At 37.9% G+C, this 60,948-nt stretch overlaps 8 protein-coding genes across 11 annotated transcripts; 5 read left to right on the top strand and 3 right to left on the bottom strand.

Annotated features, from left to right (window-relative positions):
- Positions 1-1,076: 1,076 nt before the first annotated feature.
- On the top strand, positions 1,077-7,947 carry metrnla (meteorin like, glial cell differentiation regulator a). Its single transcript, XM_077733916.1, has 4 exons — positions 1,077-1,416; positions 3,582-3,970; positions 7,196-7,255; positions 7,322-7,947. The coding sequence occupies exons 1-4, from the start codon at positions 1,310-1,312 to the stop codon at positions 7,639-7,641; spliced, it is 876 nt and encodes a 291-aa protein (XP_077590042.1). The 5' UTR covers positions 1,077-1,309; the 3' UTR covers positions 7,642-7,947.
- Positions 7,948-10,989: 3,042 nt separating this feature from the next.
- slc25a17l (solute carrier family 25 member 17-like) lies at positions 10,990-14,578 on the top strand. The gene is made up of 11 exons (XM_077735118.1): positions 10,990-11,008; positions 11,738-11,788; positions 11,850-11,984; positions 12,100-12,160; positions 12,226-12,292; positions 12,374-12,528; positions 12,943-13,059; positions 13,127-13,272; positions 13,378-13,473; positions 13,875-13,951; positions 14,027-14,578. The coding sequence occupies exons 3-11, from the start codon at positions 11,910-11,912 to the stop codon at positions 14,169-14,171; spliced, it is 939 nt and encodes a 312-aa protein (XP_077591244.1). The 5' UTR covers positions 10,990-11,008; positions 11,738-11,788; positions 11,850-11,909; the 3' UTR covers positions 14,172-14,578.
- A 6-nt stretch (positions 14,579-14,584) lies between these two features.
- On the bottom strand, positions 14,585-17,299 carry dxo (decapping exoribonuclease). 3 transcript variants are annotated; one of them, XM_077735116.1, is made up of 7 exons: positions 16,997-17,299; positions 16,265-16,722; positions 15,962-16,188; positions 15,672-15,891; positions 15,463-15,598; positions 15,146-15,240; positions 14,585-15,070 (listed from the first exon to the last, which is right to left on the bottom strand). In XM_077735116.1, exons 2-7 carry the CDS (start codon positions 16,714-16,716, stop codon positions 14,962-14,964), a joined length of 1,239 nt encoding a protein of 412 aa, XP_077591242.1. In that variant the 5' UTR covers positions 16,717-16,722; positions 16,997-17,299; the 3' UTR covers positions 14,585-14,961. The 3 variants fall into 3 exon arrangements, with proteins under 3 accessions (XP_077591242.1, XP_077591243.1, XP_077591241.1); XM_077735117.1 differs by having other exon boundaries at positions 16,265-16,464; XM_077735115.1 differs by having other exon boundaries at positions 16,265-16,739; positions 16,997-17,298.
- An 89-nt stretch (positions 17,300-17,388) lies between these two features.
- LOC144209097 (winged helix repair factor 1) lies at positions 17,389-19,380 on the top strand. Its single transcript, XM_077735306.1, has 7 exons — positions 17,389-17,568; positions 17,776-17,868; positions 17,955-18,097; positions 18,193-18,428; positions 18,538-18,635; positions 18,732-18,879; positions 19,248-19,380. Exons 2-7 carry the CDS (start codon positions 17,778-17,780, stop codon positions 19,291-19,293), a joined length of 762 nt encoding a protein of 253 aa, XP_077591432.1. The 5' UTR covers positions 17,389-17,568; positions 17,776-17,777; the 3' UTR covers positions 19,294-19,380.
- A 1,165-nt stretch (positions 19,381-20,545) lies between these two features.
- Positions 20,546-23,678, bottom strand: LOC144208205 (ras-related C3 botulinum toxin substrate 1-like). The gene is made up of 6 exons (XM_077733926.1): positions 23,340-23,678; positions 22,276-22,347; positions 21,936-22,053; positions 21,351-21,413; positions 21,101-21,260; positions 20,546-20,711 (listed from the first exon to the last, which is right to left on the bottom strand). Exons 1-6 carry the CDS (start codon positions 23,372-23,374, stop codon positions 20,581-20,583), a joined length of 579 nt encoding a protein of 192 aa, XP_077590052.1. The 5' UTR covers positions 23,375-23,678; the 3' UTR covers positions 20,546-20,580.
- Positions 23,679-24,227: 549 nt separating this feature from the next.
- Positions 24,228-26,059, top strand: smim10l3 (small integral membrane protein 10 like 3). Its single transcript, XM_077733929.1, has 2 exons — positions 24,228-24,656; positions 25,149-26,059. Exons 1-2 carry the CDS (start codon positions 24,477-24,479, stop codon positions 25,167-25,169), a joined length of 201 nt encoding a protein of 66 aa, XP_077590055.1. The 5' UTR covers positions 24,228-24,476; the 3' UTR covers positions 25,170-26,059.
- Positions 25,562-27,632, bottom strand: nudt1 (nudix (nucleoside diphosphate linked moiety X)-type motif 1). 2 transcript variants are annotated; one of them, XM_077733927.1, is made up of 4 exons: positions 27,349-27,632; positions 26,720-26,880; positions 26,451-26,596; positions 25,562-26,375 (listed from the first exon to the last, which is right to left on the bottom strand). In XM_077733927.1, exons 1-4 carry the CDS (start codon positions 27,379-27,381, stop codon positions 26,203-26,205), a joined length of 513 nt encoding a protein of 170 aa, XP_077590053.1. In that variant the 5' UTR covers positions 27,382-27,632; the 3' UTR covers positions 25,562-26,202. The 2 variants fall into 2 exon arrangements, with proteins under 2 accessions (XP_077590053.1, XP_077590054.1); XM_077733928.1 differs by lacking the exon at positions 27,349-27,632 and having other exon boundaries at positions 26,720-27,082.
- On the top strand, positions 27,300-28,985 carry mrm2 (mitochondrial rRNA methyltransferase 2). Its single transcript, XM_077733930.1, has 2 exons — positions 27,300-27,644; positions 28,368-28,985. Exons 1-2 carry the CDS (start codon positions 27,368-27,370, stop codon positions 28,814-28,816), a joined length of 726 nt encoding a protein of 241 aa, XP_077590056.1. The 5' UTR covers positions 27,300-27,367; the 3' UTR covers positions 28,817-28,985.
- Positions 28,986-60,948: the final 31,963 nt, after the last annotated feature.

Here is a 60,948-nt window from a genome sequence, read left to right as displayed (position 1 = left end):
CAAAAATTGCCAAAGTTAGTAACCAATGTTCCCTGTAAACTGCTATTGTCTTCTCTGCGCAGCAGCTATCATATGGCGTGCAGTAAATAAAATCCAAACATTTATTTTTTTTGTTTTTTTTACCCCTTTCTCCAATATGGCACCGTTTATGCCGCAGCCAGTGTTGGTAGCTCTGTCCACTCTTATGTTTTTTTGTGTTTTACAGCATGTTTTACATGAAAATTTAGAGGGAACATTGGTAGTAATGTATTTCAAGTGTGCTTCAACTAGATAATCTGATGGTAGATTTCACCACGGGGTTGCACAACAGGGAAGACAAAAGGCCGCTTTTTGTTTCGGACGGCCATGTTTGGAATACGAAGAAAAGAGTGCAGGAAGTGTTGGAAAATATTATGCTTTGGAGTCTTTGTGCCATATTGATTTCAAGTAATGGGTAACCTAAGTTTGCTGTTGTGGACTGATGAGAATCTGGGTCAACTCTTATCAAATGGGGATTAGAAAGAAGAAAATGACTGGTTTAGTCCCCTTTTTAAAAATATATATTTTCTTATTATTACTGTAGATGAACTAGACAAGCCTATTTGAGTGGGAAGTGACCTCAAAATGATGATAGACAATTATAGATGTCCAATCAAAGGCATTGAAACATGGATATTGTGCAAATGTCAAAAGGTCACCAACCATAAGAAGGCATTACCTCTTCAAGGTAGACCGACTCAAACTGACGATATGTACTTGTCTAAGTCAGAGTTGCTTATATATAACTTTTTCATGTAAAAGCTGATGTTTGACAGAGATTTGATGAATATCTAGTGGGGAAATAACTGATTTTTTTGTTCAAAGAGCTTTGTTCAAGTCCATTTGAAACTTTTTTTTTTACTTTGGACAATTATTTCATTTCACAAGAATGTTTTTGTAATGGAATTCTATTTTAGCCAATTCATTTACAAAGAATTTATTACAAAAACTAAAAAAACGGACTTTCCTCGAAAGCTCTAATCGGTTTTGAAATTTCCAAACACTTAAATGAAGTCATGAACGCCTCTTTAAACTAGTGGCGAATGAGGCGCCGGGAAGGAGGAGCGTTCAGGGTCGCCGTCAAATCTTGGAATTCGCAGCTCACTCCACGAAACGCTGGCAAAAAGAAACTCAACGGGGAGCGTGCAGAGAACTTGCGGATGATCATTTCGACCACTTTTAACGAAAAAAGGAAAGAAAAAAGTCAATCGGGATTGAGACCAGCCGAGTGGACGGCAAGAAGGAAATGAGGCGCCGGAATTTGTAGCCACTTTGAGGTCTAGAAGAGGCGATGACAAACATGCTCGTCTACTTCTTAGCGTTCCTTCTCCTCGTTTTCGGCCGATGTCGGACTTCTTTTGGCCAGTACTCGAGCGATCAGTGCAGCTGGAAGGGCAGGTAAGCTAAAAAAAACACAACAATTTCATGCAAAACACCTCAAACTAATTGGATCATTATAAAAAGTTGTCACCAAAAACCTTTCTTTATATAAAAATGTAATTTTACCTGCTTACGTCATTTTTTGATGATTTAATGGGCCATAATGTACTCAAAAAATATTTCAAATACTCTTTATTCCTGTATTAACTACCTTTTCACTCCCTGACGTATTGGATTGAGTTTATCAAATTTTGTTAACCTTAAAACTGCTCCAAAAACTCAATAATTCTTCTCAAATATCTTTAAATAATTAAAAACTATCCAATTTTGAACAATTCCTCCTTAAAATTTTACTATCCGCAACATTTTGCACTTTTTTCCATTTCAAATGCTGTTTCTCATAACCAAAAAGTCAAAACATATATTATGTATAACAAAGCATCCAAAAAGCAACCAAAAAAATAAAAAGATGGACAATGTTTAAAAGTACTACACATTCCCTTAATCCTTATAATATAGTCTCTTCACTTTTAACTTCTAACTATCACCATCAATGGCTACCAAAATAATTTCAGTGGGCTTTAGACACAATGAGCCACTTGCATATAAGCAAACAAATATGGCATAATCCCGAATTCTTTTTTTTGCAAGGTTTGATCGCACCCCCTTCTGTCAAACATCTGCTTAAATATTTTGGTCTTCAAGGGCTCACTTGAATAATGTGGTTTCACCCCCCCAAACCCCCCCACAAATCCTACAGTCAGGAGGGGCAAATGCGTTCAATGCTTTGAGCCGCGTACCAATGATCTGGATTTCATTAGCCGGCCTCTTGACTAAGCTGCTATAATTGCACGCAGAAATGATGGAAGTAGGACGAAGCTCGAGTTAATTAAAGGCACGCTGACTGGCGTACGCCCCCCCCCCCACCCCACCCCAACCCCACCAATCCCCCCCACCCCCCTTTTTTACTGTACTCCTCGTTTTGGATTTTTTGATGGGGGCGGTCATTTTCAGGAAACAGGGCGTTTCTCCCTCCAGAGCCCGACCGCGCGCTTGGCAGGACGCGATGGCTTCCTGTCTCCTTTTTGCCGCAGAATGACGGACGGATGGATGGGTCGCGTTCTTCGGGAGGCGGTCGGTCGGTCGCCCGGCCGGAGGGGCCTCCCCGGAGGGGGGGTCGTCGGCGTGACCTGCATTTGCACTTTGCAGCAAGTTGGCTACTGTTGCGCGTGAGGATGGCTATTCATGGTCCTGCCAAAGGGTTCGAGGGGGTTGGACACGTCTCCGTGTTGGGAATGGGAGGGTGGTCCTCTTGCCCCCGTTTTTACTGGAGTAGTTTCCTAAAGTTAGTCTACTTTCAGCTGATGACAACAGTTTGAGAAAAAGAGTTTGTTTAATATCTAAGCACTGTTTAATATCTAAGTACTGTTTAATATCTAAGTACTGTTTGATATCTAAGTACTGTTTAATATCTAAGTACTGTTTAATATCTAAGTACTGTTTAATATGCAAGTAATGTTTAATATGCAAGTACTGTTTAATATCTAAGTACTGTTTAATATCTAAGTAGTTTAATATGCAAGTACTGTTTAATATGCAAGTACTGTTTAATATGAAAGTACTGTTTAATATGCAAGTACTGCTTAATATGCAAGTACTGTTTAATATACAAGTACTGTTTAATAGCCAAGTACTGTTTAATATGCAAGTACTGTTTAATATGCAAGTACTGTTTAATATGCAAGTACTGTTTAATATCTAAGTACTGTTTAATAGCCAAGTACTGTTTAATATGCAAGTACTGTTTAATATGCAAGTACTGTTTAATATGCAAGTACTGTTTAATATCTAAGTACTGTTTAATAGCCAAGTACTGTTTAATATGCAAGTACTGTTTAATATGCAAGTACTGTTTAATATGCAAGTACTGTTTAATATCTAAGTACTGTTTAATATGCAAGTACTGTTTAATATACAAGTACTGTTTAATATGCAAGTACTGTTTAATATGCAAGTACTGTTTAATATCTAAGTACTGTTTAATATCTAAGTACATTTTTTTGTCCTGTTCAGTTGCATGGCAACGTACAATGGTAGATGGAACTACAAATAACATCCCAAAATAATCATGCATTTATTTTTGCAACAATCAAAGTATAACATATTTTATTTTTGACCTTCAGCGGACTGACTCACGAGGGCCACACGCGGGACGTAGAGCAGGTCTACCTGCGCTGCTCACAGGGCTCACTAGAGTGGCTGTACCCCACGGGCGCCATCATCGTCAACCTGCGGCCCAACACCGTCTCCCCCGCCGCCGCCCGCCTTTCCGTTTGCGTCAAACCCGCCCCCGAATCCAGCGGCACCAACATCTACCTGGACTTGAACGGCCGGTTGCGTCCACTACTACGCGAGCACGAGCAAGCGGAGGGCCTAGTGCGTTGCTTCGGCATCCTGGAGGGGGCGCTCTTCATCGAAGCCATCCCCCGCACCGACATTAGTCGCCGCGTCACCGCCTTTCAGTACGAGCTCGTCAGTGAGGAGCTCACGGGGGACCGCCCCTCGCTAGCAGGTAAGCGTGGCTTTTCTACTACCGTTTCTACTGGAGTACACGGGGAAAAAATGGCCGACTCGGTTTGAGAGTGGGTGGGGAGGGAATTCAAATTGAAGCGTTTTTAATCTGGCAGCGTTTTCGACATCTTGCAGCAAGATGATGAGCATCACAAGAAAATGTTAAAGAATTGCTGCCAACGTGCTTCATTGGAGCGTGGTGGGCGTGTCCCAAAAAAAAAAAGAACGGGATGTGGTGGTAGGACTCGCTAAGGATGGAATAATCACGCTTTTGTGAAGGATTGACTCCATGTGATTGTGTGTTAGTGTTATTGTTGATTTGAAGCTGTTTTTATGCCAAGGTTTAAAATTGTGGGGTTTTTCGAGTCGGTGTGCGACAGAGAAGACAAAGTTTGTGTAATTCAGGTTTAGTTTTTGGGTCGGGGTGTTTGAAACTGATTAGATTAGATAACTTTATTTCACTGCCACAGTAGCAAAAGGGTCAGAATACACATACACATATACATATATACACATTTACACATATACACATTTACACATATACACATTTACACATATACACATTTACACATATACACATTTACACATATACACGTTTACACATATACACGTATACACGTATACACGTATACACGTATACACGTATACACGTATACACGTATACACGTATACACGTATACACGTATACACATAAACAGATATACACATATACACATATACACATATACACATATACACATATACACATATACACATATACACATATACACATACACACATACACACAGATACACATATAAACGTATACATATACACATACATGTATACACATATACACATGTATACATACAGTTGGTCTTAACATTCATTAACATTAAGCTCTGTAAGTATGTTCATGTCTTTATGTTTGAAATATTCTAGATTTATTTTGAAGTGTTTTGCAGTGCTGCTTAGTTTCTGGATATATTTTCAAAACTGATTTTGTGTTTAGGACTTATTAAGCATGCTCACACATTTGATTCGACATATGGACGTGGAACTATGTTTGAGGCTCCATGTGAGAGGGGCTTTCTCAGCCCGTGTTATTGTGTATTTATGTTACTAGACTTGTGTGACTGTGAAAGTGTTATTGTATATGTAAAATGGTAGCCGGCAGCCAAGCGCCCCTCCCTGAAACTGTAGCATGTGTTTCCACGCTTTTGTATCTATCTATTGAACCTTTTAAGCCGCCTGGCAGTCACACTTTTCTTACCCCGCGCACGATTCCGGACGTGGTGATGTGGCGTCGTCAAGCCCTTCTGGCGAGCTTCATAAAGTTGACCCACGCTCCAACGATTTCTTCTCATCTCTGTCATTCTCCGTGACGCCCTTAACGTTCTCCGGGCAGATGTTCCTCCACCGTCGCTTCCGTCGTTATTGCGACCTCATCAACTCTGCCGACTTTTAAAAAAAAAGCGCTTCCAGTTGGCGCCCGGAGCCGCGTGGGTCCAGATGTTTCCCTAATGTGGCTCCCGTCTCTGAAGTGGTCTCGAATCACGGGACCCCGGCGAGATTGCTGACTCGGCTTTTGAGCTTTTTCATTCCTGTGGTTACGTTTTCACTGTCGACACGCGAATGCGTTTCGGAGGACAAAATGTTGCAGAAAGTTTGTGATTCGGGAAACAATCGGCAAGCTTGGGACGCTCGTAAAACTTGAAATTAAAGTTAATGCTACGAGAGCCCACAAATTACACAACGACTCCCTGGGAAATAAATCTAATGGCGTTCCTCAAGGCTCTGTACTAAGTCCGGAAAGTTGACAGGATACTTTAAATTAAGGATCGGGAACCTTTTCATAAACAATTGATATTTTTTAATGTTATTTTCAGAATTGAAAGGTAAAAATACATGAAAATGTTGGATTTTTTTTGTCATTTCACCACTTTTAAAGTACAAAAAGTCTCTGAATTCTTATGCTGTTGCCAACAAATCAGTATAAATGATATCATGCATGTAGAAGGGTAATAAGAAACAAAATTATGATTATTAGTGCATTCAGGTTAGTTGAGAGCCATATGCACGTATGTAAAGAGCCACATATGGCTCCTGAGCCATAGATTCCCTACCCCTGCTTTAAATTAAAGGTTTTTATAATTGATTAGGACTAGTTTTTGTTGTGGTTTGGACTTGTTGGTTAGTGTATTTTTGGTTGGTGGATCTTTATGGGTGTTTTGATTTTTTTTGTGTTTTAAGCTTTTCTCGTGGTGTTAAAAAAAACAGGCTGTAAAGCTAGAGGCAACTTCTTAAGTGTGAGCGTTTGATTTTACAGCCTCCGACTGTTTAGAAAATAAGCCGGCGATTATGCTCCACTGCCCCTGGCCAACCCCCGTTTTGTCATCTGGATGGTCTTAAGTTCAATGCTATTTTTGTTTGTCACAGCTGGGATGTCAAGGCCCCAAGCTGGATTTTTAAGTCTCGTGCTGGACGTTTGTTGTAATTTATTTAGTCTACTTTGGATTGGGAATAGAAAGTAAAAGTTAATTAATCCAATCATACACAAGTATGATATTGTATAAACTTATGTCATAACATTTGATTTTTATCAGTTAAAGGAATTTTGGGGGCTTTGGTTTCAAATGACTACTCCTCAAAAGTAAAAAATGTAATAATACTACAAAAAAATTGGAAGAACTTTGAATAAGTGACTGGATTTTAAAAAAAAATAATACACTTAAATATAAGAAATAAGAAATTAATGTTATAGTATGTCAAAATAATGTAAATGAGTGGATTTACATTAACTGAATTGAGCAATATGCCCCAAAATGTTTAGTCATAACATTTGATTTTTATCATTTAAGGGAATTTTGGACTTGGGTTTCAAATGACTGCTCCTCAAAAGTAAAAAATAAAAATACATATTTTAATACAAAAAATGTTATGAACTTTGAATGTGTCAGTATATTTTTTTTAAATAATCCACTTACAAAGGGAAATTCATGTTATAGTTCGTCCAAATAATCTAAACAAGATATAATTAATACCACCTTGGCAATCTTTAGCCATAACATTTGATTTTTATCATTTAATGGAATTTTAGACTTAGATGTTTTCAATTCAAATGACTGGACCTCAAAAGTAAGAAAACAACAACATCTTTTAATACAAAAAAAATGGTATGAACATTGAATTATTTGTTTTAAATAATACACTTTATAAACTTTGTCTTTTTCTTCTTCTCTACCAGAATCCTGCCACCTGTGCAATGAGGACGAACTTCTATTGTCCGCCTGCACCAAAGACTTCGGTAAGTCCATTTTCCAAGCGTGCGCCCCCTATCAACACACCATCTAACTACATATTTCTCTTACAGTTGCACGCGGCACGGTCACATCAGTGCACGAAGACGCTAAGGAAAATCGCACATCCATCAACGTGGACATCCACCACCTGTATAGACAAAAGACACAGGTATTTGTCCCTGGGGGTCCGAGGGCACGGCGCTGGTCGGGAAGCATCACCATGCCAAGGAAGTGCGCCCTAAAAGTCAGCGACGACGACATCCTATTCACGGGGACGCTACGCTTTGGCGAGGCTCGTATGGGTTGCGCCACGCGTTATGGCGACTTCCTGCGTTGGTATAAGCGAGCTCAGAGACTCGGGACAAACCCATGTCACCTCGAAACGGACTGAGTGGGCTTTTGGGGGACCCCCCCGGTGACCCTTTTATTTGAGACTGACAGTGTGGAAGCCAGACTCCGCCCCTTTCTGGATGAAATGTAGCACACCCCTTTTTTTTGGTGTACAAAATGTGAATGAACAAAGTTAAAAGTAAAATGTGTATATATGGCAGCCAATGTATAGTTTTTTTTGTTTTCGTACTACAGAAATAGAAAAAGTTGAAAGCTTGTTTTTTATTTTCTTTACAAAATGCATAAAATGGTGAAAAAAATGGAGAAGCAAGACATTTCTGTGAATAAAAAATATGCTCGTATGTTATTTGGGGAGTTTTTAGTTCGTAGACTAAGCTAACAAAGGCAAAGCATTTCTATAATATGTCTTATAAGTGATTTATGACGCAAATGGGTATGTGGATTTGAATAAAAATAATGTTAGAAATAGTTATTTGGGCAAAATTGATGGAAATTCGGGGAAAATAGGCACAATAATTACAATAATAAGCAAAAAGTGACATTTGAATGCATCGCGGTTGGCTTTTTTGCGTCAAGGTCTGCGTGAAAGACCCCATTGTTCCCCCCCTGAACAAGTGAAGGCGCTCATTCCTACCGTCCACTGAGGCATTGCCACCCCCTCCCCCCCCAAAGTTTTTCACAACCTGAACTTCAACTTCTTATTGATTAGTTGTTTTTTTACCATTTAAATATTCATCTATAGAGCCAATTGGAATGCTAAATCAACACCCCTCAACTCCACGTCTACATTCCGACTGAAAACGGTCGTCCTGGAACTGCAGGCTGGGAAAGACAAACAGTATCGCTATGGCAACCACTCCTCATTGGGAACCGTCTCACTTTTTGACACTAAGGGCAATGACCATAGCTAATTAATGTCATTAATTCATTGTCTGCTATTTGGCAGGGGCTAGACGGCCAATCGCTTTAAACTGGGAGGACTGGCTATGGATGTGAATGGTTTAGTCTAAGGGGGTGGGGAAACTTTTAGGCCCGGGGGGCTACATTGTCTTTAAAAATTTGACAGGGTGAGCACAGGATACGATACATATAAAAAAGTGCATCCGTTAACAGTACATATGAAACATAAACAGTAAAAAAGACTGAAGTATTAACATACTCATCACTCATCATTAAAGTCAAACATATCAAGTACAGAATAAAGTAAAAAGGAATATTTTTAGAAATATTAAAATGTCATTTAATTTTCACATTTTTCTTACAAAAATGTCAAATTTAATGAACAAAAAAAATTCCTTCAGAAAAAAACACGATGTTACGAAACTGCGATATTTGAGGGATTACTGTAATGAAATAACACTTTTAGTATGACATCTATAAATGTATATTTATATACACTTCATCAAAGAATGTGCTTATGAGATTTACCCATTTATTGTCCTAAAAACCTGCCTTTTAATAGCGATGTTATTTACAAGTTAAGTTAGGATTGTTGTTCACTGAATGTGGGTGGCGAACTGCTACGACACCCTTACTGTAGTACAATCAGAAGCAGGGCGGTGTGTTTATGTGTGCTGGGAGTTAAGAGACACGCGCTGACTGTGGCCACACACACACACTTTTTTGGGGGGTGGGGGGTACAGATACCCCATTGATTCCAGCTAATCAAGACAGCCAAGCTGCACGTGTGAGGGCGACTGTGTATTCCAAGACATTCTTGACATTCCACTACTTCCCGAAGAGGCCTAAAATATTAGCCAGTGGTCTCCCCTCAGCAGTTTTATGGGTCTGTAGGGACCCGCCTACTTTTTGTGCCTCTTTTTTCGTTTAAAACGGTCTAAGTTTAAAATGCTATGCCTGCATACTAACAATAAAAGCGTTTAATTCCATGTCAACTTTCCCAAAAACCAAGTCCAACAATACCAACAGGAAAAGGTAAGCAAAATACTAACTATAAACATACCCATGCCAAATATATAACATCTCAAATTAACAATATGGCACCAAAGATGGCGTATAATCATCAAAATCCAAAATTCAAATTGTATTGAACGCCACATTAGCAGAAACCGAGACTTTCTTTAAACTCACCGCAGGTGCTAAACACAAAACGCAGTGTATATAGAAAATATACACACCCCTATTCAAAGGATGTTGTGAGTACTTTGACAAACTGTGTTTCATCTTCACTGTTGTTATATGATCCCTTTTGTTGCAGACTCTTGTCTTTCAATTTCCATCTTTCAGGTCAACATGTGACGGATGATCAAGTATCAAAGACAATGCGGGATAAGTGACGTGTCTGGGAAACTTGATGCTCCAAATCGCCATCTTTAGCTTCTTTTCAACGTTTTTCGTCGCGTTTTTCTGACTTTAAAGTCAATTGAAGGCCCTCAATTGAATTGGAAGTCCATCACCGTCATTGGCAGCCAAAAAGACCCCCATTTTGTCCTTATTTGAAGCCCTTTTTGGCGGAGGAGTGTTCAAAATGCCTTTTTTTAAAAATATGTTTGCACCCCCACCCGTGGACTTGATTTACTGGGAACCAGTTGCCTTTGGCAGCCGCGTCATGGCAACAATAGCCGAGGTGGAGGCGGGCCAAGGGCGGGGGAGGGTGATGGTTCATCATGATGTCATCTCATAGTGCTGTGATTGACAGCTGCTTGAAAAGGGAGCCTGGGTCGTTAACTCTGGAAATTACAATTAGGTTTTCTATGGATGCTTTTCAAAATTCAGGACATTGAAAGTAACTATGAGGAAATCTAATGAAAGTAGTTTTTAAAATCAACTACTATGAGTGTCCTTAAAATAAAAGTATTATTATATATTTATAAACATCAATGATATTGTAAATAAAGGGAATACATACAAATTTAAATGAAAATCACCAAATCCAATTTTTAAAAATATATTAGATATTATTTTTTTAATATATTAGATATCATATACCATCATTTTGTTTACTTGATTTTGGTATTCAATTATGATGATTATTTTAATCTACTTTTAAGTTATTTAAGTCTTTTTCCTCATCTTTGGTGACCAAAGCAAGTGTTTCAAAGTTTATTAAATAAAGGGTCAAAAAATCTGGTTATTTTATCATGTCTAATTACTTTTTGATTTAATTTGTTTATGTCTAAACTTTAAGAAAAAGCATAACAAGCTGTTTCCATTGACACTTGTGTGAAACCTTTTCAAACAGCAACAAATTTCTCTCCAAACTCCAAACAATCGTTTGCAACAACTAGGTCAAACCGCCTCTGACCTCTGACCTCTGTTGCCGGGTAAAAAAAAAAAACATTTTCAGTAAAGCTGAACCGTCTTCGCCGATTGTTAGCCTGTGATGGATGACGCAATTGAAACGGCGACATTTGACGGACACCGAAGGAGTCGCTTGATGGATGCTTGTAAGTCCACGCTTTGTTTTTCCAGCATGAAGCGGATGTGACTTGTTTGCTTTGGGAAGTGTTGGGGTGACTGCCAATGATTTGGTGCGCTTAAACTTGACATTTCCTCACTAATGACGACTCGTAACTTGGACTTTGATGGTGAGCGGTGAATTAACTTTTTTTTTTTTACGATCATTCCTGCTCGGAATTGAATGGCTTGAATATTTGTTGTCGTTTTTTTTCTTCTAATAGTAAGAACAACAGTACTTTGAAAAAATGGCCTGTTTACAGAATCCAAACCGCAAACACATCAGCAATCGATTGATTCTGGGCACTAGGCCATGTTTATTTCATTTTTTTTCTACACTTATGTGAAAAAAACTACTTAATCTCAACGATTTTTAATAACTATGAAATATTTCCTGTAAAAAAACTGAAAGTTGCAGGGCAATTAGTTCATGAAACTGAATGGGTGTAAATATGTTCAATACGTGAGGAAGAAAATAATGCCAATTGTTGGACACATGCTGCCCTCTAGCGGACGGTTGTGAGAAGTACTACTGTTATCAAATAAACGTCATAGTTATTACTATTTACTTTAACCCATCCTGAAATTTATATAAATATATAGAAAATAATAGCTCTATTTAAATGTATTTTGTAAATGGATATATATTAATTCAGTTTTCCATTTGACATTATGATCCGTATCCTAAAATGTGTTTTGTTCTATTGCTTTTGCCATAGTTTGAACGTTCGTTCAATTTGTGCAACGCTACTTCCTGGTCCTGTTAATGTGTAAGTTTGCATTATTTTCGTAAATGTTTGACAGCTTACCAACTATTTATTCTCATGACAGACGGATAAAAGTTCTTGTCAGTGTTCAGTTTGTGCGCACAGACGGGAAAAGGCTGTCAAAATGTCCAAGAATGAAGCATTGCCGGTCGGCATCTTATCATATGAAACTCTGGTTCATGCTTTGGCAGGTGCAATGGTCAGTAAACAAGTGATAAGTACGATAAAAACAAAAAATCACGTTTTTATCTGTGTATAGTAAACTTTAGGGACTAGATTTAGGTGAATATTGATCATCCATAATGTCATTTCAGGGTAGCGTGACAGCAATGACCACATTCTTCCCTTTGGATACAGCTAAAAGTCGACTTCAGGGTAAGTTTCTTAAAATCTTCTTGTCTTAATAACGAAATGTATGTAAATATAGGTGCTAATTTCAGTTGATGAGCGAAGGAAATCCAAATCCACGCCTGTCATTTTGGCTGAGATAGCCCAGGAAGAGGGAATGTAAGTATGGTTTTATGTTTTGTTGATTTCTTAGTAGTCAGTTGACAGACATTTTTTTTTCTTGGTGACCCATCCTTGCAGGCTGGCTTTATACCGAGGCTGGTTCCCAGTCATCTCCAGCCTTTGCTGCTCCAACTTTGTCTACTTCTACACTTTCAATACATTGAAGAGGCTGACGCCCACCCACCCACAGCGGTCGAGGCTCGGCGTAGACTTGCTCATGGGCATCGTGTCAGGTGAAATTTGACAGTCGATGTCACCCTAATGTAAATTTTTGTTGGTCTGGGCAGAAAGACAACCTCCCTGAGTGCACTTAGTACCAGTGTGAGTGACATCATCATTGCTCGCCAGTATCACACCTGCCATAAGCAGGTGCATGTCAATGTTCCCTCTAATTTTTCATGTAAAACATGCTGTGAAATACGAAAAACATAAGATTGGACAGAGATACTGCCACTGGCTGCCGCGTAAACAGCGCCATAATGGCGAAAGGGGTAAAAAAATAAAAAATTATGTTATGATTTTATTTACTGCGCGCCATATGATTGCTGCTGCGCAGAGAAGACGAGAGTAGTGCGCAATTGCGCATGGGTGCAGCTTAGAGGGAAGATTGGTCGCCCTCAACCATTTTTTTTCTGACTCTTGTTTAGGTGCGGTCAATGTGATCCTAACCACTCCCATGTGGGTTGTGAACACTCGTCTGAAGCTCCAGGGAGCCAAATTCAGAAATGAAGATCTTCATCAGACTCAGTACAAGGGCATTTTTGGTTCGTTTATCTGGAAAAAATACATTTTATATTTTATTTTTACCTGATGGTGGATTCTCTTCTTTAGATGCATTCTCCCAGATCATAGCCAATGAGGGGGTAGGAACGCTATGGAATGGCACTCTGCCTTCACTCATCCTCGTCCTCAACCCGGCTGTGCAGTTCATGTTCTACGAATACATGAAGAGGAGGGCAGGGAAAGGTGGCAGAAAGGTGAAAAGATAATAGACTATCACAGCGCCATAGATATAAAAATATGTAACCAAAATCATTAAGTGGCATTATGTTAACCAGGCTGGTACTCTTCCTTCTTTTTAGATATCATCTGCAGAAATCTTCCTTATTGGGGCTGTTGCCAAAGCCATTGCAACAACTGCCACTTATCCTCTCCAGACTGTTCAAGCCATCCTCAGGGTAGGTAGAATGGACATGGGTGCAGTTCCTTTTCTTACCAGGAGAGGCGCAATTGAGTGATACGAACAGGAAAGTTACAAAACCAGCGGAATCGTTTTTATTTAACATGTTTATGTTAGCCAAAGCTATTGGCATCACACTTCTTTTATGAGAGCTTGATAATTATTAAATGAATTAGATATGAATTTTAAAAAGTGATTTTTTTACGAAAAAAAGGGTGCTGAGAAACTGCTTGACACAAAAGTTGTCCATTTTATTTCATAATCCATTCGTTGTTAAGTCCATCGTCCGTGGCGGCCATAGTTTTAATAAGCGATTTATGAAAAGTGATATAAATACAGAATAATAATAAAATACAAACATAACAATTGTTAAAACCTTACTATGTCCTTTCCTCTCAGTTTGGCCAATACAAAGGCGAGGGAGGCCTAACGGGAAGTCTGGTAAACATTTTCAACTTGCTGATGGACCGAATTAAGTAAGTGCTCGAATCATCCCTTCACCCATTTTGATTCGACGAGTCGTTGATTAACAACGCGTGTTCTATTTGCAGAAAGCACGGTGTCCTCGGACTGTACAAAGGCCTGGAGGCTAAACTGCTCCAGACGGTACTGACGGCCGCCCTCATGTTCGTCGTGTACGAGAAGATCACCACCGCTACTTTTAAGGTTATGGGCTTGAATAAGAAGCGAATTTAGTCAGTGGATTTTCGTGGATTTTGTGGTTCTTGTGCTAAACTTAATTTAAAAAGTACATTACAAAAACTAACTGTCAAACATTCCTCATCAAAGTTGACTGTTTATCTTAATAGATTTGATCGCAACATTTAAAAGTGGCCAGTGATCGTTCTAACCAGTTTAAGGTCAGCGTGACTTTATTTTTTTTTACCTCTTTAACAGCACAAAGTGCCTTTGGTGTACATATTACACCAAAAATTTGCATCACTCGGGTGCAACGTTTACATGAAAAATAACTTGTGATGCAGTTTTACTTGAACCTTTTATTCCCCTTTCGAACACACTGTATATTGTACTAAATCTTCTAAGTCGGTTTGTACTGTAATTGCCATATTAGAAGTGGCTTAAATAAAAACAAATACAAATAATTTTCAATCAGACTTCATGTTTATTACAAAGCTTGCAAGCAGAATAATGTAGAAATATGTTAAGCAGGATAACACACGAATATGTTAAGCAGGATAACATAGAACTCAGGATGACATACAAATATATTAAGCAAGCTAACATACAAATATGTTAAGATAACTCACCAGAACTATCAAAATACTGTTTTAATTTTAAGACTGGGAAGGAATTGCGCCATTTTTGCTCATTTTATAAAACATGCTCAATCACTAGATTCTGTATAAAAGTCAAAGGTCAACATAAGACGGATCCTCTTTTGCATTGCGCTTCAGTGTAAAAGTTAGTTGGCATTTTTTCTTGTTGAATGGATGGTAAAAAAAAGTCTCTTGGAGGCTGAGACCATTTAACCCAGTTCCTTCAGGTACCAGTTTGGCAAAAAGGAATGAGAAGAGTCTCGGTGGACAGAGTAGGTCACATCACAGCGCGGGTTCCAGCAGAATAGATACACCACACTGGAAAACACAACAACAACAACAAAAATGGAGTGAAGTCAGGCTTCAGAGATCGAACTACACTTTAAAACTCACTTGGGATTGTCTTCAGTCACCACACGCTTGACGAAAGATAGGAAGTCGCTGCAGAAGTTCATGCAGACGGTCGGCCTCCAACATTTGTCTTCGGCCTGTTTTAAAAAAATAACATCAGTTGTAGTCGTCGCCGCTGCTTTTACGTTACATAGCGGACAATGTTCCCTCTAATTTTTCGAAAAGGGGTAAAAACATTCAAAAAATAATGTTTGGATTTTATTTACTGCACGCCATATGATGGCTGCTGCGCAGAGAAGACGAAAATAGTGCGCAATTGCAATTCGAGGGAACATTGATAGCAGGTAAACAATCTATACCTTAATAAGCCGTGAAATCTTGGAGATGTGAAAGGTCTCCACGGAGACCACCACTCCGTCATCGTCCCGGAAACCTGCTACTATGCGAGGGACCCCGGGTAGGAAAGACTGAGCCCACCACTTGAGCAACTTAAACCTAATGCAAAAAAAAATATAACACAATTTTCCCATTTTCCCGTCAATCCATATACAATTCTCTTCTCCAATACCTATGAAAGTTGCTCCTCTGTTTGGGCGTACAAATCTCCGCAGACGTCTTAAGCTCCACATAGCACGCGGGGGGTGCCGGAGCGTGCGGATCTTTATCCCGGCAATCCACCTCACCCGAGAACAGAAGCCTGTGATCCGAAAGACGAGTTTGGACCACAGTGCAGAAGGCCTCGTTGGTATTGACCTCGCCACTTGAATCGGGGACGCCGTCCATCTTGTCTTTGAGGGGAATGCATAGTATGTTTTTGTAATGGAAGTCATGTGACCAGACCACATAAAACTTACATACCCATACATGTGTACTGCTCAAACTTGTACCCCCAGTACATCATTTCCTGGTGTCTCCCAGTGCGGTTTTCTCGATCCCGGCGGGCGGCGTCCGTCTCTACTTCGCTGATGTAAAGGATTCCTTTGAATTTGGTGACGGCTAGTAACCAGCCTTCCCGCGTTTCATACGGCGTGGTTAGTAATTTGGTCAAATGGCCTCGCCATGTGACGAAATCTACATCCAAAATTCTGCCGGGGAAAGACCACCAATACTTATAATATGTTTTTTTTCAGGATATTCTCTTATTAAATTACCTCTACTTACGATGAAGATGACTTCTCTGCCTTTTGTGTGAGTTTTTGTCTGTTTGCCAAAATCCAACGAAGGATGTGGTCCAGTTTTTCCTTTATACTGTCGTCCCTTTTTATGTAACGATCTCTGTATCCATCCCTCAGGTTGAAATGGGGACTTTTATCAGGTTCGGCGTAGTATCTCATTTGTCTGTTGTCGTTGAAGAATCTGCGCTGGGAATCGAGGGAAAAAAACCCGACTTCTACGGGTTGTTTGTATAAAGGGAAGTCTTTTTCATAAAGATCCCTTCTGGTGCTCAAAGTGTGGGAGGTGGGCGCTTTTTGGTGAGTGGATGACTCGGAGAGGTGACGGTCTGATTTGGAAAATTTATGGCTTCTTTCGTTTTGTTCGCTATCATCTCTCCATCCCTTGAATGTTTGTCGTTGGTGTTGGAAGCTGGAATTATGTGAGTGTCGCTGGTTCATGGTTGCCTGATGGGAAGAGGATGCTGATTTTGCAAAGAAAAAAACGATTGTCAACATTAAATCATCGTAAGTATTTATAATGTTTATGTTAACCCAAAGATGCGATCATGTGTGTAAATATTTTTTTAAAATTCTCATAGTAAACAGTTGCTGTTATGGCAATTAATAAATCAATAAGGCAGTTGCGCAAATACTACTTATATATGCACGTATCAAGTTAACTATATTGCACATAATTAGATTTATTAAGATAAGAGGGGATTGTTTACAGGCTACTTACCTCAAATCAAACACGAACCCAGAATGCTAAACTGGTAGCATTTTTCTCAGGCTAACTACTGTTTAGCTTAGCTGTAGCTGAGCTTCGTTTTTGTTTTAAACAGCTACGTACGCTTTGTTTAATGATCTTGTTGTTTTAAAATCTACACATAGATCTTCTCAAATCCAAATGATAGCCATTTCATAATCCGATCCGTTCTACTTGTTATATTCGTAAGAACCATAACATCAGGACATGCAGTTAAACGGTGCAAGTAAAAATGTGGATGTCATTACGACCGTAACCAGAGGAGGGCAGTATTGCCAGTGAGTCTTATTCATTAAAAGAAGAAGAATAGTGGAGCAATCATAGATATCACGTATATAGCGCTAGATGCGAAAAAAAACAGAGCTGCCACTGGCACAAAATGGCCAATTAGTGCGAACGGTCGCCCTAATTGACTGACAGCGCGCATATCGCGTCTATTTTACTCTATATTTCGTAATGTCGAAGCAAAGAAACCAACGCATTTGACGCGTTCGTCACCCGAAATTATGTGTATGTGTGTAATTTTACACCTAGCAGAATTCAAGGTAATGTTCTTCAACTTATATATGTTCACAATATTAGGTCACAAATCAAATTCCGCAATGTATCTCTATACAAACCGTAATGAATGATTGCCATCCGTACCCTAAATACAAAATGTAAATATGTCTAGTCGGGATGGAAGACTGTCACAATGTCTCGGGTATAACGGAACCAAAGTGTAAAAATATTTAATGTCATTTTCTTTTCAGGTATGAGCAGGAAACGAGCTCTAATTTCGGACATTTTCAAGGTACAGAAAAAACGACCTGGTGCTGAGAAGTTTGGTCACGGGAGTGATGAAGGTGAGTGACATTGTTTCAAACATGGCTGTAGTTCAATTACTAGGAAGAAGCTAATTATGAACCAAAATTCTATCAACCACTAAAAGGTTCAACCGACATCCGAGCAAGCCTTGAGTACCTCATGACATTGTTTCCCAGAAAGCTCTTCAATGACAAATTGCCCCAAATTGTACTGAAGCACCAACTCTACAGCATTCATAATGACAAAACTCTGGTGGACAAGGAAGTGGTAAGATAAATGAAGATATTTCAGTTCTATTAGAGAGTGTAACAAATAAATATGTCTTTATGTGGTCCCTGATTGTCTAATCAAAACGCTTGCAGAATAAACTACGCGAGGATGGAGAGCTACTCATGGTCCAACTCGGTTTTGACCTCGAGGCATTTGGCCTGGTTTTCACATCCGACTACAAGGCCAAAGTGTCGGCCGGAGAGGACGGCAGAGACACCCAAGGGACTGTAGACAAGTTCTTGGACAAGGTTTTGTCGCCTTGCACTGATCTGAGCTTCAACAAAGAGCAGATGATCAAGAAATTCCACTTCACGGACTCTGAAATCACGTACGTCAAGTCAAATCTGTCCGTCGAAACTTCCAAAACGACCATTTGTTGTGTAGTGGTTCACATGGCGAGATTGACATTGGCGTCAATGATTTTGATTGCCGTTCAGGCAGCTGGTGAAGGCAGGTGTCCTGACGGTAAGGGATGCTGGCAGCTGGTGGCTCTCTATTCCCAACTCTGGCAAATTCACTAAGTACTTCATACAAGGTGCGTATCCAGACTACCTCAAAGCGATTAGAAAAAACTCGATGAAAGGGTTGAAATTGTGTTCTAATGACAGAATGCTTTCCCTTGCCTTTTCAGGTCGGAAGGGCGTGCTGGGCATGGTGAAAAAGTCTCGCTATGGCGAAGTGTTACAGGCCGAGCTGGAAGGACGGCGGACCACGTCGCAAGTGAAATATCACATCAAGTACCACATTCACGATCTTGTTGGTGCCGGGCTGGTGGACAGGTAAATACACTATCATGTACTTGCAGTTATATATAAACTATATATATCTATATATAATTATTTATGTATATATAACTATATACAACTATATATGTATATATAACTATATACAACTATATATGTATATATAACTATATACAACTATATATGTACATTTAACTATATACAACTATGTATGTATATGTAACTATATACAACTATGTATGTATATATAACTATATATATGTATACATATGTATAATTAACTATATGTATATTTAGAACTATATATATATGTATATTTAGAACTATATTTATATGTATATTTATAACCACATATGTATATATAAATCTACTAATTTATATTCATTTACCTGTTTTCCTTTCAGCATACCAACAACTTCAGGGACCATATTGCGATATGTTGACTCCTGAATTATTGAAGATAGCGTATAAGATGCTGGCTTGTCGATGGTATTGTATATTTATTCACAAAGGGCCTTAAAACAAACCTTTGGTTGGTTCCGGTGGATTTATTAAATACACTTGATATACTCAACGTTACCAGGTTATTGCATTATTTTTTCTGTTCAATCGGACAGTCATGGCTATCTAAAAAGTAGTTTGCAGTTGTAATAAGTATGACAAAAACAATGTCTTCAATTTTATTTGAATTTATTGGCATTTTCAAAAGGAAAAAAAAGTGACAATAGCATCGTATCTGTAAAACTTAAGTGTTACAAGGACATTGTCTTGAGCTAAAGCACAGCTTAATAATGTCTGAATTCCAAACATAAATGAGCAATGTATTCTCGAACCCTTTGTACTGTAGTCATTTAAATACATTTTGTAACGAGGCGAAGAAGAAAATAAACAAAATGCGATCTGAATCTTAACCCTTTTTTCAGTATATGTCGCACATACATGCCATCAGCGTCAATACACAGAGATAGGGAGGTTAAGTTAGCGTTAGCTGTAAAAAGACAAACGAAACATAACAAAATAAGCTTTTTCATAGTGTTAGTCCAACAATACAGTGAGTGAAGTGTAAGATACAAAAAAAAAATTGGTCAAATCACATGATTATAACAAAGCAGAGTACAATTTCTACTACAACTGACAGTAGCTTTTTTTAACTGACTTTTGCCAGTAATAATGCAGTGACACCATTGTCGGCCATAGACGTCCAATCAATTTTATCAGCGATTATACATTTTCTATCACTGTCAATGTCAGCCAATGATAATAAAGATAAGGAAGAAAAAAAAATGCCCGAGTAGCATTAAAGATGCCGTTTTTTGTTCCCCATCACCAACAGTTCAAAAAATCTACTTTGCTTGTGGTTAATAGCACTGTTGGTATTTAATAAAAAAGAAAAATTAAAAAGTAACCGCTGGTGAAAGATTTGCAAACAATCGATTGTAGGAGCGCGGATAAAAAAAAAAATAATAATAAAAAAAAAAAAATGCGAATACGCTAGGGGTGGATTTGGCAATATGACTCCCACTGTAAAAAACTGTAAACAAAATAACAAAGCGAAGTGGATTGAATGAATATAAGGCCTCATGAAGTTGGACATTTTCACTTGTCATGTTACAATCCTCTCTATCTTGACTCAAAGGGGGTTGGGGGAGTTTCTAGAACCGCCGCTATTTAGGGAAAGCCGAGTATGTAGTTGTTGTTGTGGCTTAACGCTCCTAATGTAAAGAAGAAGCATGCACTTTAGAGTAGGCTGCATTTCTTGCCCTTCTTTCTGACAGGTGGGGGGCACAGGACGGCACGGATGGCTTCGTCGAATACCGTTTTAAGGCCACGCTGGGTCAAGGCGGAGCACTCCAGGTATTTAACAGAAGCTGTGTGAAAGAAAAAGTCACTTTAATTCATGCTGACTAGTCTGGTATGGAGAATATGAGTGCCAAAAGTATGTTAAAATGCAATTAATTGTGGCACTAAATTTAGGAGTGGTGTTTTTTTTAGCAACATTCTAATTAATGGTGATTATCTTGGAGTAATTTGTCTGAGTTGGTTTTATTTTTATTTTAAATGACCTTTGTATGCAATGGTATGTAATTAATTCAATGGAAAATTCAAAAAAATGATGTTAGTGTCATTTTAAGGGTAATTGTTAAGAGAAAAAAAAAATAGTATGAAAACAGAACTATATGATGAAATAATAGAATAATGACATTTATTGGCACTCCTAAGTCTCCATAGTTTGGAAATGGGGGAAAAAAAATCTTACCAATCTCTTTGGCCATAGCCAGGCCTTGTGGATAAGTGATTGGTGCCAGTTTTTTCTCCCTCAGTTTATCGATGGTGTCTTTGTCATCTCTCAGGTCCAACTTGGTTCCCACCAGGATGATGGGAGTGTTGGGACAATGGTGTCTCACCTCGGGGTACCACTAGGTGCGTATCAATCATGCGTTTAGCTTATGCTAGTATCGTAGAGCAGTCCAGTTGTCAGAATATTAGAAAGTGTTATCTTAACTCACCTTGGCACGGACGTTTTCAAAAGAGGCCGGACTCACGAGCGAAAAGCAGATGAGGAACACATCCTGGTGGGGGAAAACCATAGCGTTACCATCAAATTATGTTTAGAGATGCCACAATTTACATAATTTAGTTTTGACTGTTATGTTAAAAAGAGTAAAATCAAGAACAGACATGGGCAAACTACTTATACTTTTTACTTTAATGATGAGTGATGAGTATGTTGATAATTTACTCCTTTTTTTCTGTTTTTGTTTCATATGTACTGTTAACGGATGCACTTTTTTATTTGTATCATATCTTGTGCTTAACCCGGCCCATCTGTCAAATCCGGGCCGAAAAGTTTGCCAAACCCTAGTCTAGAAATAGGTTTAAAAAAGATTTTCAGTGCGATATTTATAGTTTTAGTTTGTTAAACTGATGTTAGACGGAGGACAAAAAATACTTGGTGAACCGCCAGGCTTATAAAGCATTGGGAAAATACCTGTATTACCCGATTCAATGATGACAAATTTAGTAATTGATTAGTCAATTTGTTGTGAAAGCCTTAATTGCGGTTTGGCTACAGTAATGTTCTATTTCAGTACCGTTTGAGGGTAAGAGAGTGGACGCAGTCTGTCATAATCCTCCTGTCCTGCCGTATCCCAAAGGCCTAAATTTACTGGCTTGCCATCCACCATCACGTTGGCAGAGTAGTTGTCAAAGCTGAGGGGAAAAAACAACATGGTTAACTCATGTGAAAGGCTTTGGGGGGAAAAAAACAAGGAAACTAGAACATGTTGAATCAAACCAATGGGAAAAAAAATCCAACTATTTCCGCTCAGGAATCTTAGAAAAGATTGCATTGTAACCAGTTCTACAAGCATCGTCGAGATTAGTATCTCCTCGGGCGTCGAATCCAGTGATGGGGGGGTGGTAACTACTTACACGGTGGGGATGTATTCTCCAGGGAAGGCATTGGTGGTGTAACTGATGAGCAGGCAGGTCTTACCCACAGCTCTGTTGGGGGAAAATTACACCAGCATCAATTTAGTACTTGGAAAAAGTGGAAAAAGAAAAAGAAACTTTCATAGCAATGAGGAAGAGTGATAACAAGGAAAGTCACATTGGCTTCTGCTTTATGAAGATAAAATATTTACTGGTTATATATATTCGGTGCTCGGACGTTTGGTCGCCGGACAAATGGTGAAAGAGTTTACTTTTGAAGCCAGCTCTCAAAATTCTTTTCATGAGAGTTTAATATCTAAGTACATTTGACCGGGGACCAAACATCCAGGGACCAAACGTCCGGTCACAATATATTCTCAATCAAAAATGGATAGCAAGTCTTGCAATATTTGCCAATATTACTGCAACTGCATTGCAGTTTTATGCAATTTGATAGCTTAAATATTTTTGTGACTTAACCCTTTAGGCATTTCAAGGGAATTTATTTTTATGCACTTTTCAGGTAGGCAAGCAACCTTGGGGCAGACTGACAGAAGCGAGGCAGCCGGGCAGCCTGTCATCAGCAGCCCACTTTGAAAAAACCTGTGAGGCATTTCCAACGTCATCAGTTCAGTGCATCCAAGTGAAGGTAAGAAAGGGAAAAAAAGGGGGAAAAACACATCCACGCACGTACCGGCACCACACCCTGTACAAGAAGTTAGGCGCGTGCCCGCAGCCTCCCACGCCTTCTGACATATCTCACGGGCACGCGCACCCATTTGGAGGCCAAAGGGAAAGGAATGCCAACACAATTTGCATTGGCCACAAAGGTATTCAAATGTTAATTAAAGGGGAGAAAACTTATCGAAATAATTGAAATTCCTCACGCTGGTGTACTTTTAGGATCTGACAACTTTAAAGTTAGAAGATCATTCAAGAGGCTTTAAACGATTGCACGTACGTTGACGTAATCGATGGGCTTTCCTCGTATGACATTTCATCAAACATCCAATGACCCCACAGAATATTAATGATTGTAATTAAGGAGGCATAAATGTACTCACCCGTCCCCGACAACGACACACTTGATGGCCTGCATTGCGCCGCACTCGATGGAAGAATGCTAAGGTTAGCCTTGGGAGCTAGCCGATGTTAGCTCGTAAGTCTTGCCTTTGTCCGCTATGGGATCGCAGTAAAATGTCCTGAAAACGTCCCAAGGGGCGGGTCCGTCGTTGTCAAGGAAGTGCTCTCAAGATACAGAAGGAAGTTGGTAGAAGCCGCAGCGACTTACGCAGCACTTTGACGCGACTTTATCTGGGAGATTCTCTTCTTACATTCCCATGCTGTCGAAGTGGAAGCTAACGAAGCAAAACAGCAGCCACCACCCCTAAGAGGAAAAAAAAGAGAAAAGAAAAAGGGGAGAAACACTGCCGTCATGTGGTATAGATGGGTTACTGCAGCGTTACGCCCACGATTTATTGTTAAAAAATAAGCACGTTCTCTTCACTGAATGATAGGATACTTAAGAAATAAAAATGCATACAAATTGGGATGTTGTGTGACATTCTGAAGAAATAAAATAAAGTAAAAATAGAATTAGTTGCGTTTTCTGTTGCAGAAAAGGGTGGGGTGACTTAATGTGTAACACATAACGTCACACAAGCACATTCTATTTGTAATAAAGATGATATATACTACCCTAGATGTTTTAAGATGCGTAAATAACCAACAGCCATCTTGCGTGATTTGTGATTTTCTCCACTAAAACACTGAATTATTGGCACATTTCCAAACAGCTAATTGTATAAGAAACTACATACTACGTGTAAATAAATCCAGTTCCTATGTTGAAATATTTTTAATGCTATACTTCTCACAAGACGCCATAAATTGCCCGTAGACATAATATGCATGAGTGAATAGCTATGTGCCCTGCTATTGGCTAGGAACCAATTGTCAAACCCCCGTGTGTTACACCGCTATCAGTCCCCCTAAATGATAACAACACTGGGCTGAGGAATCCGCAGAAAAGACGGCTGCCGGGGTGGAGCACCGCTGCCAACACAACAAGTCAAACAAAGCCTGCGTCCACCTATCTAATCGGGGGTCATTGTGCGGCAGCAGACATGAACGGTCCCCTCCGAGGAGCCGATTTTCTCCCCGCTCGCCCCACCGAGTGAGCCCCCGACTTATTGGCCTCTATGACGGGGCTGTCTCACTTAGTGCTCCGCTTCTCGGGCACCGCGGGGCGCACCTATGGGGTGTTTTCCAAAGGCCTGACCAGAACTTTGATGATCTTCTTCGATCTGGCGTGGCGATTGCGAATCAGGTTTCCATACATCTACCTTGTCGCCTCAATGGTGTTTAATATCAGGCTTCAGGTACGTAAAGTGGAAACAAAACTAGAAGAATGTGGTACTTACTTGGCTCCTTTAAGAAGACCAATAGTGAATTGCAATTCTTGACATAATTGATGTAAATACTAATTGATCCTTATTGAATCATGAGGAAAAATATTGCTTACCCTATAATTATGGGTTAAAAGTGTTGAGTGCCAATGTATTTATTTTTATTACAATGTATAGTCACTTGCTCTGTAAACAGACTTTTGAATAGCCATTCACTGTAGTGACCACTATCCCTGAAAGGGTTAATGGCGAGGAAAACTAGTTGGAATTTTGATGCTTACAAGAATTCCGGCTTGAGGTGACGAGGTCGGTCATCTGAGAGCGGCTCAAATTAGAGCTTGCTTCTCCTTTGCATTGAGGGTGGTTCGGGTATAGGGTATTTTGTTTCATTTTAAAGCACTAGCCACCTAAATTAGACCTTATGAGTCAAAACAGTCATGAACTTTTGACTTTTTCCCCTTTCAGGTCCACATCGAGATCCATTGACGTCAATGTCCAGGATTCTGACTATACACCGCGGGTCGATAGCCGCCCAGATGCCGTCACGCGGCGAGTCCAGTGCCTTTGGAGGGAGGGGGCTCATGGGCAGGTACGAAGAGTCCCACTTGAGTAAGGAGACGCTCCTTTTTTTTCTCCCCAAAACTCTTGCCTGGCATGACACTGCCTTTTTGCTATGTGGATGTCAAAGTATTCACTTTCAACATTCATAGTTTGGGATTTTGAGCTCTTGGGTGACATTTCTGAATGAAAACCTGCAATTTACTGTAAACTGTCATATATTAATATATGTATTTGAAAATTAATCTTGATTTCATTCATAAATGTATGTCAGGGAAAAGTAAACAAAAGAACCAAAGTCAAATACAATGGGGACTGTATTAACAAGCATGTTAGAGTATATCGATTGTTTATTTTTTTTTTATTAAGAGATTGGGATATTTTGTTCTGTGATCGATTTTTTTTTAAGTAATCAGTGGTAAAACATAAATATGTTTTCAAAATACAGCTGTTTCTCGCAGAAACCTCTCATATTTATTAATATGTTCCATCACTGCCATTTTTTGGCTGCTATGTGGCAATAAAAATGTTTACAAGATTAAAATTCACTCCCCTCCCAGTTGAAAAAAAATGTAATTAGGAGTTATCTTGAAATTTCACTCAACAATTCCCATCTATCTGCTCTCAAATTTCTCTTTAAGGCGCCTCGCCGCAAATCATCAGGCATGTGATCATCACGCTTTTATTTCTGCTCTTTTTTTTTAAATCATTGCATAAAAGTTGGCATTTTTATCTTTGTTTTGCGCTACTTTGTGGCCTTTCACGTGACAATGAAGATAATTCAATTCATGAAGGAATAAATGAATCAAATTAACCACCCTACTCGTTCCAGTGATTTAACTCCCAACCCTGTCCCAAAATGGCTGCTGTCCACATTCAGTTGCTGAACTATCAGCAATGTTTTGGTCCTCTATTTGGCATTTCCTCATACATGTTGTGAATTATTGGCAATTTTAGTCTCTCATAGCTCCTTCACTTCATCCAACTTTTGGCTGAGGATGACATCATGACCTTGGAAGTGAAAATAGCCCACAAATTTCTTCTTTTGCAGAAAAAGTGGAAACCACAGCTTGTCGTCAGGCCACATTTGATCAAAAGGGATTTGATCGCAGTCGAACCACTGTGGTCTCATTTCTACGGTGCCAAAATGTAAAATAGTACAGTTAAATTTTGTTCCTGACAATGATGGTGACACTGGTGGTGATTTACCTTCTGTTTCCATTGGCTCTCCAATGTATGAATCAGCCCGAAAAATATGGACGTCAAGCAGCTGGGTTTCGCCCACAAATTCAAATTTTATGTTCCCGACTTTTTCCAGTGTCTCAACGGTGAGGCAGCTTTCTTCAAGGAGTTCCCTTAAGTAGAAATACAAAGACATTTTCAATTATGAGGTTTATTTATACACTGGTACCCAGAAATGAAATAACAATCCTTCCTTCTCCATCACTTTGGAGATCACAGATCCAAAATGGACATACCTTCTTGCTCCTTCCTCCACAGTTTCTCCAATTTGAACTTTGCCCCCAAAACCATTCCATCTCCCAACCCCGAATCCCCGTTTCTTCATGCCCAACAGCACCTTTCCAGGTTGGACCACCAGAACCAGTGTGAGAACTTTGGGACTCAGCATCTCTCCTATCTGACAATTTTGGACGAAATTGAAGTATTTAAATCAGATCGCTCATTAATATTTTATGAGGATGTCACCTCTAAATGGTCCCCTGTTTCAGATCAATAATCGGATTAAAACTAATTAAGGAATCCCATGCACTCCCCAATAACAATAACTTCTTTCCCTTGTATTCTCGGATTTAATGTGTCACTGTAAAACACAACCGACTAGAAACAAATATACACATATATTACAGCACTGTAAATTGCATCAACAAAAATGAATACAAAAAGGTAATAGTAAATTCAATATTCTGCAAAGTAAAAAAAACTCAGTTTCAATGAACTATTTTAAATTAAGGTAGAGAAAATCTACATCGTTTTTGTTCCAGAGGATCCAAATACATGGTAGCATTTATCATAGATATCGTATATGGCTAGATATTAACCATCGAGTCGAGCATCTTTAGATGACATGACAGGAAGTCGTAACCACGTTTTGACCCTCACAGAAAATGTTTGGTCGCATCCATCGTAGATTTGTTTGTATGTCGAGTCGTCTGGCAAAGAAGAAAAGTCAGGCAGAGCAAAAGTGGATCGGGCGTCAATTGAAAGATCCTTATGTCAAAGCCTCGCATGCGCTCAACTTTCGCTGCAGGAGTGCTTTCAAATTGCTGGAAATCGACGACAAGTTCCGTCTCCTTCAGCCCGGCTTCTCCGTGGTGGACTGCGGTGCGGCGCCCGGAGCCTGGAGCCAAGTGGCCGCTCATCGGGTCAATTCAGCGGGGACAGGTGAGTCAGTAAGTCCATTAAGATCCATGATGATGATGGTTAGGAAAGCAATGCCTTCTTACTACAAATTATTCCAAATTATAACAGTTGGACCATTGTGATTATAAATCATACTTTTTTTGTAGTTTTAATGCTTTGGCATGTCCATCACAATTGTCCAATGCCTTGTAACAAATGACATTGAAAATGTATAAAAGTGTTTAGGCTTCTCATTCAACTCAATGGTGAAAAATCTGAACACTTTTGTGCACTTGTGTACTCAAACGTATTCACTTTTTTTATCCATTCATTCTGCAATACTTGCTGAACTGTATTGCAATACTTGCTGAACTGTATTGTTTTTGTCACTTGCATTTTGCACTTCATCAACCTCATCTTTTATTTCCTAATATATTTAGAATTTTTATATTTATGTATTATTCCTCAACCAAACAAATGTGATTGATTCAGCTTGCCCACCTGTTCTCATTTACGTCATTACTACTCACATTTGCATGAGCATGTGCATTTGTATACTTGACATCCAGACACAAAATGGCTGCACATGAGTGTTAGTTACCATTTAGTTTGTGCTTTCCCATGATTAGACCTGCAAGAAATTAATAATTTGAATTAATTCAGTATTCTAAGCATCCAACCATCTTTTATATGGTCATTTTTTACTCGATGATGTCGTTTTCCATCAAAATGATCTTAATAGAAAGAACTCTGCTTTAACTAAAGATTTTACATCACCACTCGGTACCGTAGTCGGGATCGATCTGCAACACATCTCGCCTCTGGACGGCGTCCAATTCTTGTCCAATCACGACGTTGCCGACCACGAGACGCACGCCAAACTGTCGGGCCTCCTTCCCGGTGGACGGGCTCACGTCCTCCTCAGCGACATGGCGCCCAACGCCAGCGGATTCCGGGAACTGGACCACGAGAGACTAGTCGGCTTGTGCTCGTCGTCTCTGATGGATTTGGCGGAGAAGATTTTGTCGCCCGGGGGCTCTCTGCTCTGCAAATACTGGGATGGCGCCCTGGCTCGTCATTTACAGGAAAAACTCAGTTTGGAATTCGCAAGTGTGCAGAGTTTAAAGCCAAATGCCAGTCGCAAAGACTCTGCTGAGAGGTATTTTCTTGCCAGGAACTACAAGAGACCAGTCAAGGGAAAAACATTTTTCTGATTGAGACGATCTCACTCAGATTTGACGCCAAATTGAAATATTCCGGAAGAAATCCAACTGGATGATGGCAGATATTTAGCATATTTTTTGAACATCTTTTAGGGACCGTGTGCAATGGCAAGTCAGAATTTTTTGTGTCCTTTCAAAAATAAAAATATGAGAAATTATATTTTGTTATTTTTGTGTGTGCATTTTTTCCATTATATTTTTATTTTATAAATATGTTTATATGTGAATAAATATGAATAAAAATGAATTATAACAGCAATACAATTAATTGTGGCTCCAAGTAACTTTTTTCAACTTTTTTGGGTTAAAATAAGAAAATAAAATCTCGTTTTTTTGTTAGAATAAAAAGAGACTGTACCTAATTTATTGGTTTATATATATTTTTTATTTTGTTTAGCTGCAGTCTCTAATTATTCTAAAACGGCCACTGCAATTTCCCCAAAAAAACATGCAAGACTATTTGCACAATGTGCACCTTGCATTCATCGTCAATAGGTGGCACTGTTGAGGCAGCATTGAACAGTCCACTCTTAACTATTGATCCCTTACAAACCAAACTGCGTTGCAACACTGGCCCTTGTGCAATTAATTTTTCCATTCTTTTGCTAGCAAATATTCTGTTTACTTCCCCCCTTTTCCTTTTTGAAATACTCGGATTCAATGCCAAATTACCCTTTTGGGGCAATTCTAGTCAATTGGAACATTACCAACCAAACAATAAGGTGAAATACAATATTAAAAACATGAAACATACACAAAAAACGGGTAGAATAAAACGTAAAAATGCAAAATAAATAAATAAAAGCTCAACTACTTGAAACTGTAAGTGCAATATTTAGTTTTTCATAGGGATAATTATACCTAATTGAATTTATTTCTCTAAACATAGCTTTTACATGCCAGTAGATGCACATTATGCATGCAGGATACTAATATTCAGGATACTGAATATTTTCTGTCAGAAATTGGATATACAGTTCATTTGACCAAGATAAATCAATTAAATGGAAGGATAACTGGCTTCAATTTCATCCTTGACGTTTCCCATGTGCAATGCAATGCGTTCCTAATGTGTTCGCCTACATGAGCCATTCCTTATCATCTATAATTGGGAAGGTCCTTCAGATGAATGCAAAATGCTCAATCATTTGGAAATGAGATTATTCCAGAATTGATTTTTTAAAAAATCTGCTCTTTCCAAATAAATCAGCAGTCAGGCTAATTAAGAAGACATTTGGATTTGCAAGAAAAGTGACTGGCACACATTTGTGTGTGTGTGTGTGTGTGTGTGTGTGTGTGTGTGTGTGTGTGTGGAAGACCACACATCAGAAGGTCATGTGACCTCTAAAGATTGGTCGCCTGTTGATGCAGGTGATAGAGGATGGAAACAGATGAGCATTTGACCTTGTGTTATTTGTTAGTTTAATCAATCCTTTCAGATTGAAATGATTGGGAAATCCTCATTTTAGTTTTATGCTAATTGTGTTTGAAATGGCTGGCAGAGGATGGACGATGGGTGATAAATCCTCAGGTTAATTCAGTCTTCGGTGGCCAGATGTGAGTTGAGAAGCATTTCATACATAATAAATATTTGTGTTGTTGCTGGAGATGTGATGATGATCAAGGGCGTAATCAATTCAGTGTGAAACAAAAGAGGCTGTTGATATTTTTAGCAGTTAGAGAGATTATCAGATTTATGATATGATGTATTAAAGACCTTGGTTAAGTTTTTACATACTAATTGAATGGTAAAATCATGTCAGAGTTTTCCAAAATCAAATAAAACTGATGCAAAACTAATGAAATAGTGCAATGATTGTTTTTTTTGTAATTGTTTATCTCTAAACCGTTAATTCCGATAATGTTGTTGAAAGTATATGACTCAAAGTAAAACAGTACTTGAGAATGGGTAAGTTTATCATGCAATGCGTTGGAATACAAATTGGAGGACTGACCCGGGATATATGTGTACTATATATGTATGTGTATATATATTTTATGTGTATTTATGTATATGTATATATATATATATATTGTGTATGTATGTATATATATTATGTGTGTATATGTATATATATTATGTGTATATATTTATATGTATATATAGTGGATATATGTATATGTATATATGTATATGTATATATGTGTGTGTGGTTGTATATATATATATATATATATATATATATATATATATATATATATATATATATATATATATATATATATATATATATATATATATATATATATATATATATATATATATATATATATATATATATATATATATATATATATATATATATATATATATATATATATATATATATATATATATACATACATATACATATACACATACATATATATACACACATATATATATATATATATATACACACACATATATACACATACATATATTCATACTTATATATACACACACGTATACATTCATATACATTTTCTATATATATATTTTAATTATTTAATTGTGGTTGTCCTTTCTAATAATTTAAGAATTGTGGGCTTTCCACGCTCATTACTCCTTTTAAATAATAGTAAGAGTCACATGTTGTTTCTGCCTATATTTTCCATGACCTTTTTCCGTTTCTGTTGTGTCAAAAGCTGGTCGCACAAAACCATTTTAACGATGCTGTAAATTTCCAAATTTTTCCACCACTTATAGAAAGCAACACAAAGTTGGCTTTGGGCGGGAGGAAATACCTATATTTTTCTCCATTTCACATTTTCGCTATTGAATGACTGACATGTCGGCAAATGTTTTCTTGCCAGAACGCCTTTGCCGTTCTTCTAGATTGTGGGCGTTTGAAGCAAAGCTAGCAATTAAACTATATTCACGTGTGCTCTAACCACTGTATTGCAGTCATGCTCCCGTCTTGGCCTTTACTTGTGAGGCTGATTTGTGTTCCTTGTTGCAGGAAAGCATTCAAAAGGACTCGTGTCAGTGAATAAATTGCGCTCTCGCCTCGCCATCTTTAGAAAAAAAACATGTCCTTCTGCTGGTTGCTTGAGAGAGGGTGAAGCAACACGGGTAAAGAAAAAAATAATAATGTAATGCTCCTCTTACCGTCTTTAGAAGCTTGACATTTATTTGGATGTGACTGCACATTCTGGACAAAGCTAATCACATAATATGGCCATTTATTCTACTATCAAAGTCACAAATAGACGTAAGAATATATTTAAGGTCTCCCAATCAAAATGCAGTAATGCCAACTTTGTATCATGTGGGTTAGACTAGGGGTGGGCAAACTTTTGGGCCCGGGGGGGCCATATTGACTTTAAAAATTTGACAGATGGGCCAGGTCAGCACAAGATTAGATACAAATAAAAAAGTGCATTCGTTAACAGTATATATGAAACATAAACTAAAAAAAAGGACTCAAGTATTAACATACTCATCACTTTAAAGTAAAAAGTATAAAATACAAAGTCAAGTAAAATTGAATGTTTTAAGAAATATTAAAATGTAATTTAAAAAAAAGATATAGGGGCTGTAAAACATGAAAAACAAATAAGTTTGGACACAGCTACTGCCAGTGGCTTCCGCGTAACGGCGCCATTTTGGGGAAAAAAAACAACAACAACGTCGGTGGGCCGGATTAAAAAGCCTAATGTGGCCCGCGAGCCGTAGTTTTCCCATATCTGGGCTAGACCATGTTATTTTTGGGCCAAAAAGGTGGTGAGAAGTCAATGAACGGAATGTCTAGCGCCACCTATGCCCCTAAAAAATGAGTATCCAAAGCCAGTTTAAGTGAATTGGACATATAACATTTTCAATAGAAGCCAATGAGTTGGACTTGAATAATGCATGGAAGACACTCCATTTGATATAATTTACAAGGTTTGATTGAATCCAACATAGCCAAAGGTAACAATTGCTGTTCGCTTCAAATCCAAGTCTAAAGGTTGACAGTCTCATGAATAATAATAAATAGGGATATACTACTTTCATGTGGTGAAGTAGCCTTTGAAAGCAGGGAAAGACCTCCACTGCTTTTGTGCACTTCTCAAGTGTTTAGAACGGAACATGGCGTCCCTTTTAAAGATTGCGCTCATGAATAGTTATGAACAAGGTTGTCATGTGTTTTAATACATCGTGTTGATGTGATTCTCGTGTCTTTTTATCGGAGTCCTTGCGTAATATTCAGGGTTTTACTTAAGTTGACCTTTGACATTTATTATGAGTGGTATCAGACAAAAGCGTATGATCTGTTTTTAATTTTGCTGTGACCTCAAATTATGATGTAGTAGTTTAAAGTCCTACTAATGTGTCTTTTACACACTAAAATGATCACATTTTGTCAAATATTTTTCAGAAATTAAAGATCAAAATACTTAACTATTGAAATTGTGCAATAAACACATTTTTGTAATGGCTTGCCTCTGCATAGTTGAAACTTATGACATAATCGAAGGCCTCAATGGAAATAGTAGATGAAGTAGAAGTTCCAATGGAAGTGATTCAAGCACCCAAAGAATAAGAAAATATTATTTCATTAAAATATACAAATAAAAAAGATAAAATAGGCTCCTTAAATAGATTTTGAGAGTATTTTGTTTCCAATATCATCAATTTATTATCTAATGATAATTTGGACATACCTGGATTGATTTCCAAAATTAAAGGTGGCCATTTTGGCTCATGAAAGCCTAAAAATGTAAAGTTTCCTATTCACATGCCATTGCCTGAGTAATGCACTCATTAGTTTAATTGTGGAAAATAATTAATTGGAAGCCTATTTTGAATTGGCGCACTGTCTTTTTCTCATTTAATCGACTCGCTCTCGGGTCCGGTTGCCTTTTGGACGGAAGGATTGCATGTTCCCAATTGAGCAGATGACAAAGATTTGGGCTAATTGCCGTCTTCCGCCCGCGTAACAACGGAACGCACCATTATCCACATTCTGACGTTGACGTGCTAAAGTGGCCGCGGGTTTGCTCCTTGCATACATCAGTGAACTTGGCCTGCCCATTAAAAATGTTGAAAGGTCAAATTCACCAGGGAAACCTTTTACGTTTCCACTTCTTGCGTCATTCCGCACAAACTGTAATTGAGAATATAGTTACATTTTTGGAGATCGTAATATTGAGAGTATTAAGCCATACATTGTCATAGTTCGGGATTCATATTCTGTCATTACAAGGTTAGTTATTGGATGACTTCTTTTTAGGTTATGTGACCAGAAATTTGTTTGATGACATTTTTTTTATTGGTGGTATATTAGGGTACTTCGTTCGTATGGTCGCCGGACGTTTGATCACCTGGACGTTTGGTCACTGGATGTTTGACAACATGACAGAGTTTATTCTTGAAACCAGCTCTCAATATTATATTCATGAGAAAGTTTAATATATAAATATCTACTGTTGAAACCAGCTCTCAAAATTATATTCACCCGGGCGACCAAACGTCCGGGCGACCAAACGTCCGGGCGACCAAACCTCCAAACCTCCGGGCGACCAAACGTCCGGGCGACCAAACGTCCGGGCGACCAAACGTCCGGGCGACCAAACGTCCGGGCGACCAAATGTCCGGGCGACCAAACGTCCGGGCGACCAAACGTCCGGTCACGGTATATTAGGGGATTTAAGTCATTATTAGAGAAAATTGTCATAATATTTTTACATTATGTGAACTGGAAGTTGTTTGGGGTACGCATCTTGTGCTGAGGGCCAATTTTTGTCACCCAGGTTAGCCTAGCTTTTCACTACTGTAACAAGGTTACGCCAGTGAGAAGGTATGCTCATCGCAACTCAACCAAACAGCAGGAGTTGTCGTTTTCCAAGGCGTTATTTGACGGCGTCCGACATTATCTCGGAGCCACCCCGCAGGAGGTTGATGAACTAGGAACAGAAGCGTTTTCTCCACACTAAAATTGCTCTCATCACCGATCGGAGGTGATGATATTGCGACTCAAGCTGCGACTAAATACTCACATCATTTAAAATAATTTACATAATTTGAATTCTTCACATTCAGTACACGCCAAGACAAAAGTACATACACCGTATCACCATCCGTGCCGCTTACTAACATAAATCCGGGATCTTTCTCGACTCTGTAGGCGAGGTGGCAACGTAAAATGATTTGGTTTGTGTACAGTAATTGCCCGGAGATGTTTGGTGTTTGCTGTAATTGGCGCAGCAGCTTGCAAAACAGTCTCGCAAAAGAGTTTAGCTTCTGAAGACTTGACGCTCATTGGAAATTCAAACCGTTTACGTGGAAAAAAATCGTACCTCTCAAGTCAAATTTAAAGTGATGGTTCATGGGAAGTTGGCTAATCTGAGGGTGAAGTGTGTTGGTTCTATTTTGTGATCATACCCGCTTGAATATAATTTTGAAAGCTGGTTTCAACAGTACATATTTAAATATTAAACTCTCTCATTAATATACTTTTGAGAGCTGATTTTAACAGTAAACTCTCTGTCATGTTGTCAAATGTCTGGGCGGCCAAACGTCCGGGCGACCAAATGTCCTGAATCCCCTTTGAAGAGTTGGGTGAAGTGGTTGGGGAAAAAGGAAGTCTGGGCTTACTTTCTGAAGCTGCTTAGTCTCACGTTATTTTTAGCTACACACCTACACGTTTTAATCTTTTGGCGGCCGTGTTAGATTTGCTGAAATATACGCCGGTGATCTTCACATCTCCTCGGATCAAGTATCGGCAAGAGTGGCCGTGTTCCTTTTTTTAATGAGCTGTTGCGCCGCTTTCTTTCCAAAGTTGCAATCGCCAACTCGTCTCGGAATCAAGTATTTCCCAACTACATACAGTCGGGATTGATTGAACATTTTTCTCGTCATACTTCTCCGGTTGTGGACGAAGCAAAAAAAAAATGCATTTGTCATTGTATGCTGGTGACCAAAAGCTATACAGATGATTCCAATAGATACCTAAGCCAGACCTATTTCTATACCTTATCGAATTTAGATGTCCAACATCAACTGACAAGACTCAAATCATTGTTTTTGCCTTTTCATCTCTCAGCCATATTACTCAAACACGGCCTAAAACATTTAAAAAATCTGCAGCCCCATTATTTTTATCCACCCGTTAAAACCTGGTACACATACGACAAATTATACCTTTTCTAGACCCTTCTTTGTACAAAATTCCCACAATTTTGTCTTCTATAACCACCAAGAATCAATCCAACACAACTAAAGCACCTTCCTTTACTTGTCCTCATCCTATCTGACTTTGTACAAAAAAAAAAACAGGGCAAAAACATCGACCAGCCAATCACAGAACATATCCAGACAACTAATCAGTCACACTCAATTTACCATCTCCACACTGCTTCATTTTCAACAACCCTAACTCGTATTATTTTGGACTATAGACCGAAAAGCCACTACAAAGTTTCTTCCGTCCCTGATGTGATGTTTCTTGTGTGACTCCAAATTACTGCCACCACTTGCACAATAATTTAAAGGAGTCCACTTGCACAAGTACCTCCCTTGAGGGGAAACAAAAAATCTCAGGCGGGTCCCTAGACACGACCAAAACACTGAACTTATGGATGTCCTTTCTCTCCTTTTAATAAAGCTTTGCAATGCAAGGCATGCATCTGCTCCATTCACCTCCAAGGTTTTAGCGGACGTGCCGTTTGGTAGGTCGTGCCGAGTTTAACAACTCAGGTACTCTGCATGCTATATTCTAGATTACCTGTATTATGTTAGTAATTATTTCGACTCTACCATAGCAATGATCCAATATAATAAAAATGCACAACTGCCGGCTGACTTTAAATGAAGGCGGAGAAAGTTTGAAGTGCTGGAATTGAAATTAGTTTTTTTCCTCAAGCATTTTTAGTATAGTCTTTAACTTTTTCTCATTAGCTTCTGTTGACAATAATAGACGAAACAGTGTTGCTTTACAAATGAACAGATTTTTACATTGAAACAAATTAAAATAGGCTGCTTGAATACTCTAAATTGGTTGTCCATCTTCTGCTGCTTTGGATTGACTCTCAGCACCCCCTGCAACCCTTGTGAGGATAAGCAATTCGTGAATGAATGAAAAACAGAAATATAGTAATCCCTCGAATATCACTGATAATGTAGACCAAACATGGCCGCGCAAATTGAAAAACCGCAAAGTATTATCATCCCATTTATTACTACGTACTATACTACGCTTTTTCGCCCCTACAAAAGATTAACTCCAGCACCCCTGCAACCCTTGTGAGGATAAACAGTTCAGAAAATGAATGAATAAATAAAAAACTGTAATACAGTAATCCCTCGAATATTGCTGATAATATCGACCAAATATGTCCGCGAAAATTAAAAAAACGCAAAGTATTATCATCCCAATTATTACTACATACCATACTACTAGTTTTTTGCCTCTACACAAAAATACTAGTACACAAGTATAAACTATTCATGCCACTTATAACACTCACAAAAATAAAACAACAACATATAACACATACAAAATAAATCATAATATGTAACTCATTACCAGCCATTAAAAATGAAAGATATCCAATTCTTTTACATTGTGGCTACTTATTGCTTTCAGCTAATAAGTTCCATGAGGACCTTTTAAAGAATGACAAGAAGGATTTTGAAGAAAACACAGTGACGTAAAAGCTAATCAGCTCATCGAACTCAGACACTCCACTTTTTTGTCGGCCCTAATTGTCAATGACCCTCGAGCGGAGACATGTTTATATTTACGTACTGGTGCGCTAGACCAAATACAAAGAGACAAATGAGGCAAACTGTCGACCCTCCGCCGAGAGGAGCTCCGAGAGATCAATGCCGCACTCTGGATAGCCTCAGAAAATGGACGGCACGCCACGCCGCTGGAGGCCAGGACGTCAATGTCTAGTCAGACCGTTGAAAAGTTTAATCCAATTGCAAGGCTTGGCGAATCCGTCTTTGCTGACACGCGCCGGCCAATTTGTCTCTATCCTTCTTTTTTGCCGTATTCCCACGGCACCCCCGGCCAGCCGGGCGCACATTTTGGGACCGCGTCAAGATACTGTTTATTGTCTGGGGGGGTCCAACTGACCTGGGGGGGAGGCGTGTCGTCTCTGTATGTCTTTAATGGTAACTGTAACTGACAATGGATGTCAATGCAGTTTCTGGATCGTTCCCATGAGAGGTGTCCAAGTCGCCTGGAAAAAACGGCATCGTTTTACGTAAAAAGTCACGGAAATAGTCTGGCTTACTTTTCGAAGTATTACTTCTGTGTGGAAGTCAATCTGGAAAGTGGGGAGATAACAATTGTATATATTTCATAGCATTTTTGTGCAAGTATTGTTAGTAGATTTTGTTTTCAAGTTTTTTTTTGGGAGTATTTTCATATTTTTTTTGTGTTTATTATAGTAATTCAATTTCTACTTGACATATGAACATTGAATTTGATATTTTGTAAAATATTTAGAAATGTGAGCAAGATTTTGTGTGAGATTTTGTTCGTGTTGTGGCAATTAGGGTTGATTAGATTAGATTTGAATTTTATTTTATACTGTTTTCGGGAAATTTCTTGGTTGCAGTAACAAGCACAGACACAGAAGACATTGTAGACCTAGTTAAAAAAAACTGGAGCCACACACAGTAAGTCCACAACTTGGGGACTTTCTTCATGTTGTGGCTATTTCCATGTATGTATTTTTTCTTTTAAAAATGCTTAGGATTTGCATTTGTGTTTTTATGTCTTTTAAAAAATGTTTATACTTTTTGTTAAATATTGGCCATTCCCGTGAAGAATAGACCCAACAAACTTAAAGGAAAAAACCCAGATGTTTAAAAAAACAACCTAAATAAACTTCATAAGAAAAGTAATTCATTTTGCCATTCAAATCCACACATTTTTTTCTAACCTGGCATTTGTATTTTTCTTAAACAGGATTTGATATCATCTTTACCGTAAAGTGGAATCCAGTAGAAGCAAGCCCCCAACGAGGTGTCCACTCAGAAGGAAGCGTGGGTCACATGACTGCTTAGCAAACAGAAAGGCCATCGATCCAAGTCGGGACGGAAACAAACCCCTGAGAGTAGATCTGAATGAAGTGAGTTAATCAACAGCGTGAGTTGGAGACAACGCGTCAATATTATTGACTTGCCGTAAATATGAGACGTACATTTTAGCCATGCCACCGCTTCGTAGTTACCATTAGCCCTCAGCATGAAAGCAAAATATACTACAAAACCACAAAAGCTTCTTCAAATTGCAGATTAGTGTGCAGTACATTTATAGGAAAAAAATGGCATGCTTTGAAAATCAACGCTTAGGTCAAAGGGCTTCGAATTAAAGACACCAATCAAAAAATTCTCGGCAAATAAGACACAACAAAGACCTGGAGAAACCAATAATTTCATTATTAAGCCTATTTTCTGTCACTTTTTGGGGATTTCGTTATATTATTTTTGACACAAAAGTTTTTTTCTGTTGCTAGGCGAAATTCAGGCAGATTATATATTCACATAGAACTCACACAATTGAAGTAATCCCAATATAGTAATTTGTTGCCGTCTGATATCACATCAAAGCTCCTTCGATTGGCTTGCGACCAATCCTGCAGTCGGCCGGGATAGACTCCAACTCACCCATTATCCTTATGCAGGAATGGGCAAACTATGGCCCGTGGGCCACATCCGGCTCAAGAGGCGTTTTAATCCGGCCCCCCGACGTTGTCAAAATAACTTAATTTTATTTTTTTTCCCCCCAAGATGGCGCCTTAATGTGGAAGCCAGTGGCAGTAGCTCTGTCCACTCTTATTTGTTTTCCGTGTTTTACAGCCCCTCTATCTGTTTTTTTAAACTACATTTTAATATTTCTTAATACATTCCTTTTTACTTTACTTTATACTTTGTACTTTACTGATGAATGATGATTATGTTAATACTTGAGTCCTTTTTTTCTTTTAATGTTTCATATGTACTGTTAACGGATGCACTTTTTTACATGTATCGTATCTTGTTCTGACCCCGCCCATCTGTCAAATTTTTAAAGTCAATGTGGCCCCCTTGGGCCCAAAAGTTTGCACACCCCTATCCTAATAAGTAAAACTACTGTAGAAAAGGAATTTTTATTGACTCCTAGGTGAAAGACCAGTAAATTAACTGATTATAATACTATAAATGGCACATCATTTCATGCAGTTTTGGACAAAAAAGTGCAGGCACACTTAGAATGAAAAGTCCATCAGAATTATGAATGTGCAGGCAATAATGCCATGACTGTGCATTATTCTGTCGCTGACAAAGCTCTATACAATCCCTCGGCGAGGACATGAAAAGACGCTCCCAAATCCCGGCTTTTGCCTTTTGTAGGGAGAGTCACGCAAATTTGTGGCACAACAAACACAACAGCCCGCTTAATTTGAAGCTTATCAAACTCCAGAGTTCTTTTTTTGTTGTTGTTGTCGTCCACAGCCAATGACAAAAGGCGAGTCAACTTTTTTATATTTTATGTGTTTAGCTGGCTCACTTTGGTCCAAAAGTATTGAGTGGTAATACATTTTTTTTCCGGAAAGTTATTCAAATAAATATAATAGAGTAAATGCAATTTGTTACTATCTACTTACAATAGGGAAGGACTTTTTATAAGAATATAACAAAGACCTTATTCTTACAAAAGGGCTCAGCCAAAAGCCATTTTTACAATTTATTTATTCAATGGTTTCTGGAATGGATGTGGTGAAAATGAAGTGGAAGCTGGGAGGTCATAAATGTAGTTGAAAAAAGGAAATTGACTCCACTTTCATTTCCAAAACTTGGAGGATATAGCAAATATTGGCTTGGATAATACTTTTATTCCCATTTTTATTCTTCAATATGATTGGCCAGACGTGAGAGCGACCCATCTCTATCTTACTCATAAATTCTTCCCATTTTTTTGTGCTTTTTAACAGAAAGTTTTGGTGAAAACAGTGACCTGGCTGTTCTTGGCTTGCAGTGCGAGCGACGGCATCAAACGGCATTATTCAGGTCAGTGGCCAGGCGCTCGGCCATCTTGATTTGGCAGACCAAACAAACAATTGTGAGCTTTGGACGTCAAGGATGGTTTTAATATTACAACATATGAGCAACTAATGCAGCTTCAACTCTGTGTGTGGTTGAATTATACAAGCCATTCCAGCAAAAACACAACAAAAATGATAGCATAGCATTTTTTTATTGTTGTCGAAGTGGATTAATATTGAAAATGTAAAAGTTCTACTTCAGATTTTGTAATAAAAGACGGTTGCTGTATAAAACAAAATTAAAACCTAAAATAGTAATTCACTTCTTTCATTTTCATCTTATGTAAATTGGATTTTAATACAAAAATTGGGCAACATAATCAAATCTAGTAATATTATCTGGTTGGATCCATCATTTTTCTTTTTACACATTATTGAAATTATTGAATTAGAGTATTAAAAAATTATAAAGACTTACACAGATCCATAACTATAAAAATGGTGGAATAAATGCAAATATTAACACAGACAGAACTTTAATTATCTCATCAAAGATAATCCTAATCCTTCCAATGTCGTATTATTAACTCAACAATTTATTCATAAATAACACTAGTGTGCATCATTTTTTACCCATGTGTTAATTTAATTTCATAATATGAAATATGAAATTTCCCAAATACGGGATTAAGTTATCCATAATCCACAATCAATCCATAATATAAAAAAAGCAATGCTTGGTTTTGATTAAAAACCTTTTTTTGGCAAATTCATTCATTATGTTCCAACTCTCCACAGGAGGACTAACCTGGAATCGAACCCAGTACCCCCAAACCATGAGACCACCATGATATGAGGACAGAGAATAAACATTTAAATGCAAAGGAGATGTATCCCCCAAATTTTGGCTTGGGCTGGAGGACAAATCAAGTGAGTAACGCTGCTCTGGGATTCCCGCTTTTAGCTAGCTCGTTCATTATGTGGCAGTTAAGGCAACAAATCCCCCCGGCGTCCCCCACGCCTGCCACGGCCGTACCTTATAAATTGCTCTTTGTTTCATTAGCCGTCGTCTCTTTAGTCCAGTTCAGACAAATTAAACGAGTAGGCCATTTGTTAGGACTGCAACCATCTTGGAAACTCTCCAAAGACCTGCAACTGTTTTAGAGCCCAAATGTTCTCCTATTAAAACCTAAAGCGGTAAAACATATAATATAGGGTCTTCAAACTATGGCCCGCTCTATAGTTTAGGTTTTTTTGAGGGGGAACGGAGCAAATAATTAAGATGGCGGTGAATAAAGCCTATAAAACAATCGGGAATAGAGCTTATATTCTCTTGAATTTCTCAGATTTAACACTAGATAGAGGTTCTAATTGTCCTATTATTTTAAATTGTTGTTGGAAACTTTAATTTTCAGGATTTTGTTTTACATATTTAAAAAAAAATCTAGATTTTTTTTGTTTTTTTGCAGTTACAGGACATTTTCATTTTTTTCTGAAAGGTTTCTTTCAGTAATATCGATAAATATACATTAATAATTCAGTAATATTGATAAATATACATTAATAATTCAGTAATATTGATGAATATACAATATTAATTCAGTAATATCGATAAATATACATTATTACTTCCAAGCAGTTCAAAACTGTAATTGCGATTAAGCACTTGCAGTCCATAGTTTCGGAATATATATATTTCTTATGTTATAAATCCAAAAATACCATATTTTTATACCTCAGGGTTAATTTGATAGTATTAATCCTGAAACTCATTCACAGCCATGAACATAAAATCAATAAATATAAATAACTGGACAACCCTGATACAATAAAAGGTCAACTTGGTTACAAATACGGTAATTAGCTGTCCAAGCACGGATTTAAAAATCTCTTTTCTGACTAATTGTGAACAAGAATTTTATTGGAATGTGTCTAATGAAATGAGATCTAAAAATGCTGGTTTTTCTTCCCCCCTCTAAATTCCATCAGGAAGAGAGAGAATTGGAATGTGGCCTTGTTTGAGCCTATTATTGAAGAAAGTAACCTGATGAATTTTTGTGCCACATCACTAATGAGTGAAGTCAAAGTCGCTGACTTTGTGAACTGCGGAATTCGTGGAATGAAGTCCCACTAATCAAGGTAGGTGATGCTTTTTAATTCTTAAATATGCAACATAGAACATCATTAGTCTTATGGCGCTGTATATAATTCACTTTTGGGTCCTAATTAGTTAACAATAATACACAGACAGACCTTTTTTCATGAAAGGAACTTTTTTAAATCAAAGATACTTTTTATTGAGAAAGTAGTAATGAGCCATAAAGCCTATGCAGATGCACACCAATAAACGCATTTGGACTAATTGGGGATTTGCTAAATGATTTATACGAGGATTTTTCTTTTCCGAATGCTCCATTCATCATTACAACTTTTATCATACAAATTATTGAGAAAATGCAGAACACTTTTCCCAATTGCATCCAATTACAATTGGATTCATTTGAAGCGTTTTTAGGCCACTCGTTGAACTCATTGGCTGCCAGTTGCACTCTATCCTAAGTTGGTAAACTACTACTAGTACAACAACAACAACAACTACTACTATTATTATGACTACAACAACTACTAGAACTACTCCAACAATAATTACTACTACTACGACTACAACAACAATAAGTACTACTACTAATACAACAACTATTGCTACAACTACTACTATTACTAGTACTACCATTACTACTACTATTACTAGTACCACCATTACTACTACTATTACTAGTACCACCATTACTACTACTATTACTAGTACCACCATTACTACTACTATTACTAGTACCACCACTACTACTATTACTACCACAACCACTACTACTACTATTACCACTACTATTACTACTACTACTACTACTACTACTATTACTACTATTACTACTACTACTCCTGCTACTATTACCACCACTACTACTACTACTACAACAACAATTAGTACTACTACAGCAATAACTGCTACAACTACAACAACAGTAAGTACTACTAATACAGCAACAACTGCTACAGCTACAACAACTACTATTACTACAACCAATGCTACTACTACTACTATTGCTACTACCACTACTTCTACTTGTATTACTAGTACCAACATTACTACTATTATTATTACTACCACCACTACTATTACTACTACGACTATTACTACTGCTACTACACTTTAGCTTTTTCCATGAGGGTTGGCCATAGCGAATCAACTTTTTCCATTTCATTGAACCACCTGCTAAGTATTCTTCCTTTTTGATCCAAGCATTCGACCGACTTAAAATAACATTAGGTCTTCCAGCATGGCAGCATGGCCACTCAACAAAGTCTCCTGCTCAGTCTTCTCCTTACAAAAGCCCCTTTTAATATTGTGCCATACTTCACTTTCCCAACTTGTAGAAATATCATAGTTTATATATGTGATTATTTCTTTGAGGGCTCTCCAGGCACATGTGTAGATTCGCCTTGGAGGGTTTGATAAGTCCCCTTCAACTGGCCACTAATTGGCTCTAGGTACGTATCCGGCACTCGGGGAACATCCAGCTGGTGCACACTTTGTGCTAATATCCTATAGCTGCTTTGATGGAGTTTATGCATGGTGAAGTAGTCCAACGTGTCTAATTGAAATATTCTCAAACCTTAACTAAAAGCAGGCGGGCATTACTTGCAATGACATTTGACAGGACACCATGTTTTTATGCATATTTTTAGAGTAGCTTGACGTGTCAGGTCTGATACAAAATACTTTTGAAGTCTCACTTCTACCTCTGGGTATACTTTACTCAAACCAATACTTGGTCTACCTCGAATTACCCTATCGGTTTCCACTATGCAGAGGCAAACAATTCCGAAAATGCTTTTATTGCATGATTTGAATAGTTGGATCGGTTTTAGTCTTGATTGTTGGATTCCGAATATTCTTGGACACGATTCAATGACTTTATTAGTATGTAAAAATCAATAGTATTTTAAAAGACTGTGTTAAAAGTGCCTTATGCTAAATCAATGAAAACACCGGTCAGGTGGATGGACACACAAACCACCTGTTGCGTGACATTTAACAAATCTTTCCCATGCACGTATACCCTGTTTTTTATTTTATTAGTGCACGGATCATTCCAAGGTTTCTGGTATTTGGAGCGTAGCTATTTCAGCGAGCCAACATGTGGGCGGTAAGGAAGGAAAGCAAAAAAAAAAAACATCTCCCAGGCGTGTTCGAACGGACCGACAATCCTCGGTAATCTCATGAGGCCGTTTGCCGTAATTCTTGATGGGATTGCTAACATCAAAGCTCAGCATTGGGTTGCTTAGGCTACCATCTAAAAAAAAAAGGAGACCCACATTCGGCTTGACTCACTAAATAATGGCCTGAAGATGTCATGGCTAATAATGAGAAGAATAAGAATACAAGTGCAGCTCGTGGTTTCTCTCATCTTGGATACCTGAAGATGTCATTTGGGAAAAGGATGATTCAGCCAGTTATGGGAATCAAGTTTTTGGATGTAAATGAGTTGGACTAATTGCTGGGTTTACTGTGAATGGCAACATTTTTTGGAGATGATGGAACCTGCAGGTGCAGTAAAAAAAACTGCAGTGATGGTTAAATGACAGGAAATGTTGGAGGCGGATTGCTGGCATGATTAGCTACGATAATGTACAAATGTTGGCTTTTTTATATGTATCATATCTTATCCTGACCCCGCCCATCTGTCAAATTTTTAAAGTCAAATGTGGCCCCCGGGCTGAAAAGTTTACCCATCCCTGCTCTATAGGGTCTGAGTCTAAAAAGCACATTTCTTAATATTATATTTGAGTGTATAGATTGATTTAAAAAAAAATAATGTTTTTTTTTTGACGCTATCCTCTAAGATTAGTTTATGGGAGTTTATTTTTGGATGAGTGAGTACAAATGATGACTGTTTTGTTTTGTTTGTTCCATTCTAGTGAAGGTTTATACTTTGTGGGTTATTTATCAATGGACCTTTGAGGGATACACTTTCAATTTCAATGCATTTGTACATTGACAATATGTCCTATTCATGGCATCCTAGTGGAAAAACAATTGATTAGTATGCTTGTCAACGGCGTAGAACATTCACATTACAGCACCAGTGAATGAGTTCATTTCCAATGGAATCATTTCATGTGTTTTTTTCCAGTCCCATGAAACGGATTGTGTTCCATCTTAGCCATAATCATACATTCATTATCCTACCTTTTTATTTTTTTTTGTAGTGTTAACACCTTCTACCTGACCCAGTAACGATCAAAATTGTTGTGTTAATTCGAGACGTGCGTAGAACTTAAATGACGATACGCCTCCTCTGAATAACGATGAGCAGCATGTTGTTAGTATTTCCAAAGCATAGGTCAGAGTAGAAAATGTTCCTTTCATTCTAAAAAAAAAGGTAGCGTTCCCGCTTTTGAAGTGTTATTCCGAGAGATTTTCGTCGCTTGAAAGGAAACTCATCCCATGCTTTGTAGCTTTTTTTCCTTTTTTTTTTCGATTCCGACCCCTTCAAAAGACAACAACAGAGAAATAAGAGCTTCTTTTATTTTACTCTTCTCTCTCTTGTTGACCACGTGAAGCAGTCACTTCAACGTAGGGCTGCCAAGGTGATGAAGACAGCTGCTGGTTGCCCTCGCCGCTTCCTCACGAGCTCCCACGCGCGTCCTCCACAATTATCTGATGCTATGAATAATCTATTCGCCGCACACTCCCGTCTGATCATTCGTTGGAAGGAGCCAACAGTTAATGATACACTTGGAATTCCGCTTGTGTCCTTTCGGGAGGAGGAATATCACCCAAAACCCGAAGAGGCAGCACATTTTGGACTAAACCGTGTTGCAAAATGCTTTGTGAATGGATGAAAAACAGATAATAACATTAATAAGTTCAGATCGTCCATTCCGACGTGGTATCTTTGGAGTCTTATACCCAATAGGGCAGGGGTGGGTAACATTTTTTTCCCTGGGGGGCTACATTGACTTTAAAAATGTGACAGATGGGCCGGGTCAGAACACAAGATACGATACAGATAAAAAAGTGCATCCGTTAACAGTACATATGAAAAATAAATTGAAAAAAAGGAGTAAAGTAGTAACATACTCATCACTCATCATTAAAGTAAAAAGTATAAAGTACAAAGTCAAGTAAAAAGGAATGTATTAAGAAATATTAAAATGTCATTTTAAAAAAGAGAGAGGGGTTGTAAAACATGAAAAACAAATAAGAGTGGACACAGCTACTGCCACTGGCTTCCGCGTAACGGCGCCATCTTGAGGAAAAAAATATTTGACAACGTCGGTGGGCCGGATTAACAGGCCTAATGGACCGGATGTGGCCCGCGGGCCGTAGTTTGCCCTAGAGCATGCATTTTAAAGGACAAGGCAAAATGAACTGACTCACTACTAATAGTAATACTGTTCAAGAAGTTTCTTTTCTAAATCTTTGTTGTTACATTACAAATAGTGATACTGTTTTCCAAGGTTGTGTATAAGCTTGTGTTGTCTACTACATGGTGGTCTTTTTCTTTTGTTAACTCGGACAGATGGATACAAATGAACTCCACGCCAATTGTGTGAGGTCAAAACCCGGCATTCGTTCATAAAACTATTTCTTTTTTTACGATGCCATCTGAAGGTCATGGAATACGAACAAGAAACCAGTAACTCAATATGTCTTAACACAACCATCTGCTTCAATCGGCCACATGCTTACTGTAGAACTCCAAAATTTTCTTGGCTGTACTTTCATTAACGAGTCTTACTCGTAGGTCGTTTATGGTACTCTATCATTTTATCTGGAATACTAAAATCCAGTACTAAAATTCAAATTGTGTCCTAGTTGATCATCAAGATTGTTAGCAGAAACCCAGCAGGATTTTTCTATTAAATTGCAATATGTTCTTTTTCCGCTTGTTAAAATAGATGGAAAAAGCTTTACTGTTGCTTTTAGTTAATTGCAAATGCAAAGTCTTTCAAACCTGTCAAGCTTCAAGACAATTTGAACTCTAGACAAGCAACAAATGGCATTTGCGGTTAATCCTAATTGAACATATTGTATATCAGGCCATGCAGCTTACTTGTGTTTGGCCTCTTATTAATGGAGAATTCTAATGCGGTTTCTGCAATTGAAATAAGGGATAAACAAGTGTATGGGTCTTGTCGAGGTTGGTAATGCTCGACTTGTCACTGCTACGCCACTAATTGGCCCCTAGGTGAAGAAGATGGGATGGGATGGGGGGGCTTTAGGCAGTGGGTGCTTTTATTTTTCAGCCTGCAAATCCCCTGGTTGTTTTCATTTTAATTTCTATGCGCGCCAATGGAAAAGCAAAACAAAACTGAAAAGCTTTCTGTAGGTCTTACGCAAGCTCAAGGAAGACCCTCACGCCGTTACGGAGAAAGTTCATTATACAAGCTAATGAGACAAAAAAAATGGAGATTTGACGCACTTTTGCGTTTCTGTGCGCACAAAGATTTGCCCATACAAACCATTTGTATTAATTTTGAATTCAAATAACGGCAATACAACACATTTGCGTTATTGTCATGTTAAATTGGCCTAAAATTCAAACACAAACTGAACCAAAACAAACAAACTCAAACCCTAATTTACTTAAAATTTACTTAAGTCCATTTTTTTCATACGTCATCCTATCCGCTTATCCTCACCAGGGTTGCTGGGATTCTGGAGCCTATTCTAGTATGTAAACACCAAAAACTCGTGACCGGACGTTTGGGCGCCGGTCTTTTGGTCGCCGGTCAAATGTACCAAAAGATCTGCAATCAAAAAGGACCAAAAGACCCGCGACCAAAACAACCGGCGACCAAACGTCCGGGGACCAAACGTCCGAGCACCAAAAACTAAGTATCCGAAATGCAGTTTACATAAAATCTTGCATTCAATTTCCTTAACTTAAAATCTTCCAGTGCAGACCTTTTACTTCAAGAGGATTTCATTGACTTCCTATTTCACACAGTTTTACTCTTTACTTTTCTTTAAAAAAAAACAGTGTTGACTCGTCACTTCTGACAGATTAAAAAAAAATCCCAATCCCAAGGGACATGACTTCTTGGGTGAGTTTGCCAGCCCCCCCAGAGACGCCTAGTCAGCTGACAAAGCCGTCCAAACAAAAAAAAAAAAGCTTTCTGTCAAACTTTGCTTGTGAACTCTTCACCTATAAACTAAAGTATTTTGTACAAAGTTCAAGCAAAAGGTGCGGCGATAGGTGTTCTCCCTATCGGCAACCCTCCTTCATCCGAGTGGGCGTCGGGGATTAAAAATAGTCGGAAATAAACGGCAGTGTAGGCGTACGACTACAGGTACATCATATGAAAAAAAAAATCTCAGCAGCCTAGTTTTGTAATAAATCCCTGAGTGGTTCAGGCTTGGGAGAAAATTTGAGAGAGGGAAAACAAAAAGTCAGTGAAAGTCACATGCAATATTGACACTTTGAAGGGGAATAGAGAATAGTTATTGTTTGAGATGCCTAAAAAAGTGCATTCGTACTGTTTAGGTGAGCCTAAACTGCCAGAAGATCTTCTTCTGTGAAGAAAAAGTACCTTAAAAGTATCTTCTTTTTTGGGAATTGGCGAGATGAATGTTTGAAAGCTCATATTTGTATTCCCGTAAGGAGAGTCGTGTCGGTTAGAAGGGCTACTCCAATACAATCGTTTATTGCTATTGTTAGCCTGGTTGAGTAAAGTACTCATAGGTAAAATTGAAAGATAGAACATTAGATTTATGTTCAGGGACTTATCAAAAGTAGGGCATAGTGATTGAGATGTTGCTAAAAAAAATAATGGCCGTCCACTGGATTTGGACTTTTGGATCGTCCTGGAATTCCAAGTTTAATTTTGAGGCTGTATTTTTGTATTTTAGTCATGTTTTAGTTAATACTGTGGAAATAGTTAAGTATGGCTGCTTTCAGTTTTGTTGTTTTTATTATGGAAATGACTAAATCTGTGTTTCCATCAGACCTGATTTTTTGTTTTTTTAAATATTGGTATTGTTTTTTATATCTATGAGACTTTAACATGGTTAAAAACTTAAATTATCTTGGTTACTATTTTGCCCTGCAGTTTGTGTTCAAATAGTTGTTGCTAATTGTGTGCCTATATGTTTTTTTGCCATTGAATTCTAGCCTTAAACTAGCATAAACTAATGTTGGTGTTTCAAATAGAGAACAATCTAATTAAATACTTGTTTAAGGTTTAGTTTGATGGTTTTAAAGTAGGTTGGTTGTGCTATCAAGTGGAAAAACATTTCAAAATTTTAATAATGGTGTTTTGCGGTTAGTGATTGCTCGTATTTCAAGACATTTCAAAACATTCCAAGATATTCCAAGGCATTTCAAGACATTTCAAGACATTTCAAGAATTTTTCCAACCAAGTGCAAATCCCTTTAACCCGTTTTATACTCCATTGCCATTTTTTACCTTGTAAAGACATAAAATCTCCCCTAGTCCCTTAAATAGAGTCTCCCTTAGCCATGTTACCGTGTCAGTACAAGTTTCACAGAAAAAGCAAGTGGCTTTGTCAGGGAGCTTTAAAAAAAGGCCACACAATCCCTTTTCCCCATATTTACTCCCTGCAGTCCCTTTTTAAAGTACTTTCCACAGATGGATGTGTTGCACAAAATCTTTCCAAACCAGTATACAGTCTTTCACAGATGCTTTATGATGTTATTTTTCCATGATAAACTAATGAAATACAAACCACTGTTTCAAGCAGGATAAAAAAAGGCTTATGACTGGATATATTATGAAAATTTTACTGCTCCTTTGCCTTGTTTTGCAAAGTGGCGTTAATTGTTTCATATTCTTTGTTGGTTGTTGTAAAAGCTCTAAGGGATATACTTGTATGTGTTCAACAATGGTGCCAAAAGTAATATATCCGTAAGACGCCGCAGGGTGTGGAGTGGAGTAGAAATAGTTTGTTTACGTTATGTTTGAGGACGTCAGAGTTAATCTTTGCCAGTTTGTCAACAATGTAGTCAGAAGGGAGCAGGATACACTTAGCCAAGGATATCTTTATGCTTCACTGGGCAGATGCACGACAAAAACCACGAACAACTAGTGAATCAAAATGTTAGTAGTGTACTTTAAAGTCATGGTGACACGATTTTTTTGCACAGTTTTTAATTGAATCTTGTCAAAAAGTGTTCAAAAATCAATAATCAAGGCTTAGTCAGATCCGTAACTATTGGATTTGGTCAATAAAAATCATTTTTTTGGGACAGTTTTGCCTGCATTGTTGGAACCAACAACACTAGTCTTGTTATTTTTGGTTTATATGCCGTTTTTCCCATATTTTAGACGTTTTTTGATCATTTTAGATTATGTATATTGTGTAAGAACCTTTGTATGAGGGAAAATGTTTTACAAAAATATGTTTTTTTTTGGTAAAATCGGTCTGGTTTTACTCATTTCAGATCTAATCCGGATTGTCTCAGTCACTGGTAGATTACGAAAATTGTCGATTGCTAATGTTGTCATGCTTTTAGCATGATATTTTCACCTTATGTGAGTACATTTGGGCCTTGTTGTGTTTGTGTTTTGCAATTATTAATAAGGACAGCAATTGGCTGAGGTTGACAGAAATGTTGTCACCACTTTTCATTGACCACGAAGCTTTTGCCACTTGGTCTTCAGTTCGTTTTGATCAAACGTGTGAATAGATGGTAAACATGTCCATTTTCGAGCTCGGAAAGCATCGCACATTAATCACTTTTCATTAGAGGGAATGGAGGATAGGCAGGCGAGAGGCTGTTGTCATGCAATGCTTTGCCACTCAATGTGGCGTATTGAATAATTTAGAGGAATTATGACAGATGCAACCCGTGATGGACTCAAAGGCTTTGGCCTCTCTGAAGTCACTTCATCACGCTCGTCGAGGTTCATAATACAGCCGTCGATAGTTTTGACAAATTTGAAAGGAAATGTCTATTTACTGGAGTTGTCGATAAATTGCTTCTCTTGAAAAGTATTTGAGAGGAAACTTCAGTTTTTTTAGACACATGGATGGTATTGTTTGTTTAATTTAATACAATAGAATGCTTTTTATTGTCATTTTACTAAAAAAGTTTAAGGATGGTTTAACTTTTCTCTTTGTAATCACTAAAGGAATTGAGTATATTGTTTTAAAGTTGTTTTGTATTCGCTGACCATCATATTTTCTAAAATATTTTGCCTAAGATTGCAATACTTGACTCAAAATGGACTTCAATCTGGTAAACACTTTTCAGATTTAATAACAACAACACTGATAAAGCTTCATTTACTGGCAGGAGTCTTATTCAGCTCTTTTATCATCATGAGTGCGATTGTAGAGGAATTATTAAACGAAAGGTTATGTTGTGCGAGTTTTCCCGAGATGCAGGACTTCTTTTCAAATGGATTTGGAGAGACTAATTGGTTTGGCGAAGACAAGACGCTAAACTAGAAATTAAAATTGCCTGGGGAGTTGCGGGAGAATGCGCAGAAAATCTGCATCCCATCTAGAAATGGCATCTTTTTTAGGAGAAAACGGAAAAACGCCCTCTTGTGGATGTCGGATTAACTGGAAATAAACACTGTTGGGCTAAATGCACTATGTTAAAATATTTTCTCATAATTTGATGTTAATTATCCTTGATAGAGTATTAATATTCACAAATATTTTAAGTTGAGAGTAGTGAAAATGACCTTTTTGACAATGTAATTCAAGTTATTGTCATTTTAGCTTGCCATTTAATGAAATAGACTTTTAAAGCCTATTTTAATATGGTTCTTCTTGGTAGTATTGTAGGGTTAAATGGAGTTCTGTAGTCACCAATGTTTGACATTTTGACAAAAGGAGCAAAGATTTATGGACAATTTTTGCTATTTTCGATGGTTAGCAAAAACGTAAGAAGTTTGAGAACTGCCCAAGTATCTTTAGATGAAGACACACATCACGGCTTTCAATCACACAATAGTAGAAGATGATCCTGTAAATGTTGAAGATAATCATGTTTTATTAGCAACACTCCCACAAGCCTTCGCTTTTCACATCAATTGCGCTATTATTCTCAGCGTAATGAGGACAAAGGTGCGTAGCGATATCCGCATCGGACACGCTCGCTAAGAGGCAACAATAAAACGCAATGAGCAACATGACAGCCATGATTGCTTCTTTTATGGCTCTGCCAATTAAAACACGTCTGAGGCATCAGAATTCAATCCTCAATGGCTTCATTTTTTTTTTTACATTTTTTTTGCATGAAAGCATTCTTCACTCGAGTTGAAGTAACAAAGGCAGAACAACCAAAGATAAAAATGTACTTCACACATTGGAATTTGAGTCAAGTGGTATCAGAACTTGATAGAAATTTGGTTACCGTATTTCCACGACTATAAGGCGCACCACATTATAAGGCGCACCCTCAATGAATGACATTTTTTCCATATATAAGGCGCACTGTATTATAAGGCACACTGTCTATTTTGGAGAAAATTTAAGACTTTTAAGTGCGCCTTATAGTGGTGAAAATACGGTAATTGCTATTGACTTCCAGGTATGAAGTACTCACTACTACACAGTCACCTCTAGAGCCAGCCATTGTTGATGTTTTGGATTTTTTTGTATCAAATCTTGCAGTGGGGGAGGAGCTATATGATGGAAGATGTTGTAAACTAAGATGGCATCTGCATATTTAACAGTATTGTTTCAGTTCAGGCGTTTGTGTTTTTTTTAATATCCGACAGTGGTGGTTTTTCAGTTTTTTCCATATTTAAGGCGCACTGGGTTTTAAGGCGCACTGTCTATTTTGGAGAAAATGTAAAGCTTTTAAGTGCACCTTATAGTCGTGAAAATACGGTAATTAAGTCCGGTAATATTTTTAACAAAACTTTTTGGATCAAATCATTTATTGTATACTGTTTTTGAACAAAACGAACACCATCCAAGTAGACTTTCCGTCCTAAGGCGCAATGTTATCACATTTTTTAATGCTATACCAAAGGGATGGACTGTCATTTTGCCACAAGCTATAAATCCCCCCCATCATCCCGCCTGCTTGTTAGTGGGCCGTTGGTCCGAAACACAATCATAGCTCCATTTATTCATTCAGTGCTGACTTAGCGACTCCATCATTTTGTCAGGACCCGGCACCCTCATGGGGGGTTCGCCTTCTCATCCATCCAATCGCTCAGACGCCTAAAGAGACCATTCATCATCCCCTGTTTAATTTTGACACACCACAACAAGTGTGACAAAAGATTTCCACGCGTTGCCGGTATGTTAGAACAAGGGTGTTCAACTAGAAGTCCGTGGGGGAAACTGTGGCCCGCAGAATGGAGTAATTAGAGAATTAGAACAAATATAAATGTTTTTCTAATGTAATAACCCGTTTTGGGTGTTTTTTCAGAGATTTTTAACAAATTAATTTTTTCTTAGTTCATTTCTATGAGAAAGGTCTATTTGAGTTACGAGAAAATTGACATATGAGCTTAGTCCTGGAACATATTTAACTCGTATCTCGAGGTACCTCTGTAACGTGATGAATTGAGCTAGAGTGTGCAGAAAAATGCATTTTTAAACCCTAATCCAACTAATTTTTCATTTCTTTTACCCAATTTAGGTCCTCAGAAAAGGACTTGTTTGACTGGATCCGATTTCCAATCACATAATCAGGTCAGCGCCATCCCATAACATGGCGCCACTCTACACAAGACCTGGGAAGTCAAAGGTAGGCTAATTTTGTCTTCTGAAGTTAAAATGTTTATAGAGATCTTGTTTACCAATGACATCGACGAATGTCCAATCGATCCTCGCCCGTTTAAACATATCGAACGTCCATTGCCGTCAATGGCTTCAAAACATCATCATTCCCCCACGCGCCGAGTTAACGGCGAGACGATCCATCCGCCCGGACTGGCGCGTCGCTAGAATCAAAGCGAGCGAATGCCCCTATAATTACTCCTATTAAATATTTATACATGTACTTAATGTAGAAACTTTCCAGGCCATCACATTGATGCTCGTTTGGCCTTGCCGCTAGCAACGTTTTGGGCTTGAAATCATGGTGAAAAACTGCATACAAACTTTCCCCCTCATTTCCATTTTAACTTATTTATTTACCCCAAAAAACTAAACAGCCTTTGTGGAATGATAACCTTTCAATGAAACTTTATTATCAACAAAAAACATTAGGAAATAATGTGTGCAAATATGGATTAAGCTTTTGCCAATTTTAGATTTATTCCTTTGTTTTCCTTCTTTGTGTCCAATGAACAAAACAAAAAAGCCAAATTTGAGATATAACGGTTACAATATGATTTTTTTTAAAGCAATATTGCATCTTTCTAACTAAAGTAGGGATTTTTAAAGAATATTAAAGTTACCATTTGTTTAATTGAGTTTAAGCCCGTGTCAGTGTAGGGACTCTCAACTGGAAAATTAGCAAAATAAAAGAGCAGGTTGCAGAAAATTAAGTCGAAACTGACTTGCTTGTCGCTTTTTCCTTAAAAATGTGAAAATAGCAATTTGCCAGAGGTTAGATTCCGTCACGCTGAAGTCTAATTTACTTCATACATCCCATGTTCGGTTAAATATTTCCAAATTAAAAATGGAAGGCGAGTCACAAGTGAAAACATTCTATTGTAAAAAAAAAAAACTACAGTTCGGTCTGTCTGTACATGTGTTTGAGTCACATTTGTAGGACGACATAATACCCAGCTGAGCTGATTTGGGGGTGGCGGGGTAGCGGGTGGTCTTTTTGCGTTTCCTTGACCTTCAGGAATACTTAGCCAAAGCCGCTTCTCAGGGCCAGACGCACGCCACCATTGGATTATTGCTACAGTCCTAATTAGTGAACCCAGGATTAGGATATGTTAACCACATTATAATGATTCAAATGTAAATCACAATGGCCAATAGTCAAGACTCTTCTTTTTATAGCAATAGGAAAATATTGTCATTTAAGCCTTTGTGTCTCTAGTAAGGTGGAATCTAGAAAATGTTGATTTTCTGAATTTGGTAGATTGGAGTTTACTTAGCCATGATGTGTATATTGTTGTAAAATAAACCGAAAAAAGCGCAAAAGATAGTTTGAATGGCAATTACTCTTATACTCTCGTCTTCTCTGCGCAGCAGCAATCATATGACGCGTAGTAAATAAAATCCAAACTTTTTTTGTATTATTATTAGTATTTTTTAACCCCTTTCCCCATGATGGCGCCGTTAACGCAGCAGCCAGTGGCAAAACCTCTGTCCACTCTTATGTTTTTCGTGTTTTACAGCATTTTTTACATGAAAAATCTGTCTTTTTGCCCAGACCAACGAAAAATTAGAGGGAATACTTGTTCTCTACTGCTGATATAAAGTTAGATTTTTTTGTGTACGTAGATTGACCTAAAAAAAAAAAGTGAAGTAGCGGCCTATTCTGTTGTTTTGGTCCAAATTATAGCTGCAAATTGTTCTGACCACATGATAATGGCCAATTTTTAACAACATGGAAATCAAAACACTAGGATTTGAGTATTTTTCTCCAACAACTTCCCAAATTCATAGTCTACATGCACTCTTCTTTTTTTATTGTCGTCATTAAAATGCCAGAAAATCTCTCCCACATCTTCAATCCTATACCCCCAACAATAATTCCTCTTACCCGCCACACACCTCGATTTCACCTTACGATCCCGACTCCCGAACGGATCGATACCGTAACCCGCGGGGTCCACTGTATACATGAGAGACATTTAACTGGAAAAAAAGTAATTGCTGTGTCATCCCAGGAAGAAACTTTTTGATCTAAGGTTGGCCAAGCCTCAGGGGCCAGACCGCCGCACCCGAAGCTTTTTGATCAATGTTTGTGACATCGACCGATTTAACAGCGGGTTGCCTCGTACACCTGTGGCCCGGACTTGCCTCCCACTCATCCCCCCCCAGTCCTTTTTTTTATCCGTTTTCTGTACTGTCATCTCAATTGACGGCCCCTCAACTCATCATTTGGGTTATATGTCTTAGCCGGCCACACATATGCTTTAAAATGGCAATATCCTGTCTTGTCTCAGAGTATGGAGTCAGTGTAATGTTGGTGGGGATGGAAACTTGACTTGGTGACATCACAAGTAGAGATGAGATGAAGTGGCTTAACGGCAGTGGAAGCATTTCCCACTGGGAGGTGGATGGTGGATGGCCAAGCTTTCAGGCGTGAGAGTGATTTAGGTGAGGTTCAAGTGGAGTTTGGTGCATTGACCACTTTAGATTTGCTTTGGAAGGTTTATTTTCAACATGGAGAAAACAACAGCTATGTCAAATTCATTCAAATTAGGATCTCTGACATTGTATTGTTATGTTTTGGGTAATCTTGTCACAGTTGCTATCTTAGTTAATCTGCATGTGGTTGTGTGTCAAGTATATCGAAGATTTTTGGACTATTTAGGGAAGGGGTGTCAAAGTGGCGGCCTGGGGGCCAAATCTGGCCCGCCGCATCTTTTTGTGTGGCCCGGGAAAGTAAATCATGAGTGCTGGCTTTCTGTTTTAGGATCAAATTAAGATGAACAGTATAGATGTATATTAAATTTCCTGATTTCCCCCTTTTAAATCAATAATTGTCATTTTTTAATCATTTTTTCCTCTATTTTCAGTTCAAAAATCATTGTGTAAAATCTAAAACGATATAAAAATAGCTAAAATAAACTTTGTTTTAGATCCATTAAAAAACTGAATATTCAGAGCTTTTAATCCAGTTCTTTAAATCCATTAATAAAAACAAAATCTAAATATTATATCTAAAATGGTCCGAACCAACCCGAGTCTGACACTACTGATTTAGGGCCTTTTAATTTCTTCAGTCTTGATTGTGACTTGCAGAATGATGCATGAGCCTTATTGTATGGTACGCCATGTGTTTATGTATGTTGCCTCCCCAAAGCCTACAACGGCTGGTCGTGCGTGTTTTCACCCTCGGCTGCCCTGACGAAATGTTAATGCACCTAATTAATTCTTTTGTGTCGCTTACATAACACGGAAGGCACGCTTGTGTCGTCATTTGCATTAAGGCAAAAGTACATCTGTCATGTTATTGCGCCCTGGTACATGTTGGCCCTATAATAGCTTACGTGTATTACTACATGGAATGCAATTAATGAGGGTCATTAAAACACTTCTAAAGGTGAAACGATGGCACTGATAACGATTATTGTATCTGGATGTTGTTTTTTTTTAGCTAATGGGGTTTACAAAAGGAGTAGTTTGTCTTGGGATTTTTTTGTAGTTGCATTATACTTTAACAAAAAAATTGCTGAGTTGAGACCTACCATATGCATGCATGTACATCTATGTGCAAGTATATATGTATGTATATGTATATATGTGCTTATATATGTATGCGTCTGTATATGTATATATGTACTTATAAATGTATGCGTATGTATATGTATATATGTGCTTATATATATGTATGTGTATGTATATGTGCTTATATATGTATCTATATGTACATATATGTGTATGTATGTGTATGTATATGTATATATATGTATGTGTATGTGTATGTATATATGTATGTGTATGTATATATATATGTATTTGTATGTATATGTATATATATATGTATGTGTATGTATATGTATATATATGTATGTGTATGTATATGTATATATATATGTATGTGTATGTATATGTATATATATATATATATATATATGTATGTGTATGTATATGTATATATATGTATGTGTATGTATATACAAAATATACATATTGTATATGTATATATATGTGTATGTATATGCATGTGTATTTATATATATATTTCAGCAACACATTTATTTATATATTTATTGATGTATTTATTTATTAACTTACTTATTACCCATCTATTTACGTCTAAATGCTACTTTGACAACGGAATTTCCCAAATACGGGATAAATAAAGTTATCCAATCCAATTCTAACAAGTATAGGATATAAACAAGCAATACCAACTTGGTCAGAGATGATTGATAACTAGTTCCAAAAAAACAACAACTCCAAAAATGATAATTATCAACTTTCCATTCATTCATTTTTTAAGACCATTACAAAACAGTATGAAAATATGTCTAAAAGAACCCAAAACATCGTCATGGCTCATTAGTTTCATAGCGGCATGGTTTGTCCATTTTCTCATGTCACTTTTTTGTTCGTTTTTCTTATTTTGTTTTGTTTTTTCTTTTAATATGTCGACATCCAGCAGGGTATCAAATACATCTCCCTATTCCATCCGGGCAGCAAAATACCTCGAGGGTGATCTTAGCGTCTCTCTGGTAATGTGCTAGAGAGAAAGAACCACTCTAAATAACCAAGCTCACTATCGTTTGTGTCGTTTAAATGTGATTTTCCTCGACTAAAGATGTACTCCACCAATAACGGCGACGTCAACAAGACAGATTGTGTTATTAGCTCCTTATAAATATATAAGGGGAAGCTGTGATTTACTCAATTAATTGTCTTTGTATGGCTTTTCAGCATTACATATGAGGAAATAAAAGGTCAGGCGCCGTAATATGTCCTGCTTTTTAACCGTCGATTTCCCTCTGAAAGCACCGCCGAGAATTGGGTTCATATTGCTTCTGTTGGAGCGGAACATTACGGCATCTGCCGGCTATTGCTAATAAATCCCACTCTGTGCACATGTGTAAACCTGAGATGAGAATCTAGTGTAAGGGTCGGTAACCTTTTTGACAGCGAGAGATATAAACAATTCATATTTTTAAATGCTATTCCTTCTATACTCAGAAATTGGAAAATACATGAGCATACATGCCATTTTTTTAGTCATTTTGTCACTTTTAAAGAACAAATTCTTTTGACATTACTTCACTGTTGCTAATCAATGAGTATCAGTCAGAGTATTACTGCAGAAAGGTCTACATTTTGTAAAAAAATGATTTAAGGGGGTGCTAGAGCCATGGTTGACAAAATTAACTGATCAGGACTCAGTACTTTCACCAAGTGTTTTGCATATTTGACCATGGAAAGCCATATGTAACCTTTAAAAGAGCCGCATATGGCTCTTGAGCCATTGGTTCCCAACCAATGGTCTAGCGCTAAGGCAGTTTTTTTGATATGCGAAGGCTGTACTTTGGAATTCATGTGATATTGATACATTGGCGGACACCAATCCATTGTTCCCTTCCCACTTAAGGCGGTTTCCGCCATTTTGAATATTTAAGGGTGATAGCCAAAGAGGAATAAGGTCATTTTATCAGAATGGACAGACTAGGAATAGTAAAAATGCTGGTAGGTTAATAAACTGGGAATTGTGGCTATTCCTATGGAATATCTTGTTAAATTTGACAGGCTTTTTTTATGTTTTCCTTCAAAAATACGATTCATATGGCGTTCAAAGTGACCACGTTTGTATTTTATCCAGTAGCGCATTCCCCATACTAATCCCAAAGTCAATGTAGTCATGCACGGAAGGTCGACTGGCGTTGTCGCATGTTAAATTTACACTCCGATTTAGTAGACTTAATCTTTAGTCGACACATCTCAGCAACAAAGAAGCGACCAATCAAATAACACCAAACCTAACACATAAGAATTTTCTTTCTACTGGCGTCAAAAGCCGAATTACATTCTTTTCCTACTAAATGAACTCTCCAAATTGTATTTCAGTATCGTCCATGTCTTCACAAAAGGTTGTTTTCCAACAAAAATAGGATAATATTACAAACAAAGCAGAAAAAAACATATAAAGTGATTGATTTGTTTATTTTAGCCTTTTTCTCCCTCCCGCATTAGTTTGAATGTATGAAGTCTTGGTTTAAAAGAAAATGTTATGTGAGGTCAGTTGCTTGGAAGTCAGACCAAAGCTGGCTAAAATTTACATTTCAACCAGTAAGTTGATTGAAAAATAGACGTGGTGGGAATTCAAACATAATTAATATGATCATTCGGGGATGGCCTGGCTTTTCCCTGTTGCTGTTGGCACTGATTTTTCTCTTTTGATGATGGGATGGATTGGACTCGGTGGACTTGACATTAGCTTGCAAGCTAACTAAGTACGATTTCTTTATCCATTTTCAACGCCACTTATCCATGCTCACTGGGTGCTAGAGTCTTATTCCAGTTGACATTGGTTGAATGGTGGATTATGCCACCAACGGTGAGAAATATCAATTTGAGG

This window comes from Stigmatopora nigra, chromosome 15 (assembly GCF_051989575.1).
Source record: "Stigmatopora nigra isolate UIUO_SnigA chromosome 15, RoL_Snig_1.1, whole genome shotgun sequence".
Taxonomy (NCBI): Eukaryota; Metazoa; Chordata; class Actinopteri; order Syngnathiformes; family Syngnathidae; genus Stigmatopora; species Stigmatopora nigra.
The sequence above is the reverse complement of the archived record's forward strand: the minus strand, read 5'-3'. Positions and strand labels throughout refer to the sequence as shown.

Bases quoted from the DNA above. Each gene is read 5' to 3' on its own strand.
- metrnla (XM_077733916.1), top strand. From the start codon at position 1,310: ATGACAAACATGCTCGTCTACTTCTTAGCGTTCCTTCTCCTCGTTTTC. The intron at 1,417-3,581 runs GTAAGCTAAAAA...TTTGACCTTCAG, and splicing joins CAGTGCAGCTGGAAGGGCAG to CGGACTGACTCACGAGGGCC. The intron at 7,256-7,321 runs GTAAGTCCATTT...TTTCTCTTACAG, and splicing joins CGCCTGCACCAAAGACTTCG to TTGCACGCGGCACGGTCACA.
- slc25a17l (XM_077735118.1), top strand. From the start codon at position 11,910: ATGTCCAAGAATGAAGCATTGCCGGTCGGCATCTTATCATATGAAACT. The intron at 12,529-12,942 runs GTGAAATTTGAC...ACTCTTGTTTAG, and splicing joins GCTCATGGGCATCGTGTCAG to GTGCGGTCAATGTGATCCTA. The intron at 13,273-13,377 runs GTGAAAAGATAA...CCTTCTTTTTAG, and splicing joins CAGGGAAAGGTGGCAGAAAG to ATATCATCTGCAGAAATCTT.
- dxo (XM_077735116.1), bottom strand. From the start codon at position 16,716: ATGAACCAGCGACACTCACATAATTCCAGCTTCCAACACCAACGACAA. The intron at 16,189-16,264 runs GTAAGTAGAGGT...TTTCCCCGGCAG, and splicing joins GCAGAGAAGTCATCTTCATC to AATTTTGGATGTAGATTTCG. The intron at 15,071-15,145 runs GTGAGTTTTAAA...TGTGTTTTCCAG, and splicing joins GTGACTGAAGACAATCCCAA to TGTGGTGTATCTATTCTGCT.
- LOC144209097 (XM_077735306.1), top strand. From the start codon at position 17,778: ATGAGCAGGAAACGAGCTCTAATTTCGGACATTTTCAAGGTACAGAAA. The intron at 17,869-17,954 runs GTGAGTGACATT...AACCACTAAAAG, and splicing joins TGGTCACGGGAGTGATGAAG to GTTCAACCGACATCCGAGCA. The intron at 18,098-18,192 runs GTAAGATAAATG...AAACGCTTGCAG, and splicing joins CTCTGGTGGACAAGGAAGTG to AATAAACTACGCGAGGATGG.
- LOC144208205 (XM_077733926.1), bottom strand. From the start codon at position 23,374: ATGCAGGCCATCAAGTGTGTCGTTGTCGGGGACGG. The intron at 22,348-23,339 runs GTGAGTACATTT...TTCCCCCAACAG, and splicing joins TGTGTCGTTGTCGGGGACGG to AGCTGTGGGTAAGACCTGCC. The intron at 21,414-21,935 runs GTACTGAAATAG...TTCCCCCACCAG, and splicing joins CACTCTCTTACCCTCAAACG to GATGTGTTCCTCATCTGCTT.
- smim10l3 (XM_077733929.1), top strand. From the start codon at position 24,477: ATGACGGGGCTGTCTCACTTAGTGCTCCGCTTCTCGGGCACCGCGGGG. The intron at 24,657-25,148 runs GTACGTAAAGTG...TTCCCCTTTCAG, and splicing joins TGTTTAATATCAGGCTTCAG to GTCCACATCGAGATCCATTG.
- mrm2 (XM_077733930.1), top strand. From the start codon at position 27,368: ATGTTTGGTCGCATCCATCGTAGATTTGTTTGTATGTCGAGTCGTCTG. The intron at 27,645-28,367 runs GTGAGTCAGTAA...CTTTAACTAAAG, and splicing joins GGTCAATTCAGCGGGGACAG to ATTTTACATCACCACTCGGT.
- nudt1 (XM_077733927.1), bottom strand. From the start codon at position 27,381: ATGCGACCAAACATTTTCTGTGAGGGTCAAAAC. The intron at 26,881-27,348 runs GTGGTTACGACT...CAAAATTGTCAG, and splicing joins TTTTCTGTGAGGGTCAAAAC to ATAGGAGAGATGCTGAGTCC. The intron at 26,376-26,450 runs GTAAATCACCAC...TTGGCACCGTAG, and splicing joins AGAGCCAATGGAAACAGAAG to AAATGAGACCACAGTGGTTC.